The 72,089-nt window shown below is 36.7% G+C and overlaps 1 protein-coding gene and 1 pseudogene across 2 annotated transcripts; one reads left to right on the top strand and one right to left on the bottom strand.

Moving 5' to 3' along the window:
- Positions 1-41,768: 41,768 nt before the first annotated feature.
- LOC143598233 (protein FORGETTER 1-like) lies at positions 41,769-51,801 on the bottom strand (annotated as a pseudogene). The gene is made up of 29 exons (XR_013147074.1): positions 51,603-51,801; positions 51,393-51,524; positions 51,226-51,302; positions 50,955-51,136; positions 50,215-50,292; positions 49,267-49,399; positions 49,073-49,133; positions 48,919-49,000; positions 48,681-48,809; positions 48,443-48,586; positions 48,269-48,371; positions 48,009-48,179; positions 47,839-47,926; positions 47,669-47,762; positions 47,475-47,572; positions 47,253-47,388; positions 47,066-47,172; positions 46,867-46,962; positions 45,975-46,062; positions 45,762-45,876; positions 45,569-45,680; positions 45,383-45,503; positions 45,199-45,276; positions 45,012-45,130; positions 44,862-44,912; positions 44,670-44,772; positions 42,353-42,481; positions 42,143-42,254; positions 41,769-42,037 (listed from the first exon to the last, which is right to left on the bottom strand). The product of XR_013147074.1 is annotated as a protein FORGETTER 1-like (transcript).
- Positions 51,802-58,635: 6,834 nt separating this feature from the next.
- On the top strand, positions 58,636-62,822 carry LOC143597856 (protein TRIGALACTOSYLDIACYLGLYCEROL 3, chloroplastic-like). Its single transcript, XM_077076239.1, has 10 exons — positions 58,636-58,869; positions 59,135-59,251; positions 59,345-59,440; positions 60,118-60,195; positions 60,277-60,338; positions 60,422-60,497; positions 60,652-60,759; positions 61,546-61,721; positions 61,788-61,872; positions 62,572-62,822. The coding sequence occupies exons 1-10, from the start codon at positions 58,663-58,665 to the stop codon at positions 62,608-62,610; spliced, it is 1,044 nt and encodes a 347-aa protein (XP_076932354.1). The 5' UTR covers positions 58,636-58,662; the 3' UTR covers positions 62,611-62,822.
- Positions 62,823-72,089: the final 9,267 nt, after the last annotated feature.

Here is a 72,089-nt window from a genome sequence, read left to right as displayed (position 1 = left end):
GATTCGTGACATTATCGGTGTTCAAAACGGGTTCAGGGTTCCCAACGACATTAACAGAATGGCGAGTATTATTACTGTTTATAACATTATCAGTAGTCAGCAGTGTAGTAACACCTGGGGCTACATTCATATTTGGAGGAGGTGTATTAGCAGTGGCCGTAGTGGTGCTCGTGGGTTGATTAACAGTATTGTTGGCACGTATGCCTGCAGTGACTTATGCTACAATTATCGGTATCACTGCTTGTAGTTGACAAGCAATCATTGAAGCCACTTCCGCCTCAGATAAAGGGTTTGCTTTCTTCGGGGCCATTCTATAAAATAATTAATTTTATAATAATTAATTATATAATAATTAATACCGTTCCACCATAATAAACACAACATCACGATATTACAATTTGCAAACACACAACTATGCCAAAGAACACATTTGTATAAGCCATAATCATTACTGTACATATGCATCTAAAATTTAGCGCATAACCTTAACCTGGTATAGGCCAGCGCTTGAATATGCGTATCAAAATTTTTCACTAAGTGACATATAGACTTAACCCGATAAGGGTCAGTGCTTGTAATAATGCTAAACCGTAAACAGTTCCCAAGTCAGCCAAACATGATTCTACAAAATGCTGAATGGGAAGTCATAAAAGACTATGTACACCAAACTATACTACTAGTGTTCTACCCGTTCATAACTACATGGTACAACAACCACACAACAGCAGCCACTAGGGCTGTAATAACCGCCATACATACTCCCAACAGTGTCATTGCCCGATCCTGATGCCAGCGGTTGTGAGCATTTGTCCTCTGCACATTCCTCACTTCTCGCTGCAGGTACCACATGTGATCTTGCATGTCATGTCTAAGTTGGTTAAGGTTATTTATCGAGTGTGATTGTTCTAATAACTGATCATTCACTACACCCAACCATGTTGAATTAGATAGAAAAGGGCTCCGGCATCGGTGTGGGTGGACCCCAGGTGGGAACAGGTATATTAGTAACCTGGACACGTAATGTTTCTCCCCTATGGTATGTAGACTAAGGTGGGGAAGAGGTGTGCTCAGGTGGGCGCACGCTCATGTGGGCAGTCTGACGGTTCCTAATTGTAGGTGGGGGTACTGGTGTATGCTGCACAGGTGGAGTAGGGGATCTAGGTGCTCTAATCGCTGAATGATAAGCACTAGTAGCTCCAGTCTCTAGCCTAGGTGATTTCCTAGGAGGGTAACTATCGCATCAGTAGCACTATAAGTCAGGCTGGTCAATCGGCACCTCACAAGGTACTACGGTGTCTCCCAAGCTCTCACTTATTTCTTCTTCCTCCGATTCCTCTTCAGGTTCCTCTTCGGGATCCTCGTCATCTTCATACAGTACTGGTACTTCGTCTAATATGCGATCTGTAGTTCTCGGCATGTCTCTGCACAGTGGTTACTAATAAGAATAATATCTTTCAATTATATTAATCATAATAAAATACGTGCAAGTATTTATACATATAAGCACAGATAATCGTATATTTTCATATATTTAATAATGCATTTTACACACATATGTTGTTGTTTTTACCTATTGGATTGTTTATTGACTTCTTCTTGAATTCCCACTTACAAACAAGTCTGTTATTACGTTCCGGACCATAATAACCCACTTTTCCACTCGAGTTAATCACGAGAATCATTAGTATATTATTTAATATTATTTTATTCCCAGTACTAATCGAGCCTAAGGTTATATTAAGGTATCCTGAGGGACATCCTAATTCTTTATAACCAATGGCTCTGATACCAACTTCTGTCACGCCTCGACTATGACAATGCCGAAGCGTAATATGAGAATGTAACAGATAACTCTGGTATAAAAAACATTGTTTATAATAAATTCAACAAGTGATTTACATCATATTACATTGGTTGGTACTGAGTTTACAAACTAGGCGAAAACACATAACCAGTTCCTTTGGATGCTTATTCTTTAATATATACTTGTATCTATCTACAGCAATTCAACTTCATATTTTAGCACCGAGCACGTAGCAATCATTCCAGCTTGGCCTTACCTGAAAAGCATGTTAAAACGGGTCAACTACGTCTAGTTGGTGAGTTTCAAGTTTCACAAGAACGAACGAAAACCAGTATACGTAATCATAGTATTCATGTTTTGTAAATATGCGATGTAGTTATACTAATCCACGAGTGAATCCTCGACCAGTTCTCATTACGTGGCCTCTCCTGCCCATGCACTTCTTGTGCCCACATTGGCTCAATTTGCCTCAAGTATGTACTATGTCTAACACCACATAGCATGTTACAAAAGATCGCATGGTTATGTGCAATTGATAATAAACATGTTTCGGCATACCCCTCCGGCTCGTCAATTAGGTTTGTCAAACCAATAGTACTATTCACATGCCTTCGGCTCGTAGTTAATCACTCATGTGGGAGGCCTTTTAAGTGTTAGCACTTAGATAATTCACATCATAATAAGTTTTCAAGTACATAAGTATACAAAAACATGCATTCCACCCCAAAAGTTCATAAAACAATTTAGAAAGTGGGGTCGTGAAACTCACCTTATCGAAGTTCAAGCTGGTAATACGTGTCAGTAAGTAATGTGCCTCGATTATAGCTTGAACCCTATAACCGATATCGTACTGTTAATATTAATACAATGTTTAAGCTAAATCGGGCTGTATAACTAGCCTGGGTATAGCTGTTAAGCCCAGAACATGACCATAGTCTTAGATTGTGACGTTGTATACTATGAAATGTTCAAAACCATATTTGGCTTAGTTTCACCGTTTTCCGAGCCTAGCCAAGTTGATCGTTTACGCGTTTCGGAAATAGGTAAGATCACATAAACTTAATTAAACATATTTATTGATAAAATGATTTGATTAATGAAATAATTTTAAGGTTTCGGTATTTGGATTGATCGCAGGGTTTCTTTCCGTTTCTTACGGATTTAATTATACAAAATGCGTACAATCCATCCGAATTGTCCGGAATTCTCGTAAAAAGTTCGTTTTTATCAAATTCATCCAAAAGTACGATATTTGAACACTTTTGATGTTTTGACGTACCAGTCAGTTCGTTAAACACAAAACTGCCGGTTTTGTTAAAACATATATAATTTAAATCTTTAATTATGTCGGTTTTGTTAAAACATATATAATTTAAATCTTTAATTAATTATAACTAATTTTGCACTTATATATAAATTATGGAAATTTTTGTAAAAATAAATTAAAATATGGATAATTTAATAAAAATATTTTCAGAAATTTTATGATTAATTATCTATTTATAAAAATTCATTTAATGTGTTATAATTAAGTAATAAATAGCCCGTTTATAACAAATGATATCCTAAAAATCCCATAATTTTTTTAAGTGATTAAAATACAATGAAATAGCTCTTGAAAAATCTCCAAAATCAAACTCCTTGGCCAAAAGGCCTTTTTGTGCGTTTTTCGGCTGTTAAAACTCGACTAAAACACAATTGCACAAAAAATACTTAGACATCTCCCAATCATACCAAACTTTTCCAGTGATCTTACCATAATATTTTTTTGTTCCAAACCAAATTTCATACTTTTTCATAAGTTTTAACTATTTTTCCAAAATAAAGGCCAATAAACGGTAATAAATTCGTCAAATATTCTCCGTTTATCGAATAATTACCAATTTTAAACACGGACTCACTTATGCGATCCCTAATGTTCCTGAAATATTTCATAACCTAAAAACAAGCACGTCACAATCGAATCATAAACAGCCCCTAAACGAGTAATACGGTATTACCTTGTCGGTTTTTGGTGATTTTCGATACTTTAAACGACTCTCCGGGTCTTGGGATGCAAAGTAAGTGTATCTACATATCATATAACATCAAACCAAGCATAAATCATCCATACAACAGCCTTGTTTATTAGGGTTTCGGTTTTGGTTTCAAACCGAACTTTCGAACCGTAAAAACGACATATTCATGTTCTAATCCGTGTTTTTGGTAAAAAAATCTATATGTTTCTGCTTTGTAAACATGTTTAACATCAAAAAATGATTTTACTTGATTTTTAAAGATTTTTGGATGGTTAAACTTAATTACCACTAATCAAGACATGTTTATAGAATTGTAAATTGATCAATACATGATTAAAATTTGTGAATTTGACCCATACCTTGATGGTTTTTGCTAGAAAAGTTCAAGAACAGCTATCGTTCTTTTGTTTCTTGGTTTAGAATGTGTACACCTCAATAGAGTAACATATATAAGTCAAAAATATCAAAGGGTGTTTTCCCTTTATTTGCGGCCGGAAGAAGGGAGGGCCCATTGGGCCTCTCTTTGGCCCATTGAGGCCTATTTTTGCGTGCCAAATTTCGGTATCGGTCCAAAATTTAATTCGGGTTCGGTTTTTCGCAAGAGAACTAGTTCGAGTGCAAAAAACAACGCGAAAACGAGGGTTTTTCAGCCCATTTTTGTAAAATAAGAAAAACGTACTGACTCGTTGTAAAAATCTAAAATATTTTCAAGGATTGCTTAGAATATGTCATATAAGTGTTTTATAAATCTTTTTCGGCTTAACGGATGCTACAATGCTCGTTTTGATGTTAACGATTGCCTTTAAACTCATAGCGTATCAATAAATGAAACCTTTTTCGTTTAAATGGTTTTAAACGTACTGGGGCCTAAATATCAATATGTTGGCCACTATAATATATATATATATATATATAACTCGTATATGACCCCTCAGTATAAATACGGGTCATAATTAGTATCGGTCGGTTACTCGTTTAATCGCTACGAATTAACCGATTTATCGTTTACTCGCTACGTAGTGAATAAAGTATACCTCGTTTTGTCACGAATGTCACAATTACTCACCACTTCCAACCTCAAAAACTCAAAAGCAATATTTACGTTTTCTGGTTTATTGTCTTGGTTATCAATTTTTTTGTGGTTCTATATTTGTATGAATAGATTGCGGATAACTAAAACTCTTATTTTGTTATTTTGAAAATGTGGAAAGCTATTATCAGATCGTGGATGAAAACCAACATAATGATGTTGATTGTGAAACATAAAAAAAAAGTATAAACCAAAAGTAGTCTGGAGTAATATACATTCATGGAGTTTGTCAATGCTTGCTTATTGAATATATAATGGGGAATAGACCCGGTACAACCTTCAATAAGGTTGGGTGGGAGAAATTAGGAAAACCATGAAGGAAAGAACGGGTAAAACCTTAGATAAAAAAACAACTTAGAAACAAATGGGATAACATGAAAAAGGACTGGGAGTTGTATGTGTTAGAGCACGGTTTTGGTCGTCTCGAGTCTTTGTAATCGTTTGTATCTATTATTATTTTAATGTAAGGGTATTTTATTAATTACAAGCTCATTCTCTAAGTTATATGTAGTCATTCATTAAGCCTGTTTAACGAATGATAGTTATTTTCTTATTTGTGTCCATTTGTGAAGGATGTTTAACGAATGGACCTTAATCGTTATTGATATGAATCCATTCGTCATGGAATGGTGAAGAATGGGGTATAGAGAATGAGTCATTCGCTATACCATTTTGTTATTTAATGTAATAAACACGAATGAAGGCCATTCGTTACGGAATGTGTAACGAATGGCATTCATATTCTATATATAGGCTGATCCAGCCTGCATAATTTAAGTGTTGTTTATCAGTATTCTCTCGTTACTCTACTAATTTACTTACACACTTCGTTTACTAATTAATCTATTATACACATACGCATATCATATAACTAGATCCGTTTGTTAATCGATATGAATTGATCAATCGACTGTAGCTCAAGCTCTCTCAAGTGGTATCAGAGCTACCAGGGTTAGACTGTGTATGTTATAAGGTAATTCATCATAAATTAATTGGTTAATTCATTATTTGAATATTAATTATAGATCCGAAGTTGATTTTAGTGATTTTCATTGAATTAACATGATGAAAAGTTAATTAGATGATAAACTGATTGGAATTGGATTCGGTATTGGTTGTGTGGACTGTGTGGTTGTTGAATTGTGTTATTAAAGTGTATTGGGATGGAATTGGATTGAATTTGTGTGTTACGGATACAGAGGATTCTGTTTGTGTTGATTTTGGTTTTTGGACTTGGTTTGGATTGATTATAGAGGTTCGGATGTGATTGGGTTTGTTCGCGAGGTTGACACGAGAATTTTGAGTGGTTATATACGTGATTTGGTTAAGTTTTGGACAGTTAATCCATTGATTTTTAATCGTTTGAAAAGGTTTTGAATTTGGAAAAATTTTCAAGCTCTGGAAATTGAACCTTGAATGTTTGAATATTTGAAGATACACACTCATTCTTTATGATGATTTTATACATTCGTTTCGCGTATAATTTGCATTCGTTATCTCAGCTTAACTGATTTGTGCCATGTGACAAGTTTGTTACAACAGAATAACAACCCCATTCGCTACTGTAGCTGATTTGTCATTACTTATTCGTGATAAATACTCATTCGTCTTTGATCATTCATTCACCTATTAGTTACATATACCAATTCGCATTTAGTTCATTCGTTACTTAAACATTCTCACATTCTCTACCACATTCATCATTTATTCGTTAAGCTAATCAGGTGTTGATTCGTCATCTATGATTATTCATTCGTGATAGCTATTCGTTATCATCATTCGCGAAGACTGAGCACCATTCGTCACTTCAGTCGTCACGTGATTCATACTCCCATTCGTTAACATAATCCATTCACCACTGTTCACCATTTGTTACCATATTCATCCATTCGTTAACATATCCATTCGCCCTATCCATTCGTTACAAATATTTTCATTTTAAACCTTTAAGTATCAAATTTTATACCTTTTTAAGATGGCTGGTTTCTATGCACTGGCATCTCAAAACATGTTGATGCAACAAATGTTACATCTTGATGGTGAGATGATGTCGTTTAAAATGTCCTCGTTTAATGAAATTTAGTGATTTTGCAAAATGGGAACCACGATTCAGAGCACATCTAGGGTCGGTACATCCAGACTGCTCAAGATGTCTTAACGATGTTTATACGGTACCTATGATTGGTAGTGAAACCACTGGATTTACTCCAAAGGCTTTTTCTCAATATTCTCAAGAAGAAAAGAAAGCTTTAGAGATTGAAACAAAGGCATATTCCACATTAAGAATGGCATTACCTGACAATATTTTCCATCAAGTGGGAAGTATTAAAATTTGTGCATCTTTGTTTCAGCACATTAAAATGAGAAGTATGGATAATACTGAAGAAAGTAAGAAGGTGATGCTAAAGTTTCAGTTTCGAAATGTTAACTTATTGAAAGGAGAGACTGTTGAAGATATGCTTACAAGATTCAATCATCTGATAGCTGAGATGAATAAGCTAAAGATGGAACCTAGTGAAGTTGATAAGATTGATACTGTGAAAAATGCTCTTCCAAGTTCTTACTCGATGTTTCTCATGGTAAATAGTTTCTTTAAGAATGAAGATCTTACTGCAATGGAATTTATGCAGAAGATTGAAGATAGAGAGTATGACTTGAAATGTCAAAAATCATCAAAAGAAACTCAAGACCCAACCTTATATGGAGGTTGTTTACCTTTGAGTAGTTCTGCCACTCCAATTAATTCATTTCTTACTCAAACTTCATAAGAAGGTTCATCTTCCTATAGTAATCCAAATGTATGTTTCATGGCTTCTAGGCTTAATGACAACTCAAGTGGATCAACTGCTAATGTCTTCACTGCATCACCAAATGTAAACATGAAGGAGGCTGAACAGAATTTTGCTTTCATTTGTGCATTCAGACATCTTATGAAAACTTGGTGAGTAGTAATATTTCTACAAGTGAATTGACTGATGAAGATTATGATTAGATTGATCCTGACGATCTAGAGTTAATGGATCTCAAATGGAACATGGCTATGATTGTACGAAAAGTGAAGAAGTTTATGCAACAAACTGGAAAAGATTTATCATCTTTGAATAAACGGGTTGGTTTTGATAAATTGAAAGTCAAATGTTACAATTTCCAAGAGTTTGGTCATTTTGCTAAGGAATGTGATAAGCCAAATAAGGAATACAATGGTCCCCGTTCTCAAGATAGAAGTTCAGGAAAGACTTTTACTAAGGCTTATCAATAAACCGTCTAGGGAGATTCTTCAAAGGCTGCGGGATCACAAGCTTTACTCACAGTTGAAGGAATTGATTGGAATCATCGACTTTTGGGCAATGGCAATCAAGCTAATCTTGCAATGTTTGATCAAGTAGAGAATTTTTAAGATGCTAGTGGAGTGAGATTGACTTCTGAAAGTGAAGTTGAAACTGAATCAGATTCATATGTTTCTTGCAACATGAAACCGACTACATTTGCTTGCATGGCAAAAATTGACGAGGTCAATTCTTCATCAGTTTCTGTTAAATTATCAGAAAATGTGTCTTGTTTTAATTATGAAACATTTAAGTCAAAAATTGATTTAATTAATGCTCAAAATGATTCACTACTTAAAGAACTTGCTTCGATCAAGGATACATATAGACAATCATTAGAGTCACAAAAGAAATCTAAGGATAAGATTGAAGGATTCTCTGTAAGTAATCATGATATGAAAGTAGAACTTTCTGTAAAAATGACCATTAATGAAAACAGTTTCAAGGAATTCTCAAATAGAGAACTAAAGTAACCAAGCTTGAAAATGAGGTTCTAGAGTTGAAAAGCAAATTAGACAAGTTTAGAAATTCATCCTATTTGTTGAATGAAATTATTGAAGTATCTGGTAAATAAAAGGGTTCTAAAAATGGTTTAGGATTTGTTGAGATTCCTCCACCATTTCATGATGAGTATTCCCAAATGCCATTTGTGGGAAAGGAGGAAGATGTAATTGAACCAGTCATTCATGTGGAGAAAACGAAACAAAATGATAAAGAAAATTTTTCTGTTAAATCCTCAACTCACGAACCACATATTCAAAGTAACAAAGTCTTTGTTGAGAAAGTCATTATTGAGGATGTAGTTGAACCAGAAATTATACACAAGGAGTCGAATATTCCACGTTCGAATCACATCTTATGTGAACCTCATGAATTTGAAAAGGCTGTGTACGGTTCAAATACATCTAAAATAAAATAGACTAAGACATCTATGGTTAAGGCTAAGAAATCAGAAAAACCAAAAATTTCTAATGCGGATATGATGCGTTTCATCAATCCAGCTCATTCTAATGAAAACACTGGTCGAGTGTTTAAGTTAAAAGGTCTTAGCAAAGTGTTCACTGATAAAGATATTCCACTTAATTTGATCAAGCCTGAGTTGGTCGAAAGTGTCTTTAACAATGAAACGGCAAAGATACAAGATCTTGAACATGCATTTGCTAATCTAAAGTATCAAACACAATAGATCCATTGGTTCAAGCAAAAAAATTGTTAAAATCTGTTAGGAAAGTTAAATTTGTTAATTAAACTGGAACTAACACATTACAGAGTTTTTCTAATTGTTCAAATCTTGATTTTTATATGAAAAAGAAATATGTTGCGTTTGATGACTTGAAAAAAGTGCTTGTTCCTGGTGTTTCTCATCAATCTTCTGTTGCACCAGTTTTCGTCAAACCACAGTGTATGTTAGTTGATATGAGAACATGTTTTTTATGTGGCGAGCGTGGTTACGTTGTAAGAAACCGTGGAATGAAGAAATCATAGAATATTCATCCGTTTATCAAGGAACAATCCAAACCAGATCCTTTGCTTAAAGAAATTTTGAAAGACCCATGTCTTGTGATGATGAGATTCACATCATGTTTTCTAATGTGAATCCACGCAAGGTGATTCATGTTGATGAAAGCAATGTTAATTTAAAACCCAAATTTGTGCCTACAAAACCAATTTGTAAAAATATGAACACAAATGTAGTTCAAGCTGCATAATTGAGACGAAAGTCGAAAAAGCCTGTGACTTATTCACAAGCAGCTAAACCGCATTTGGATTCAATCAAAATTAACTCAGGTGAAATTAAAGAGGTGCCCAAGACTGAGGCTTGGGCTTCCTTTTTGAACTAATCATCTTACCTTCATGTGCAGAGTTTATCCAAGACTATATCTGGTGAAAATTGGATTATGGATAGTGGATACTCTCATCATATTACCGGCAACATCAACCTACTAACAAATGTCAAGAAAATTCAAGGGGGTTATGTAGATTTCACGGGTAATTCTGAGGAATGATAACAAAAGAAGTATATGTGTCAAATGGTCGTATTACATTTGAGAAAGTAAATTATTGTGATAAAGTGAATCATAATTTGTTGAGCGTGTCTCAAATTTGTGATAAAGAGTATACCACTGTATTTACTGACAAGGAGTGCATAATACTCAAACCAGGATATGTCATTCCAGAAGACATGGTTGTTATGCGGTCTCCTCTTTCAAATGATATTTATGTACTTAATATGAGTACTAAGGTATTTACTTCTGTTAAAACATGTTTTGTCTCAAAAGCAACTGAGAATGACTCGATTCTGTGGCATAGGCGTAAGGGTCACATTCTTGTCAGAAAGATGAAATATCTGATGGCTAATGATTTGGTAGATGGGGTTTCCCTGAAACACTTCAAGCTAACCGATCACTGTGTTTCATGAAAAAAGGGCAAACAGAAGAAAAATGCACACCCGTCTAAGTTAATTAATTCCATTGATACTCCTTTGGAACGCCTTCATAGGGATTTATTTGGTCCTGTGAATCGTGCAAGTATTTCTGGAGATTGGTATTGTCTAATTGTCATTGATGACTATTCAAGATACTCATGGGTGTTATTTATGAGTTCTAAATATCAGACACCTATTCTTGTTCAAAATTTAATCACGAAGATCGAATCACTGTACAAACACAAGGTGAGACATATTAGGAGTGATAATGGTACGGAGTTCAATAATAATATATTGGTCTTCTTTTGTATTCAGAAAGGAATCCATAGAGAATATAGTGCTCCATATGTACCTCAACAGAATGGTGTTGCTGAACTGAACTAACCGAAAACTGATTGAAGCTGCAAGAACAATGTTAGCAGATTCAAAGCTTAATGTCCAATTTTGGAATGAGGCAGTGAACACTGCTTCCTACACGCTTAATCGTGTTCTCATTGTGAAGAAGCTACAAAAGACAAGTTATGAGCTTCTGAACAATCGAAATCCTAATTTAAAGTTTTTGAAACCTTTCAGGTGTCGTTGCACGATGTTGAAAAGAGATGCAGGAAATTTCAAAGAAAAAGCTATTGAAGGTTATTTCTTGGGCTATGCATCGCCAAAGAAACGAGTCTTCAACTTCACTTCGGGTTGTGTTGAAGAATGGTATCATGTTGATTGTCAACGATACACAACACCTCCTGCCGGCAATGGTCCTGATTGGATGTCTGACTATGAGAGTTTATTTAATTATTTCACTCCCACAGTTGATCAACCTGACGAAGACTTGGTGCGTGCATACTTAAAATATCAATTGTTTTCCACACCGAGGTCTCAACCTCTAGTTATGATAATGTTACACAAGATGAACTTCCTGATAGGTCTGATGTTATTTCTACTTCATCGGATGATAGTCATTTTGTTGATTCCTCTTCAGTTCCATTTCCTGAAACTTGGTGAATCGTCTCATGATGCTGAAGAGGATCTTACTAATTTAAATGATAATTGGTTGTGCCTGATAATCCAACACTTCGGATTCACACGTATCATCCTCAGGACAACATTATTGGTAATATTGATGTTGGTGTGCAAATACGTCATCAGATTGCTAATTCGAGTGACGTTAATGTATTGTGTGCGTATGCCGATATGTATTCTTCAGGAATAATAAATCTCGCTAAATACACTTGCTTTCCATCTCAAATGGAACCGACAAGTGTTCGTATGGCGCATAAATATTCTTCGTGGGTAGAAGCAATGTAAGAGGAACTGCAACAGTTTGATCGACTGGGTGTTTGGGATCTCATTGACAAGATTGATAGAGTTAAGAAACCAATTCTGACCATATGGGTCTTTAAATGTAAGAAGTATGATCGTGGGGTCATCGTCAGAAATAAAGCACGTTTGGTTGTTCAAGGGCTTCATCAGCAAGAAGGCGTAGACTGCACAGAAGTATATGCTCCAGTTGCACGATTGGTGGTTATACGAATATATTTGGCCTATGCAGCTCTTAAGAATATTAAACTTTATCAAACAGATGTCAAGAGTGTGTTTCTCAATGGGGAACTTCAAAAAGAGGTGTTCGTGACATAGCCTCCTGGTTTTAAAGAGCTGGACTATCCTGACCGTGTTTACCGATTGAACAAGGCTTTCTATGGTCTACGCCAAACCCTGAGAGCTTGATACGCACACTAGCTGACCATATGACTGATAGTGGCTTCAAATGAGGGACTTGTGGATTGTACTCTCTTTTACAAGATTGTCAGAGAATATTAGCTCCTTGTCCATATATATGTCGACGACATCATATTTGGTTCTACAAACGACAAGCCGTGTAAGGATTTTGAAAAGTCAATGCAGACGAAATTCGAAATGAGCTCGATGGGAGAGATGAATTTCTTCTTAGGGTTGCAGGATCACAAGTCTGATGCTGGACTTTTTATTCATCAGACGAAATATGTGAACGATGTCTTGAGTCGATTCAAGATAACTGCCGGAAAAATCCCTTCGACGCCTCTTCCCGTGGGCCACAATATATCACTGGATGAATTGGAGGATACCGTAGATACGACCCTGTACCGTGTAATGATAGGTTCTTTAATGTATCTAATTGCTTCTCGTCCTGATATCATGTTTGTTGTTTGTTTATATGCCAGGTACCAATTGAGTCCCCGAGTGACTCATCTGGCGGCGGTTAAACATATACTTCACTATCTGAGGGGTAATCCTGACACTGAGTTATAGTATCCCAAGGATGATAGCTTTGATCTCACTACGTTTTCCGATTCGGACTATGGAGGATGCAATATCAATTTCAAGTCAAATACAGCATGTTGTCAATTTCTAGGAAGGCGGCTTATTTCCTGGCAGTGTAAGAAGCAGACAACGGTCTCCACTTCAATCGCAGAAGCAGAGAATGTGACAGCCTCGAGTTGCTGTTCGCAGGTTCTTTGGATCCAACAACACTTGCGGGATTACGGTTTGAAGTTTCTTACTTCTCCCATATTTATTGATAACTCAGCTGCTATATGTATAACAAAGAACCCAGTGAACCACTCTAAGACGAAGCATATCGAAATTCAATATCATTTTATCCGTGATTTTTTTGAAAAGAAATTAATTGATCTAGGAAAAGTGCACACGGATTTTCAGAAAGCTGATCTGTTTACCAAAGCTTTTGATAAAACTCGCTTTAACTTTTTGCTTGGTTTAAACAGATTGAATACTCTTGCTTGTATACTTAAGCTCGGATAATCTTTTTCCGTTTGTAAAGTTTATTTTGTTTTGGTTATTTTAATATTTTTGTTTTTGGGGAGAAAATGGGAAAAATACAAAAATATTGTGATTTTCTGTGTGTATAGAGAAAAACCAAAAACATGCAAATATTTCAAAAATACAAAATCATTAAAAAATGCTCCTCAAAAATGAGTTTTGAAGAAAAAAGAAAAAATGATAGTACGTTGATCATCTAGTCCCATATCCAAAAAGAAATAAGCTTAAAAGACTGAGTGCTTAATTGCATTGGTGCATTGATAGGTCTTAAACAAACTGTTAAGGTAAAATATGTGATATAAACATAAAGAACTGCCAAATTGAAAGAGATGTTGGTCTCTTCCAAAAGTTTCGGTAATGAAGGCAGAAATGTAATAGCCTGTTATACTCAAGCCTTATGTTTGTTTGATCACCAAAAACAAAAATTCTAAATAAAATGCATCTAGTTTATAGTTAACACTTCAACGGGGTATGGTATTATGGCCTCAAATCCTGTATTGATGGGATGCATCCAGTTTCTGGACACAGTGAGTCTTTATGCGGCTTATTATCTGGGTATTCATAAACATGAATATTTCAAATTCTGTTAGAGCAAACCCAAAGTCATTAAACCTGATCACTGTTGTACATCGTACAAATTCATTACTGACTTGATCAAAATCCGCTGTTCATGCATTGTTCCTCCTTTGCGTGCGTCTTAATATCAGTAAGAAACGGACCCCAAGGGATACAATGTTTGTAAGCCTACAGATGAACTCATGCATACTCACTCACAGTGAAGGAAGCTTGGTGTATTTCTTCATAACGGGAGTATACCTTGCAGTGGGGTTTATGAGCTTAGATTGCTTATAAATCTATATAATCTATATTTTGATAAGCAGCATTGGTTTAAGTCAAGTTGGGGTGACATAGTAAAAGTCAAACTAGGCCTGAACCGAGATTAGGGGCTGATAGTTTCCAATATTCTGTGCCTTAATTGAAAATTAAATCATATAAAAAAACTACTCGAAGGTTTGTTGTAAGATTTAAGTGGACAACAATATCAATGACCGACTTAACGCTAGTCATAATAACACCGAAATATAAATCTGAGATGGAAGGGCGATTTGGTCAGTATGATTCTCTGCTCAACTCACAAAAATATGTATTGCTTTATTAGACTGGTTTTCATATTTGTCTTTGTTTTATTTGTTTTAATTCGAAAATTTACAAAAATCCAAAAATATTGTGCTTATTAGTTTATTTTCGGCTTTATTTTCGATTATCGAGCTAAATGGTCCAAATTTGAAAACGAAAATACCAAAAAGATTTTTCCACGTTTTTATTTAATTCTTTTACTTAATTTTAAGTTAATTGGCTTTAAAGTAATTGATTTTAGCTTATGTGTTTTGAATGCAAAGCACGTTAAGGTATTTCATCTTGCTCCGAGTGGTAAGAATCTTAAGGTAAAGTTCATCGGGACACGGGTTTTCGATGAATTATTTAATTCTTAAAAGTTGAGAAAGAAAGTTTTCATTTTTTAATTGTTTATTTAATCTCTATTCGCTATGAGTAATCATAATGAATAGAGTCCATTTGCTATCTGCATTGATAATGAATGATGGTCATTCATCTTTTAATTGTATAACGAATAAGCTTATTCGTTAACAGCATTCGTTTCTGCTACACTAATAACGTATGACCTCATTCGTCATTAATACTGATAACGAATGAAGAATGAATCTTGATTTATTCATTATGAAATTTAACGTACGATTAGTTTGTTACCTTAGGTAACGAATGAGTTAAGGATTATGAACCATTCGTTAGGTTTAAATTAACAAATGGGTTCATTCGTGTGTCTTTGTTTGTGTCCAATCTTGTCCTTTATAATGAACAGAGGGTGAACGAATCGACTCATTCGTTCACCTTGTTTATTACAAAATCAAGCGAAACTCTTGCAAAATTTTTCCAGAAATCTCGACCATAACCAAACACGTTTTTGTTGATCGTTGACGATTCTTAAGGTATAGACGATGCTCGCGCAATGATTTTCGTCAAAATTAATTGATGTTTGCAAGGTTAATTGTTTAAATTATTAATTGGTTATCGTTTTCACTCAAATGAATCTATAATACTTGTTTTATGGATTAATGCTTGATTGAGGTTAAATCGTGATGACTATACGAGTCAAATGATGCAATGTCTATACTGAATCGTCGTGTTTCATGGATTAATTGAAAATCTTATGCATGTTGACTATTTATGAAATTTCAATTTTGACCTTGACTCTGGTTGGTCAAACTTCGTTAATTATTGGGTCTTATTTGTTATTATTAACAAATGATTGGTCATTCGTATCTAATTGACACGAATGAACACATTCGTTGAGTCTTATAACAAGTCAAGCATATTCGTATAGTTTTGTAACGAATGACTCCCTTATTTATCTTACAAACTACACGAATGGGTTTATCCATTCGTTATCTCCTCATTCATAATGATCAGAAAACGAATCAAGCCATTCGTTATAACGAATGACACCATTCGCCATAATGAATGAGATAGTGAATGATACTTGTAATTGTAAACAGAATTCAATGTCATTAAGTATAAATTGTAGTATGAATTAAAAAAAATAATTAAGTTCAATTTTACTAATAATCGGGTTTTTGTGACTACATCATTGGCTGACAAAATGATCCAAGATGTACCAGTTGTTGATCCACAACCTGATTTATAATAGGAACAACATCTAGCTCAGTAACAACAAGTTCAAGCTGCTCATGCGTTATTGTTTGACAAGAAGCACAATATTTGTGCATTCATACAGGAGATCTTTGCAGATCAGGACGTTTTCGGAGATATTATTGCATTTTTACGTCGATCCCAAATCTACTACGCTATAACTTCTCATGCTCCTATACATTTTAGCGTGATCCATCCTTTCTGGGATTCAGCTAAGTATGTGGAGTCCGAGAACCACATCGTTGTCGATATCAACAAGACGACTATCACGATCACTCCTAGTGTGATACATCGGGTGCTAAGGTTTTGTAATAACATGGATCTTCCATGTGAATTCAATAAGGCGCTGATACATGGATTATTTCAGAGGTTGTTCTATACTGGAGACCTTGAGCGTTCCCAATATAACAAGGCCTACTTATGTTCAACAGTCGCCTGAGGATCGTCCAAGGACCGAACGTCTAATTGGTCATTTGGTAAATCTCGATTATGTATGTCCTTCTAATGATCGTTGGATCCATGAAGACTCAGATTCTGAACGTGAAGAGGGACCAGGTGGAAACGATGGTGATGATGTTGGTAATGATGAGGGTGGAGACGGTAGAAATGGGGGTGATGGACGACGAGCTGAAGTTGAGGCAGCCAGTACATATGCTGCTCAACGTAAACGCAAGGGCAAGGAAAAGCTTCAAGATCAACCACCCAAGCGTCGGATTAGGCATGGTTTGGGTGTGGAGATAGGTCCACAAGTGCCTAGGTCGTCTATGCAACAAAGGTCGGTGGTGTCGCTTATTGTTAGCACCCCATCAATTACTCTGACGACAGCATCATCAGATTCGAGGTTTGGCTCGATTCCTTAATCGATACTATCTCCTATTCCTACTCCTCCTATGACATCAACAGTAACTTCTCCTGCTACTACAATGATGCTGACACAACCTTTGGCTATATCATTTATGAAATTTACTCGTCCACAAGGCCCGGTGCAGCCTGTTCCGCCAAACTTTTATTTCTTACCACACGCCCAAAATATGGACATGCTTCTTAACTTGATTCACTTATACGAGAATCAAATGGCAGCTGATGGTCAACAACAGGATCAGATGTTGATGAATCAAAGAAGACTGATGAGTTATATATCTTACTGCCAGAAACAGACAAAAGACCTTCGTGAGATTGTTACGTCTCAGGGGGAGAAAAACAAAGGAACAGGAGGATATCATTCTTCAGTTGACATGTAAAGACGACGTGTTGAAGAAACTGAAGAATGATGATACTGATAAGGATCCTGATGCTGCTGGTGCAGATAGTAGTGAGCCGAAACAAGCTCACGGCTCATCCACTGTAGGTACTAGTAGTAGTGGTGGTAACGGAAATGATCGACATATAGTAGTTTATCAAGATACTACTAATGAAAGCCTATCGAGTCGATCAAAGCCAACAACATATTATTTATGGATTATAAAATGGGTGTGGTGATGAGTACTGCCAATGCGGATGAGATCGAGGAGGGTGATTTCGTTGATTATACCCTGACTAGTGATCAAATATCTTTGTTGTTGGGTTTAAATGATGAAGAGTTGGACACATTGGAGGCTGAGGAAGATATTGAGGTAATTAATGGCGAGGAAGTCTTGCTTGATATGAGTATTCCACACGGTAATAGTTGTTTAATTATGAGGATAAGGAGATCGATATTGAAGATGTGACAGCAGAGGAGTAGCCTGATCTATATACACGGTCAAATGTTGATCAGGGTGTTCCATCATTCACTGAAGAACACGTCAAAGCTGCTGAAGATCATCTCAAGAAGACAACCAAGAAAAAGGGTAAAGTATCAGATAAGGGGTCAAGTTCGTTGGATCCTGACGCTGGGGTTTGGTTCGGGAATCACAAAAAACCCTTGACTTCGAAGATTATTGAAGCTAATCGATATGTTGATCAAGAACACAAGCTGGATGTCAGTGCACGCGCCAAAGCAAATCAAAACACTATGTTCAAAGCTGTGCAAACCGTCAAAGGTGACATCGTATCTATGTTATATGATTCAGAGTTAAGGGTATGTATTATCAAGTGGAAGAACGGCGTTAAGTACTTTCAATAAATTACTAATGTTCTTTCACTGCCAAGGTGGGATGTGTTTAGCAGGATGGGTTTACCAACATATGCTATTTAAGGTCAACAACGGATTTAAATTTTTTAAGCCGCAGGTGCCAACCAGGAAATACATTAATGAAATTGATCCTCAAACTGGTTGGAGGAAGCTTGTACTTAAAGTAAAGCCGCCAAAGACTATGAAGCGAGTACTGGTGAAGACCTTTCCGCAAGATCTTCATCTGTCATTTAATCGGTGGTACTATGACAACAACACTGGCGAGGCGGTCATTTTTTCGGGCAAAGGGCTGAAGACTAACTTTATACGAGTCAGAGATCCTATGTGGCTTGTTAGTTTATCAAAGACCGAAAACGATGTTTTGTTCGAGAACAAGATTTTGTTTGCATGACGAGAAGACTATGACCGAGCTATGCAATTCCAACGTATTGTTCGTGTTTGTCACGTGTTTGTGATTCTTAGTTATCGTGATTGGAAGACTAAGAGGTTCAAGTAATTTAAATATAAAGAGCACGAGACGAGGGGGTGTTTGTTAGTGCACGGTTTTGGTTGTCTCGAGTCTTTGTAATCGTTTGTATTTATTATTATTTTAAAGTAAGGATATTTTATTAGTTACAAAACCATTCGTTAAGTTTTATGTAGTCATTCCTTAAGCATGTTAAACGAATGATAGTTATTTTGTTATTCGTGTCCATTCGTTAAGGATGTTTAACGAATGGACCTTAATCGTTATTGATGCATATCCATTCGTCATGGAATGTTGACGAATGCAGTATAGCGAATGAGTCATTCGCTATACCATTTTGTTATTTAATGTAATGAAGACGAATGAAGGTCATTCGTTACGGAATGTGTAACGAATGGCATTCATCTTATATATATATAGGTTGATCCAACATGCATAATTTAAGTGTTGTTTGAAAGTATTCTCTCGTTACTCTGCCAATTTACTTACACACTTCGTTTACTAATTAATCTATTATACACATACGCATATCATATAACTAGATCCATCTGTTAATCGATATGAATTGATCAATCGACTGTAGCTCAAGCTTTCTCAGTGTGACTGTTTAATGAGGCTTGAAACTAAAATCGGTAGGACGGAAAGCTTAATCGATGCATCGCCTAAGTGGTGAGAGGATAAAATAAAAGTAAAATATAATATTATTATATAACTTGCATCATAAAATCCATGAATTAATCCTTTTATTTTATAGGTGGATAAAGAGTTTACTAAATTAAGGAACACAAATTTGGAGATACATGAGATGCATTATGGTTCGTTGTTTCGGGTTTCCGTTGACATTGGAGATCAAGCTTTGACTCCTCTAGTTTCAAAACAATAGCAATCCAAACAATGTTCGATGTGAGGAAAAATATATAGGGCAAAGGAGATAGTGATGAAAATAATTTTGGTGATGATATGCGTATATTTCCTAGTTTCGATGAATGTAGTTTGAGTAAGATGAAGAAGAATGTTGCCAACAATCGTTCAACCAAGAGTAAAACTTCGTCTCTGGAGAAATAGATGGATGTTTCATTGGATGCCATTATTATCTAATGGAAATCACAATCGGTGTTTTATTGATTGTGTTTTTGTTAAATTACAAAAGATGAATGACACAAATTAAATACCGTGCAAAAAGGCTCAAAACGTTGAAATGTAATAATAAAAACTTAGGAATCATTGATTCTTGGTCTGTGAGCTCTTTGATTTTCTTGCATTTAGTTGTGATATCTCCAAGTAAGGTAACTATCTTTTGATATTATTTCCATTTATTTTGTTTTTCTAACACTCCCCTCAAGTTGAGTAGTAGGGTCTCCAATACTTAACTTGCCAAGGCAATTGCTAAATATTCTTTCATTAACGAATTTCGTTAACATGTTTGCTAACTGGTCTTCTGATCGGACGAATGGTAGTTCTATAATCTCTGGTCCAAGATTTTCTTTGATGATGTGCATGTCTACCTCCACATGTTTTGTACAATCGTGTCGAACTGGATTTTCTGAAATATGTATTGCGGCTTTGTTGTCACACATGGTCTTACTGGCTTCAGTCGGGAGAAAACCAATTTATGTCATAAGTTTACGTATCCATAGAAATTATGTCACGCCCCGTGCAATTCTTCTAAATTCTGCTTCGGCACTAGATAGGGCTACTACTTTCAGTTTTTTTGCTTCTCCATGTAACGAGATTTCCACTGACTAGTGCAAAGTACCTTATTGTTGATTTTCCATCGTCTTTGTCTCTTGCCCAGTCTGCATCAGTATATAATTGGACCTTTAAGTGTTTATTTTGTTGAAGGAGAACTTCATGGCCTACTGTTCGTTTGAGATATTTGATAATCTGCATTATAGCCTCCATGTGGGAAACCTGAGGTTTGTGCATGAATTTACTAACAACTCCAACTTCATATGCAATATCTTGACGAGTATGTGCGAGGTATATTAGTTTACCTACCAGGCGTTGGTATCATTATTTATTTGTCAATTCTGCTCCCTCTACCATATGATGCTTATGGTTAACTCTCATTGGGGTATCGGCTGACTTGCAATCAGTCATTCGGATTTCGGATAGAAGGTCAAGAATGTCTTTCTCTAGCAAATAAAGATCTCTTGTATGGACCTTAGTACCTTAGTTCCAAGAAAGTACTTAAGTTTTCCCAAGTACTTCATTTTAAATTTTGTAAACAGGTTCATCTTCAAATTTCTCATTTCTTCTTCATCATTTCCTGTAATTATCATGTCATCAACATATATGATTAAACAAGTTACAAGGTTACCTCTATTTTTAAGGAAGAGTATATGATTAGAATTGATTTTTCGAAAACCATATCTCTACATTGCTAAAGTGAATCTACCGAACCAAGCTCTATGAGATTGTTTAAGCCCATATATAGTTCTTTTTAAATGGCATACTTCCTTTGTATTGAAATTTTCTATGAACCCAAGTGGAGCTTCCATGTAGACTTCTTCTTTTAATTCCCCATGAAGGAACACATTCTTAACATTAAAATGATGAAGAGACCATCCTTCAATGGCAGCGATCGAAAAAGGGAACCTGGTTGTGTTAATCTTGGTACCGGAGAGAATGTTTCTTGGTAGTCAATCCCATACGTTAGGGTATAGTCTTTAGCCAAAAATCGTTCTTTGTATCTTTCAATGGCTTCATCTGGTTTGTGTTTAATCGTGAATACCCATCACATCCTACTAGTTTTTTTCGGTGGACGGTTACATTTTTCCCATGCATCATTTTTAATCCATCCTTCCTCTTTGTTTCCATAGCATCCTTCTAGTCTTTGGATTATAAGTCTTGTTCTGTAGAGTTTGGAATTTCTTCGGCATATAAGGAAGCGTTAAAGGCTTTGGCCTCTTCGGATAAGTTTGCTTCGGCTATGTCTGCCATGGACAACTGGAGTATTTGGATTGTTTCTCTAGGGAATATCTTTTTGCAGGTATGTTGACTCATGGTAGGTGGACATATATTTCTTAATCATTTCTTCTTGTCTTGTTTCTCCTTGTATGGACTCTTGCACCTCCTGCACTATTTCCCGTATTGTTTGTTCTTCTTCTATGTCATGATTTTTAGTATATCAACATTTTCATGAATTATCTTTTCAGGGACTTGAAAACTAATTACTCCGGATGTATGATCTTTAGAATTTGGGTCTAGAACACTGATTGAAGGCCCTTCAGGTTGATGTGAGGTTAGTGACCTGATGACCATTGTTTGAGTCATTTAAAATACTAATTAACCTAAGTAGCTAAGATAAGTAAGGTATCGTATCCACCAGGAGTATGTGGTCAATGCAAATCGTGTAACAGATTTAATATTATGAAGTAGCAGATTTTAGTGCTGATCACACAAGCAAATAATTTGAATTTGGAATTATGCTAACAAATAAGTAAACAAGTTTCAATCAATTAATAAAATTAAATCACTCCCGGGACTTCAAGTAAGTAACTTACAGTAGTCTCATGCAACCTAACAGATTAATCATTAACGGTTAACTATAGACTGATCAACTAGACAAAACCTTAGGCAATAATAATCGCTTTTCACACGGCACTGGTTATCAAACGGTCCCTGCCAGTGTGACTCAGTTAAGGGAAATTATATGCTTTATCGTATTCAAGCTAATCAAACAACCCTATGATCAATTATTATAGCAACTGGTTACTAATCGTTCAGATCAACGTAAACCTAAACCGATTGAACATACAGAAATACTAAACATCAATAATCATATATTAACCATAGAAATTCATACATAAACATTCTTAGTCACATGAGAAAACTGAAATCATTACAAACTTTACATTCCCGGGTGAGATTATAAGAGTTTAGCCGCGTCTCGGCATCATGGAGAATTCAATATAGATGATATAGATTATGTAGGTGGTCTCGGTATGGTCCGATATGATGGAATCGTCCTCCTAGAGCTCTCAAAGTCGCCTGCCTCGAAGTATGTGAAGTTAGGGTCGAGAATGGTGAAAATAACAATAAAACCCTAGTTGCCCGTCTGCACACCCCATCGCGATATGCAATGGGGTCTTCACTGGTCCATCACGTATCGCGATGTACCATAAGTCAGCATCTCATTTAAATCCCATCGCGATACGCGATGGGTCTTCAAGCATGCCCATCGCGTATCGCGATGGGACATGTCGCCAGAAACATTCTTTAATCTTTCTCGATTTGTGTGTTAGACGTCCCGGTTCTTCATCCTGTGCCTCAATAGGTCCAAATTAGCTGCTTTAACGTATATGACCTGAAATACAACAGACACGTATGAAGTATCGAAATTCCTATAATAAACGATTAAAACTAATAAATAAACGAACTAGAACGCATACAAATTAATCAACCATCACATCCCCACACTTATGTTTTGCTTTACCTCAAGCAAACTCTAAAGCAAACATCAACCTCCATCATAGGTATGTAAATTATCACCATTAATACTAGTAAGGTTTAAGGTCATACCTAGTTTCCCAGTCTGACACTTTCTAGATTGACATCCCCCAAATAAGGTTAAATGATATAATAAAAACAATAGAGCCGCTCAGACCAGTGTACGTTGTTTCCGGTTAGGACACATGCTCATACCCCTCATAATATAATATCTCTCCTCTTGGTTTAATATCTGGACTAGCAAAAGATGTGCTAGTATCTCTCTGCCCTCTAAACCAAGTATGAACACAAAGTAATAAGCTTGGAAGCAAGTCAGATCTCCACCCATATAAGTGCTTTGACACGAATGCAAATCAAGAGGGCTTAAAAGGGTTGTAACGGGGCCAAGTGTAAGGGTATGGAAGGGAATTTTTAAGTATCTCAAACGATCTGATCTGGCTTATTACAAAACAACTAAATAAACAAAATACATAACATAAACAACTGATAGAAATTTATTTTTTTAACTACTAATCAAACACAAACGAACTGCTAATTACATAACTGAATATAAACAGACATTATTTTTTGAAGAATAATAAACGTACTGCCCAATACAACCTATTGATAGATACTAAAACAATTACAAAGAAACTTGTTAAGCTGGATCGTCTCGTAATAACACATCGGGTTTGATTAAAAGAAAAATATAGGTCCAACAATGTTTTCTAAGGGAACCAACCCCCCGCCCCTCACATTATCCACGCTCATATATATAACGTATGAGGCCCAACCCCCAATACCCACATTCTCACTCATCCAGATGAGGCTTAACCTAAGTTCCTCTATGACTTCTGCAATCGCGCCAAGCTAAGATCTCGAAATGCATGAGATAACCAAGTTCTAGATATTATGGTCATACTGGTTACTCTCGATAATGGCACTCAAATGTCATGTGTGTATACTACATATTATATGTGTATTATATATATAAGGCAAATCTTACACATGTACCGAAGGAATTAGGTTACCGACATAAACATGTGTACATGCCCCCATGACTCGTTATCCCCGCCTAAACGACCCCATTTTCAACTTCTCGTTATGAAAACATTTGTGAGTAAGATTATTGAGAAGCTGAGAAACCAACCATGACCAGAAACCTATAACTTGGTATTAATGGCAATAATTAACAGTTAACAACTTTGGTTTTTGGTTTCCGAACACTCTTCGAGGTACTATCGGGCTAAAATTTTCCAAATTTCCCCCATCCCCACACTTGAGGTTTTCATTGTCCTCAATGTTAAAATATTTAAACAATTAATGAACATTTGAGGAACGGGGTTGCAATTGACTTTTTTAACAATTTGAAACACGGGGCTCTAATGTGATGGTTCTACTAGCAATTATACAATTACACTCTTAACATTTAAACTAATAAATACAAAATAGATTATGAAACTGAAATCATTTGATATTAACTGGAATGGACCAGTCGGCTCGCGAACTCTCGTAAACACTCGTACACTCTCGTGTCAACCAATTACCAAAACTGACAACTGAACCGGCAAAATCTCGAGACGTGTAGAAGCAAGCTTCTCACAAGTGTAAGACATAGGTCTTTTAAGAGTTATGAAAATGATTTATATTATTTTATTAAAACAATTACCGAGCCGAATTAAGTCATTTCATAATAAATTTTTTTAAACAAGTTAAAAACGTTAAAAGACCTAACTCACTTTCGTAGGAATCACGATTGCATATAGCGTATGCAACAAGCCCTTTAAATCCCCCGGTAACCCGGGAGGACGAGTGGGGTCTCGTGAGGGTTTATAGTGAACAACACCCACAAAGTTCGGTTACAACATAATATACAAACAAATAAAACACATCAGACATCAAAAGATATAAATACATATAAGCACAACCAGTTACCCATACAATATTCCCAAAATAATATTAATATAATACAGACCATGAGGTAAAAAAAAATAAAGCAAAAAAGGGTAACCAAAATCTACTGTGTTGGCGGAGTATCATCCTACGGCTCCACCGACTGCTCCACTGTGATAGTCAATGAAGATGGGAGCGGTACCTGCGAAGCAAAAAATAATAAAAAAATAGTCATCATGGCGGGCCAGATGGGCCCACGTCTCCTGTCAATGAGCTCGAGCTTCCTCCCTCTCAGCCCGAACCTCCTCCAGTATTTGTCGCTGCTGCTGAAAAAGCATATCAAGTGTAACCTGCTGCGACTGCGGTGGTGGCTGTGATGATGACAATGATGCCTGCCTCAATCGATGTTGCTGCTGAGGACGCATAATGTGTGGGATCGGTTCATGCTACCTATGTGCCGGAATCTCCATCTGTAGTGATGTGGCAGCAACTGATCATGCAGGCAGTGGTACCTGTGGTCCCTCCCTGACTGGGATGAGCCTCGGTGGATCATAAAGCTCAATGATCCTGATCCTCCGAGCGTCATCCAACCCAAATGCCACTATGGCCGGTCCAGGGGTGAAGAACGCAACTGGATATCTGTTGAAAACCCACAGACTCAGTGCAATCCTCGTGATATACGGCCCCAACGCTAACTGGGCGGACGCCCCCTGTAAACTCTGACCTCTACCGAACGATGTGAGGAGCAGCATCGCAATGTTGGCCTCCCTGCCAGTAATGATAGACAAGGGGGCATAACAGATCAAAGTTGCTACACTTATTGCGGCCCGAGTGACGGCCAGCGACAGTGTAGGAAACAATACGATGTAAGTACCGATGGACAGGATCCCTAATAGAAGACACCACTACAAAGCTCGAGTGGGCCCCGTCCACGATCTGCCCCAAAACTGAGCTAGCTGAGCCTTAGTCAACCAAAACTCTTGTGGCTGCTGTGACTGCATAGTATACCCACGGAAACTCTGCAAAAACACGGACTCCTGAACCTCCTCCCGCATATAAAATCCCATGGACACAACAAAGTCCGGGACTGGCATCTCATACACGTGTCGTCCGAGTGAGAACGACACGGCATTCGGCTCGGTAAACTCGGTGGTCGTGAATCAAAAAGTCGAGTAGAACTCGCGTGTGACCTTGACATATGGTATCGAGTCACACTCGAGCACTCGTTACCAACGAGCTGCTATTAACTCCCGTAACCTGTCCTCCGCCCCCAAGGTACCCAAAAATACTCAATCGAAGGTCCTATGTCTTAGGAGCTGGTGATGTGTACGGCATCCATCACCCGTGATCTCCTCGGGGTCGATGTCAGGAGTAATCGGCAACTCCTGACCATCATACTGGATGATACGTGGCATCCTCTGCTGAATCGGGCGGTGCGGCTCGGGCTCTCCCCGAGGAGCCGCGACGGGGCCACGGCAGCCCGCTCCCATAGATCTCTGCTGCTTGCGCCCTGCAGCGCGAGAAGAACCCGGTACATCAGACATATCTGCAAAATCAAATATGTAAGTTAGATATGTCAAACTGTGGTTAGGACAATATAGCATTTCGGTCGCGGTCGTCCCACATATAATAAAAAAATAATAAAATATAAATAAGGACGAAAAATTCGGAAACACCTTGCACATATTTCTAAAAACCAGATTGTCCCGATAGACGGTACAATCAATTTTCAATTCAAAATAAAACTAATTTCAAACTAACAAAGCATCCATGCACCTGATTAGCAAACTCACAAACAGACTCGACTCGACTAACAGACACTAAATACAACTACACTCGAACAAACTAAACGAACTGACAAACTGTCTCGAATAACGTGCAAATCAAACAAATAACCAGTCGGCAATTAATAAAGTATGTGACAAATCGGGTTTTGAGTATCCAGATTAATAAATAATAAAAATTATTAATATAATATACCCAGTTCAAAAATATCGTTTAAAATCGAACCATCACTATCATTAAAATAATATAAATTAATGATTTTAAAACTTGAACTTCAAAACCCGAATCATAACCATGTTTAGCATAAACCGACAACTTGTTAAATCAAATTAACAACCAAACCAACCCGACAATCCCGCAAATTTTCAAATTACCCAAACAAGGTAAACCCAAAACAAGTATCTCGACAACCCGGAAACCAAAATCAACCCGATACTATCCACCCGCATCATTCCAAATTTCTGAATCGAACAATAATCTTACAAATCCCGACATAATAAAATAAAGCAAACATACCTTGTTGTCGATCAAACACGAACACGACCAATACACAGTAAGAACGGTGGTGGTGGACGGCGGACTGTGGTGGTGATAATGGTGAGTGGTGGTGTACGCTGGTGAGGGAGGAGATGATTAGTGACGGAGATGGTGGAATGGTGGTGATAAGGTGTGGCAGTGGTGAACGGCGGTGGTTGGTGATGGGGATGGCGGATGGAGTGGTGGTGGTGACGAAGGATGATGGTGATTGGATGGTGACTGGTGATAGCGGGTGCGATGAGGAGTCCCCGGAGAATAGAAGAGGAAAGGAAGGAGAAGAAAGAAGAAAGGAAGAAGAAAGAAAGAAAAACAAGAAGACCGTTTATATTATTAAATTATTTCCGGGTTTTTTATGACCCATCGCGATACGCGATGGGTCAAATACATGGCTGTCGCATATCGCCACCCAATTGGGTGGCAATTAGGGTTTCAACCGCGATGTGTGGAGTGACGTCATCGCGTATCGCGATGACGTCATACCTGCCAGGATCCCATTGTCCATCGCGATACGCGATGGAGACGTTTGTAAGCCCATCGCATATCGCGATGGGCCTCCTTAACAGAAAGTTTTTCGTAAACGGGTCCGGACATTTTCCGACCCAACCACTTTTCGGCATCCCGACGTCACCCTGAACACATTTCCAAACTCAAAACATACTTTTCATACCTGGAAAGACGTGTAATTGACCAAACTCTTACCGAAATTCAAGAACTTCTAACTCTTCAACAAGCTTCCCCACACTTGGTGTTTGCTGCACAAAACTCGAAACGACCTTAGCACAAGACTCGAAAAACGAAAACAAACTGGAAAGACACTTACAAACCCCGGCTTGTCTCCCGTAAGCGCTGAATTTAAAGTCTACAGCTCGACAGTGCTTCGAACTCTCAATAGTCTTCATACACCGGTGAAGTTACAGTGAAACTCACCGATTCCTTGCCCATCTCGTAAATATCCTTCATTTCCAAGTATGGCTTCAATCTATAGCCATTCACTACTTGCCTCACATGATCATCAAAGTCCTCAATCTGGTACTGACCATGGTTTCCAACTCTAACCACCGAATACGGGCCCGTCCACTTACTTTTCAACTTACCCGGGAAGAGCGTCATCCTTATGCTGTATAACCAAACCTTTTGTCCAACCTCAAAGTTCTTCAACCGGATATTTGCATCATGAACCTTCTTCATCTTTGCCTTGTAAGCAGATGCAAAATCGTACGCCTCGTCCCTTAACTCCTCAATCTCGCATAAAGCTAACTTCATTGCCTTACCTGCATCATCATAATCCATATTAACCTGTTTAGTAGCCCAAAATGCTCTTTGTGCAATTTCTACAGGTAAATGGCAATCCTTTCCATACACAAGTCTATAAAGAGTGGTTCCAAGTGGCATTTTATATGCGGTTCGGTAGGCCCATAGAGCATCGGTCAACTTGGTTGACCAATCCTTTCGGTCCGTCCGAACAGTTTTCTGTAAAATCTGTTTGATTTGCCTATTGGAAACCTCAACTTGTCCACTTGTTTGTGGATGGTAAGGAGTTGCAATCCTATGATCAACACCATATTGTTTAAGCAATTTTTCAAATTTAAAGTTTTTGAAATGAGATCCCCCATCACTTATGATGGTTCGGGGGACTCCAAATCTAGAAAATATGTTGCTTTGAACAAAATTGCAAACGACCGAGTGATCATTCATCCTAGTGGTTATCGCCTCAACCCATTTAGACACATAGTCGACGGCCACTAGGATGTACAAATTACCATGTGAATTCGGGAATGGGCCCATGAAATTGATCCCCCAAACATCAAAAATATCAACTACGAGGATCGGGTTCAAGAGCATCTCATCCCTCTTAGAAATTCTCCCGAGTTTTTGACACTTTAAACAGTGTGTCACGAACTCGTTAGCATTCTTAAAAAAAGATGGCCAAAAGAAACCACTCGTAAGAACTTTTCTAGCAGTTTTCTGGTCACTAAAGTGACCCCCACAGGCAGACGAATGTGCGTGTTCCAACACTGAACTGACATCCTCCTCGGGTATGCATCGTCTGATCTCTGGTCCGCACCAATCTTGAACAAGTCCGGGTCATCCCAAATGTACTTTTTGACCTGTGACATCAAATGTTTGTTCTTTCTCCTTGGCCAATGCTCCGGTAAGTCACCTGAAACTTTATAATTAACAATATGAGCAAACCAGGGATTTTGTGAAACTGCCAAAATGTGCTCATCCGAGAAAGACTCGTTAATGGGCCCGTACTTCTCCATCTTCCACCATAATTCGGGACAAGTGATCTGCAACAACATTTTCACTACCTTTCTTGTCCCGAATCACTAGATCAAATTCCTGCAGTAGCAAAACCCATCTTATGAGCCTCGGTTTTTCATCCTTTTTGTCCATGAGATACCTAAATGTAGAGTGGTCAGAATAAATGATTACTTTACTTCCCCAAATATAAGACCTGAATTTATCTAGAGCATATACTACTACTAGTAACTCTTTCTCGGTTGTTGTGCAATTAAAGTGAGCATCCGAGAGAGTTTGACTCGCATAGTATATGGCAATGGGTTTCTTGTCAACCCGTTAACCCAAAACAGCCCCGACCGCATAATCACTTGCATCACACATTATTTCAAAAGGTAAATTCCAGTCGGGTGATTGCAAGATCGGGGCTTCAACTAATTTCAACTTCAAAATGTCAAAGGCCTTAGCACATTCATCATTAAAGTCAAACGGGGCATCCTTAAGTAATAAATTACATAAGGGTTTGGAAATATCACTAAAACCTTAATAAACCGTCTATAAAACCCGGCATGCCCCAAAAATGATATAATGCCCTTGACATTCGTGGGATGAGGTAGAGTGGAAATAACTTGAACCTTAGCTCGGTCCACCTCAATCCCACGACTTGACACAACATGGCCCAAAACAATTCCCTCTTGGACCATAAAATGGCTCTTCTCCCAACTAAGAACCAAGTTCGTTTCAACACATCTTTTCAGAACTCTTTCGAGTTAATGTAAACATGACTCAAAAGATGTGCTGAAAATTGAAAAGTCATCCATGAAAATTTCCAAAGATTCCCCCACCATATCGGAAAAAATACTCATCATGCACCATTGAAAGGTGGCCGGGCGTTACATAGCCCGAATGGCATTCTCCTAAACACGAATGTGCCATACGGGCACGTAAACTTAGTCTTCTCCTGATCCTCGGGATGAATAGCTATCTAGTTATACCCGGAATACCCGTATAAAAAGTAATTAAATTTTTGAACAGCTAGATTTTCGACAATTTGATCGATAAACGGAAGCGAAAAGTGATCTTTTGATGTTGCCGCGTTCAGTTTTTGATAATCAATACAAATGCGCCACCTGGTTACCGGCCAAGTGGCTACCTCGTTACCTGTGTCGTCCTTGACGACCTGAATGCCCATTTTTTTCGGTACTATCTGTATCGGGCTTACTCACGTGCTGTCTGAAATGGAAAATATAATACCAGCATCCAACCATTTTAGCACCTCTATCTTCACCACTTCCCGCATATTCGGGTTCAACCTCCGCTGAGCATCGTGTGCGGGTCTGACATCCGAATCTGTTAATATCTTGTGCATCATAATTGAAGGGCTGATTCCCTTCAAATTCACTTTTGTCCACCCGATTGCTTCCTTGTTCGCAACCAGCACCGCCATCAAAGCATTTTCCTATTCAATAGATAAATTAGAAGCTATAATAACAGGCAAGGTATCATTCTTACCAAGGAAGGCATATTTTAAATGCTTTGGGAGCTCCTTCAGCTCGACTTTTGGTGCTTCTTGCATAGACGGTTTCAACCCGGTATCAATCTTCTCGGGAAGTGGTTCCACCTGAACTGACCATGGTGGACGGTCTCCTCGCACAGCTGCGATCTCCATATGTCTCTCCTCCTCTTCCAGCAACTTATTTGTCTCCACATGTAACCTGTTAAACAAAAAACACGTCTCCGTTGTGCCATCCGTGCTGACGACAGAGTCGTATAACGGGATGCACTCGTCAATGACATCAGCCATGAAGCACTCGTCATCGACCGGAGAATTATTTCCATGCGTGAAAACATTAATCCTCAACTTACGGTTACCAAATGCCATGTTAACAGTACCATTTCTACATTTAATATTGGCATTTGCGGTGGCCAAAAATGGTCTACCGAGGATAACCATGGGTTGTTTGGTCCTTTCACCCGAAACATAATCGAGGACTAAAAAGTCAACTGGAAAATAAAAATCTTCCACCTTAACAATAACATCAGTCAGTATCCCCCGGAGAAGTTTCGGACTCTGGTCAGCTAAGATAACCATGGTAACGGCTGCCCGAAGTGGACCGAAGTCATACTGATCGTATAGACTTCCCGGGAGAATACTGATGCTAGCTCCAATATAAAGAAGCACCCGAGTCATTTTAAAATCACCCACTTGAATGGGTATAATGGAAAATATAATACCAGCATCCAACCATTTTAGCACCTCTATCTTCACCACTTCCCGCATATTCGGGTTCAACCTCCCCTGAGCATCGTGTGCGGGTCTGACATCCGAATCTGTTAATATCTTGTGCATCATAATTGAAGGGCTGATTCCCTTCAAATTCACTTTTGTCCACCCGATTGCTTCCTTGTTCGCAACCAGCACCGCAATCAAAGCATTTTCCTGTTCAATAGATAAATTAGTAGCTATAATAACAGGCAAAGTATCATTCTTACCAAGGAAGGCATATTTTAAATGCTTTGGAAGCTCCTTCAGCTCGACTTTTGGTGCTTCTTTCATAGAAGGTTTCAACCCGGTATCAATCTTCTCGGGAAGTGGTTCCACCTGAACTGACCATGGTGGACGGTCTCCTTGCACAGCTGCGATCTCCATATGTCTCTCCTCCAACAACTTATTTGTCTCCACATGTAACCCGTCAAACAAAAAACACGTCACCGTTGTGCCATCCGTGCTGACAACAGAGTCTTATAACGGGATGAACTCGTCAATGAAATCAGCCATGAAGCACTCGTCATCGACCGGAGAATTATTTCCATGTGTGAAAACAATAATCCTCAACTTACGGTTACCAAATGCCATGTCAACAGTACCATTTCTACAGTTAATGTTGGCATTTGCGGTGGCCAAAAATGTTCTACCGAGGATAACCATGGGTTGTTTGGTCCTTTCAACCGAAACATAATCGAGGACCAAAAAGTCAACTGGAAAATAAAAATCTTCCACCTTAACAATAACGTCAGTCAGTATCCCCCGGAGAAGTTTTGGACTCTGTTCAGCTAAGATAACCATGGTAACGGCTGCCCGAAGCGGACCGAAGTCATACTGATCGTATAGACTTCCCGGGAGAATACTGATGCTAGCTCCAATATCAAGAAGCGCCAGAGTCATTTTAAAATCACCCACTTGAATGGGTATAATGGGTGTTCCCGGGTCTTGTAGCTTAGATGGAAGTGAACCCGAAAGAATTGCACTCACATTATCGGTAAAATCAATCTGTTTAGGAATCTTATGACTCCTTTTCTGTGTGCACAACCCTTTCAAATACTTAGCATAGGCGGGAATTTTTTTTATGCCATCTAAGAGGGGTATATTAATTTTTACCTGTTTAAATGTTTCCCACATTTCCTCTTGTTGTGAGGCCCTTTTTGATGCCATCTTCGCCTTAGATGGCGCCAACAAAGTACCAAGATAGGGGACGGTTTTCATCTTCTACTTGTCCTTAGAGTTGTTGGTGTCATCTTTCGGAACTAGTTTGTTAATATTAGTTTCACTTTTATTAGATTCGGTTAATTTAACCGGTTCTGGCTCGTCATCACTGACGAGATTTTCATCAATCTCTTCCACCACCACCATCAACCAATGGTGGTGGAACCCCAACCTTGTTACCATACTTTTTACCACTTCTTAAAATACTTACCTGGTTGACATGCTTTTTCGAACTCGAGTTGTAATGGTTCGGGTTGACTGTGGTTTCACTCGGGAGTTGGCCCGCATTATTCTGCAACTTTGTCATATCTGCTGCGAGCTGACCAATCTGCTTCAACATTGCCTCTGATGATTTATTCCGTAACTCGAACTATTGTTTCGTTTCAGCCTTCTGATCTGTCATAACCTTCATCAATGCATCCAACTTCGCGTGCACCGAATCATCTGTATTTCCCTAGAACCCCCTCTGTTGGTCCTGATTACCCAAAGAATTTCCACCGTGGTTACCGTCTCCGTTATACCCCCTATTTTGATTATACGAGCCCTGCTGCTGCTGCTGATAACCGCCCTGGCGATAATTACCCTGCGATCTGTTCTGGCTCGATCCCTGAAAGTTCGGGTCTGGTTCAACTGTGTAGATGCGTTCCCGTAACGAAAATTCGGGTGATTCCTCAAGCCCGGGTGATAGGTGTTTGAATTCAACCCTTGACCTTTGGAATCCCCGTAAGCATAATTAACTTCCTCAGGCTCAACCTCCTCGTCATCATAAAACTCGGGGTAATTTTCTGCCTTATGCCCAAGTTCACCACAATCTTCACAAACCGAGAACTTCACTCCAACTTTCCCGAATTCTTTCTTCTTACCCTTTCTGTACCTAGCCGGTTCACGTTCTAACTCAGCAATTATTTCAGACTCACTCGTGACTGACTTTACTGACCTGGAAGAAGTACCATGTCTTCGCCTTTCAGCTGTTGCCTCTGCTTTGGAATCCTCACACATAAACTCCAAGAAACCCCAATCATCTTCCTCGGGTTGATTCAGCAACTGACCATTACACGAGGCCTTCAGATGTTTTCGGTCCTCGTATGTTAACCCGTCTACAAAGCATTTCACCAATTCCCACAATTCAATATGGTGGTGTGGCCATTTTCTGATCATCTCCTTATACCTGGTGAACACTTCATGAAATAGCTCGCCCGATAACTGTGAAAAGTGGCAAATCTCCATTCGGGCATCGCTTGTCTTCGACTACGAATAGTACTCTTTTAAGAACAGCTGCTGCATCTCGGCCTAGTTCCCAATACTGTGCATCGGTAGCGAGTTAAACCAGTTCTTTGCTTTGTTATTTAACAAAAACTGGAACAATCGCAACTGAACCTCGTCCTGATCATAAGTACCGTCACCAATCGACCCGCAAATAGCCGAAAAATCTGTCAATTGAGAATACGGGTCCTCAGAATAAAATGAGGTACGATGTTAATGTATGATGGTCGGGACTTAAAAGTCTGTTGTCCCGGCACTCGTTCCTGTGGGACCAATTGAGATGCTCCATCTGAGATAGCTAGTCTGAACCGACTGTTAACACCATTAACCGGGGCTACAAAATTCCGTCCCCCCCCCCGGGATTTGCCAAACCACCCTGTTCACCTGAATATTCCGAACTCTTTCGGGCGTTTCTGCCCGGTTAACTTTGTTTCGACCCATATCATTCCTTTCCCTGTTCATGTTGACCGCATCACCCCATCTCCGAATTACTGGTTCTTCCACCTCCTCATTCCAATTTCCCTCATTTTCCATCTCATAACCCTTGCTCTCTGGTTCAACTGCCTGATTCCTTCTGACCCGCCGGTTAACCTCGTCCTCAACTTCCATACCTTGGTTCACATCATTTTCTTCCCCCTCTTATTCATCTTCTGTCGGGATGCTAGGATGAGCATCATCAAGATTAAGCCGAGCTATGCGGATAGGGTTGTTAAGTGGGGCTGATGATCCAGCCTGATCAATGTTTCGGGTTTGGTTTCGGTTTCAGTTTCGGGTTCTAGAAAAACGAGCTGAGTTATTCTGGTCGTTTTGGTTATTAAAATTTGGTGGTGGAGGTATGTTATCTAGGTAAAATGTGTTATTTTCTGGGAGTGGTTGTGGGTCTTGGTTCTGATTTTCATTCTGGTTCTGGTTTTGGTTTTGGTGTTGGTTTTGGTTCTGGTGTTGGTTTTGGTTCTGATTCTGATATTCCATTTCTGCAGTTCTGTTCTGGGCTCGGATCTGCCGAGCTAGTCTCTCAATTTCGGGCTCAAAAACTAACGGTGACTGTCTGCCCGAGTAACGGGTGTGCATAAACCTGTTATCTGTTATTTGCACAAATAACACACCCCGCGTAAAATAGAAAAATAAATTTTAAATTAAAAACTGAAAATAAAAATTAAGACTAAAATTAAAATTAAACACAGAAATCAAATAACACGAAAAACACTAAGCGCACTAACTCCCCGGCAACGGCCCCATTTTGATGACCGTTGTTTGAGTCATTCAAAAACCTAATTAACCTAAGTAGCTAGGATAAGTAAGGTATCGTATCCACCAGGAGTATGTGGTCAATGCAAATCGTGTAACAGATTTAATATTATGAAGTAGCAGATTTTAGTGCTGATCACACAAGAAAATAGTTTGAATTTAGAATTAGCTAACAGTATCTCATGCAACCTAATAGATTAATCATTAACGGTTAGCTATAGACTGATCAATTAGACAAAACCTTAGGCGACAATAATCGCTTTACACACGGCACTGGTTATCAAAAGGTCTCTGCCAGTGTGACTCGGTTAAGGGCAATTATATGCTTTATTGTATTCAACCTAATCAAACAACCCTATAATCAATTATTATAGCAACTGGTAACTAATCGTTCAGATCACGTAAACCTAAATCGATTGAACACACAGAAATACTAAACATCAATTATCATAGAATAACCATAAACAATTATACATAAACGTTCTTAGTCACATGAGAAAACTGAAATCATTACAAACTTTACATTCCCGGGTGAGATTCTAAGAGTTTAGTCGCGTCTCGGCCTCATGGAGTATTCAATATAGATGATATAGAGCATGTAGGTGGTCTCGGTATGGTTTGGTATGATGGAATCGTCTTCCTAGAGCTCTCAAAGTCGCATGCCTCGAAGTATGTGAAGTTAGGGTCCAGAATGGTGAAAATAACAATAAAACCCTAGCTGCCCGTCTGCACACCCCATCGCGTTACGCGATGGGGTCTTCACTGGTCCATCGCGTATCGCGATTGACCATAAGTCAGCATCTCATTTAAATCTCATCGCTATACGCGATGGGTCTTCAAGCATGCCCATCGCGTATCGCGATGAGACATGTCACCAGCAACATTCTTTAATCTTCCTCGTTTTACGTGCTCGACATCCCGGGCCTTCATCTCGTTCCTCAACAGGTCCAAATTAGCTGCTTTAACGTATATGACCTGAAATACAACAGATACATATGAAGTATCAAAATTCCTATAATAAACGATTAAAACTAATAAATAAAAGAGCTAGAACGCATACAAATTAATCAACCATCATGACCCATCAAGAGAATTGTGGTTAATTTCTTTAGATGATAACGCCCATTTTGGAACCTGTTTTAGCCAACTCAGGGTGTCAAGATCTTCCTCCCGCTTACTACTGTGTTTGTAGGTATAAAAGAACTCTGTTTCAAGAAAGTCTTACTTCATGGTAGTGTATATGTGATGTTTTGTTGGGCTATAACATCGGTAACCCTTTTGGTTGACCCTATAGTCTATAAAAACACATATTTCAGCACATTGGTCAAGTTTTCTTCGATTGATTTTGGGTATGCGGACAAAATCCGAACACCCAAATATTTGCGGTTGAAGTGTAAGGGGTGGGGGTACTTTGGTGAATTTTGAAAGGGCTTGAAGAGTGGTTTTTAGGTCAAGGGCAATCTATTGATAAGATATGTAGCGGTAGAAAGAGCTTCGGGCCATAAAGATTTTGGAATTTGGGATTCGATCAAAAGAGCTTGAGTTATTTCTACTAAAATACGATTATTTTTTTCGTTCGATGTTGTCGTTTTATTCAGGAGTGTGGGAGCATGATTTTTGGTGAATAAATCCTTTTGTTTGGCAAAGCAAAACTATTTCATAGAATCGTTAACGAATCCCCCCCCCCCCAATTATCGGACCGAAGAACTTGGATATTTGTTTTGAATTATGTTTGTATCTTGGTGTAAAACATAGTGAATTTATCAAAAAACATTTGATATATATTTTATAAAAATAGATCCATGTCATACGAGTACAATCATCAATAAATGAGACAAAAAAAATGAGTGTTGTCACCTAGTAATTTTTGTTGGTCCCCAAGCGTCCAAATGAATAAGTGAAAAAGGTATATAAAATTTTGTCTTGTTTGGTTTAAAAGTATGTCTTTGGGTTTTTTCCATGACACAGATTTCACAACTTAATGTTTCATTACTAGGAAATAATTTTGGAAATAAAATATGTGAATAGCCGATTGATGGATGTCTCAATCTCCAATGCCATAACCGAGTTTCTTTGTTTATTGTTCCATGGGATAACATCACGCTACCATGTCAAGTTAATTCTTCCACATAGCATTGGACTAAAGAGGCTGGTATCTTGAGAAGAATGTTATGATGTTATATTTGGTTATGTTTTTTATTTTCCAAGACAAATCTGAATGATGTTGAGACAAGATATGGAATGTTATATAATATATGGTTGACTTATTATACTCCTAAAAAAATTTTAATTCACTCTGATATTTAGAACTGTGTTTATAAGTAACTCCAACGCTAAAGTAGGGCACCGGGACCGGGGCCTTACACCTTATCTTAGAGAGAACATTCTTAGCTACCACTAGAGCACTTATAGATGATTTCTCCGAAAAACTCACTTTCAGGGTAGAGGATGAGGAAGTAACTTTCGACATATGCAAATCAATGAAACATCCACAGTACATAGATGATTTTGCATACTTCCTGGATATGTGTGAATAAATATTGAGTTGTCACTTAAGAAAAATAATAGAGAAAAAAGTATGTGATACACAACTGATTTTAGAGAAATCACATGACATAAATTTAGAAGATCAAATGGAGGAGAAAGAAGAAAGCCACTCTGAGAAGACATTTTAAGAAGTAGATAGAGATCTGAAACCTAAAGCCAAATATTCTGTTGAAGATCCGCCTACTTTAGAGCTTAAGGAATTACCTAAACACCTTGAGTATGCTTTCGTCAAAGGCAAATCTCAATTGCCTGTCATCATTTCCTCCAACCTTTTAAGTTATGAGAAAGAAAGACTCCTTGAAGTTCTGAAATCTCACAAGAAAACTATTGCTTGGAAAATCATGGACATTAAAGGCATCATCCCATCATTCTGTACCCACACAATTCTAATGGAAGAAAACTTCAAACCGGTAGTGCAACACCATAAACGACTAAATCCAAACATGAAACACATGTACTCAAACTGCTTGATGTAGGATTGATTTACCCCATTTCCGATTCTCCTTGGGTAAGTCTTGTTCAATTAGTTCCAAATAAAGAAGGAATGACAGTGGTCACTAATGACAAGAATGCATTGATTCCTATGAGAATCGTTACGGGATGGCGAGTTTGCATCGACTATCGCAAACTCAATGATGCCACTAGGAAAGATCACTTTTCTCTCTCGTTCATTGATCAGATGCTCGAGCGTATATTAGAGAAGATGTACTACTGTTTTCTTGACCGATTCTCTTGCTAGTTTCAAATTTCAATTTCCCCTGAAGACCAGAAGAAAACAACATTTAAGTGTACCGATGGCACATTCGCTTACCAACAAATGCCCTTTGTACTGTGTAATGCTCCTGCTACTTTTCAACGTTGTATGATAGCTATCTTGCACGACATAATTTAGGATTCAATGGAAGTCTTCATGGACGATTTCTCCGTCTTTGGAGATTCCTTCAATTGATGTCTTGAAAATCTTAAAAGAATGTTAGCAAGATGTAAGGAAGCCAATCTTGTGTTGAATTGGGAAAAATGTCACTGTATGGTTAAAGAGGGCATCGTTCTCGGGCACAAGATATCTTAAGCCGGATTAGAGGTGGATAGAGCCAACTTAGAAAGCATTTTCAAACTTCCACCGCCCACATCTGTTAAAGTTATTCGAAGTTTTCTTGGTCATGTGGGTTTTTATTGTCGTTTCATCAAAGACTTTTCAAAGATAGCCCGGCCAATGACACAACTTCTTGAAAAGGACTCTCCATTCATCTTCTCCGAAGAATGTTTGGATGGATTTCAAATTCTGAAATAACTAGCTTGTAGACGCTCCAATCATGGTAGCTATAGACTGGACGCTACCATTCGAACTTATGTATGATGCAAGTGATTTCAAATTTGGAGCAATATTAGGATAAAGGAAAGATAAGAATTTCCATCCGATCTACTACGCCAGCAAGACTCTCAATGGTTCTCAAGAGAATTACACAACTACCGAGAAGGAGCTTTTGGTCGTAGGTTTCGCTTCGACAACATCAGTTCTTATTTAGTCCTTTCAAAAACCATCGTTTACACTAATCATGTGACGATTAAGTATTTGTTCACAAAACAAGGTGCTAAACCTCGTCTGATCCAAAAGATTTTACTTTTACAAGAATTTGACATCGAAATCAATGGCAAGAAGGGTGCCGAAAATGTTACAGCCAATCATCTTTCTCGTTTGGAATGCCCAGCTTCACAAGAAATAATGTGGACCAGGATAAAGGACAAATTTTCCCATGAATTTCTTATGCATATCCAAACTCAAGAAGAAAAACATCATTGGTTTGCTGACATCGCAAACTACAAAGCTAGTGGAATCGTCCTCAAAGGAATGATGTATCAACAAAGGAAGAAATTCTTTTATGATATCAAATATTAGTTTTGGGAAGATGAGTATTGTTATCATTAGGTTAGCCGCAAACTATAACGATGATGTACCCGCATATATTGGGGGAAAAAAACCTCGATGTTGTCCAATATTTAAGGTTTATCCGTTGCTCCTATTACTTTAATAGTATTTAAACTTTAACAAATGATTTAATTATGATATCTATTTTTATTTTTAGGATTGCATCGGTGCTATTGTTGGACACACGTGAGGGTCTGAGGGAATCGGTACCAAAAACTGATCAAGCAAAGTACATTGGTTGAAAGGGATATGCTACACAAAACATAATGGTTGTTTCTGATTTTAACATGTGTTTTACATTTGTATGGGCCTGATGGGAGGGAACCACACATGACACAAGAATTTTCAATGAAGCCTTTCATAGACCGGACCTTCGTTTTCCACATCCAATGGGTGGTTAGGATAATTTTTTAGTAATGCATTTTTTATGTTTTTAATAGTTGTTTGAAACGAATAACAATGTTGGTTTTATTTTCAGATAAATACTATGTTGTTGATGTTGGATACCCAAATACTAAAGGGTATCTCGCTCCATACAAAGGTACGAACATTCGTTACCATCAACGTGGTCAGCTTGGTGGGCGTTGTTAAGAGATATGGATGTTAATTACAAGTACAGGCACCAAGTAAAAGTTGTGCTAGCATCAATGGTGGTGTTCCATAACTTTATTAGAAAAGCTTGCATGTTTAATGATGCATTTGACATTGTACATGAATAATCCTACAATCCCTCTCATGGTGGTGCCGGTACTGAAGTTTATGAAGGTCCAAGTACAAGTCGAACGCATGATGATGATTCGTATATGGCGGCAATATGAGTTGTTATTGCTCAAGATATAGTGGTTTCGAGGTTGAAAGTGCCGTAATATCTTTTTAGGGGTTATTTTATGAATTATTTGCGATATGTATAAATTTACTTTGAAATTAACAAGTTATTATATATTTTGTAATTTTTTAAATTATCATTTTGTCTACAAAAAACTGTTTTAAGTATATAATATTGTGTAAAACTAGCAAATATATAAGAATATCATTTTCGATCATTTTACCTTAAAAAAGCTAAGACGGACACCTTTTGCAAAAACATTATTTACTTTTTGACATTTTCCCACAGAAAAGCTAATCCAAACACGTTTTTTAAAAACTGATTTTTGAGAAAATCATGAAACATTTTTGCTAAAAACACTTTTGAAGTTAAATAAGCTCACCCAAATACGCCCTTAGACTTATAATTTGAATGATAACGTTACAGATGGACCTTATAAAAATAACAAATAACAAAAATAATAAAGATAAAAATAATTATTATTAGTAGTGCTGGTGCCTGGTGGTATTGTTATTATCATTTATCAATATAACAATGATAATTATTATAATTATAAAAATAAATAAGGATAAAAGAAAAAACAAAAGTTTGAATTGTAGTTATATAGAACTTAAGAGAGAGGGTATGACATGTAAAAATGCGATACGATTAACACAATTCTTGTTTGTGGTTAGAATTGACATTGGCCGGTATTTTGAGATTTAAACAGAGCAGAATGACCACAGTTACACAGGCATGGGCTTTACTTGGAAAACTTGCAATTTGTAAAGCGTTCACTAACTTCAACACACGTAATACTATCACATTAACTTGCTTGCAGATATTATAGACCATTCATACAGGTAGGTAAGGTTCTTACACATTTGACGCCTGCCTATATATAGCAATCCCCGCTCAGTAAACAAAATTACCAAAAACACTGAGACCAGGTACAAAACAATGAGGCCAAAATATCAAACATACTGCAACACACTTTCCTGTTTTGAGTAGAATTACTACTAGACATTCTTACTATCAACATTCAGGCCTAACAACTGACTTCCATGTTACTCGTCCATATCTTGAGCGCATGCCAGATCTGTCATAAATAAAATATATTCATAGCCACGTCATCATGTTTGTGTGTGTGTGTGTGTGTGTGTGTGTGTGTGTGTGAGAGAGAGAGAGAGAGAGAGAGAAAGACCTTGAAGAACAGATCCTACTTCTGCATTTGGAACAAGAAGTCCAACAATTTTTTCATTGTCTGTTGTTGTCTCGACACGCACAACACGTATTCTTTTATAGCTTGGGCGCACCTATATTCAATTTTAAACCAATTTACATCAACTCTAAATGATAAAGACTAGTAATAATCTATACTTAACAGCTATAAATACTAGAAAACTTTTTATACCTGTTTAGATAGGGCCTTCTGAATGGCCCCCCAAATCGGGAGAATCAAGCCGCCAAGTACATTTACTTCCTGCATACTTCTGCCAACAGTGCAGAATCTTCCAAGCTTACACTTTGGGCCATGCATGCACTGCAAGGTCAGCAAATACTCGGTTAAGCTAGTCACATGATTTATTTAAATAAGTTGGGATAATACATTAATATTATGAAAGTCTAGAAACAAAAGAGGGGGAACATGCTATGTTTAAGATTGCCAAAGCCAGGGAGCGTAGAAGGCAAGATCTAGGACCGGTGAAGTTCATAAAGGATACAGATGGGCATGTACTGGTCAAGGAGCAGGACATCAAGCTAAGATGGCAAACCTACTTCCACAATCTTTTTAACAATGGGAGAGCTTACCAAGAAGAACATGACAACACAAACTTTCATCGACAACAATCGAATAACTGCTACTGCCGACGGATCACACGAGAAGAGGTGAAGGACGCACTTAGGAGGATGGGAAGGTCTAAGGCGGTTGGCCCAGACAACATACCCATCGAGGTGTGGAAGTGTCTGGGGGAGGAAGGAGTCATGTGGTTAACTACTCTGTTCAATAGTATTCTCAAATCAGGTAAGATGCCAGACCAGTGGAGGAGCAGCGTTGTAGTTCCTATCTATAAGAACAAAGGAGACGCCCAATGTTGTGGTAACTACCGAGGAATCAAACTACTAAGTCATACTATGAAGCTATGGGAAAGAGTGATTGAGGTTAGACTTAGACGAGAAACTCGGGTTACGGTCAACCAATTTGGCTTCATGCCGGGGCGTTCCACCACAGAGGCAATACACCTTATAAGAAGATTAATGGAAAAGTATAGGGAGAAGAAGCGTGATCTACATATGGTGTTTATTGACCTAGAAAAGGCCTACGACAGTGTGCCACGACAGGTGCTCTGGGAGTGCTTGGAGGGTAGAGAGTGCCCAGGAAATACATAGAGATAATTATGGATATGTATACCAGGAGTGAAACAAGTGTCCGTGCGCCAGTGGGGGATACTGATTTCTTTCCTGTAGAGGTAGGTCTTCACCAGGGGTCAGCGTTGAGCCCGTTTCTTTTTGCAGTAGTCTTGGATGAGTTGTCAAGGTCGATTCAGGGGACTCTCCCGTGGTGCATGATGTTCGCAGACGATATTGTGTTACTTGCTGAGAAAAAACAAGATCTAAACATGAGGCTTGAGGAGTGGCCAACAACCATAGAGACAAAAGGTTTAAAGATTAGCCGATCTAAGACGGAGTACCTACACTGTGATTTTGGTGAGATAAACGACAGTGAAGACGCACACATCACAATTGAAGGGCAGGTGGTCCCGCAGGTAACGAAGTTCAAGTATTTAGGATCATTTGTACAGAGCGATGGGGAATTAGACAGTGATGTGACCCACCGAGTTCAGGTAGGATGGTGTAGATGGAAAGCAGCCACAGGTATATTATGCGACAAGAGTTTCCCGACTAATCTGAAGGGAAAATTCCATAGGGTGGCAGTTAGACCTGCAATGCTATATGCAACAGATTGTTGAGCCATCAAGAAGGCACAAGTGCGGAAGATGGAGGTAGCAGAAATGAGAATGCTACGTTGGATGTGTGGGCACACAAGGCTAGACAGAATAAGAAACGTTGTGCTTCGCGAGAGATTAGGGGTGGCGAACATAGCAGACAAGATAAGAGAGTGGAGATTGAGATGGTTTGGACATGTAAAGAGAAGACAGACGACGAATCCTGTTAGATCCGTAGAAAACATTACTATAGAGGGGAGGAGGGGTAGAGGACGACCGAAATTGACTTGGGATGAGAGGATTAGGCATGATTTGATAGACCTAAACCTCTCCGAGGACATGGTTGAGGATAGGAATTCGTTGAGAAGTAGAATTAAAATTAAGGATTTTTAGAGAGAATTGAATACCTTAGGGCTTAGACTTAACTTATTTAGGTCACATACCATAATGGTATTTCCCTTACATATTTTATTATTATTATTATTAGCTTTTATATTGCGGTTAAACTGTGACCTTTTTATTAATATTATTATAATTAGTAGTAGTTTTTTATATAACTGTTAAACTTTGATTTCCTTTTTTTTTGCTTCATACACATGTTCTTAGAGCCGAGGGTCTCTCTGGAAGCCACCTCTTTATTCCTTTGGATAGAGGTACGGTGTGCCTACATCCCACCCTCCCCAGACCCTACCTATAGCTCTGCTGTCGGTGGGATTTTACTGGGTATGATTGATTGATTGATTGATATAATACATTAATATTATAATTAATCGTATGTTATACCAGCTTGGATGAAGTTTCACAGTCAGCCTTCCATCCTCTTTGCGCCTTTGCTAGTGACGTCATCTTGCTGTACTTAGCCTTTAGCTCAACTATATGCATCTCCCTGTAAGTTGAAACAAAAAAATATACACCAAAACATTATATAAAAAAAATTATATAAATAAGATAGAGACTAAAATTTAATTTCTATACCTAAGCGTTTCTACAGTAGCAGGACGGTATATCTTGAATGTTCCAGAAGAACTGAAAGAGAGTTGAAGATACTTATATTAGGTATTTTATTATATTTGTACAATACTATTGTCATGTCAATTTTCTATGCCTATTAGTCAAGTTTGATACCTTTGGATTGCTAAAAGAAAGTGGCGTCTCCCAAGCCATTCTCTCTGAGATTCATAAAATCCATTAGCAAAGGAACCCGACCCATCTTCTTGTTTCTCATTGAGCAATGCAGATGCAGCCTAATAAGATATACAAATATCACATAAACTTAAAAAACAAAAATAAACTCGGTGAATGAAAACCGTACCTCCCAAGTAATACCCCGATCCACAACAAAAGTATATAGTACAGTGGACGCTCCAGACATATGATCAGTATAAACAGTCTAACAAAAAGATGAAAATTAATATGGCACATATGTTAGTTACATTGTGAATAATAATAATTATAAAAATAACAATAATAATAATAAATTTTATAACAAGTATAACATTTGGAGTTCCTTGTAGCTCAACAGAGTTGCCTTTCAAATCAAAAATCCCATTATCTATATGTCCATCCCGTGCATTAGAAACGAGATGATCAAGAATGCTAACAAACAATTCAAATAGCCTGAAAATAATAACAATATTAGTTATCACAAAATAAAACAAAAATCGAATATTAAAAGGCATAACCTGTTTTGAATATCTGGTGGCAATCCTAAAAGCCGATTAAGAAAACGTGCAACATCATGCATATCTGAATCAACTATGCGCCCATATAACTTCCCAGAATCCTTGTTGTGTCCTGCACAAATCAATATAACAAGATATATTAATATTATGGGAATAAAACTAAAACTAAGAGGCATAAAAAGAACCAACCCACCGGCCACTTTAATAATGCCAATAGAAGCAAGAGCAGTTTTGGCATTCTCAATAAAATCTTGGATTGTATCAGGATTTTCAGATGAACAGTCTGGTGGCACAACCGGAAAAGAACCCTGAGAAACAAAGTTATGGTTGGTTAAAGGAGGGCCCACAACAAATGAAATGGTTTGACCAGGAAAGAAGTCAAAAGGGGGGATAAGAAATTGAGAACCTGCTCCAGGATTCCCTTATACATCATAAACAATGCCTTCTTTCCATACAAACTATCATAATTATACGCGCTAAGTGATGGTCCGGCCCTGAATATAAATGAAATTAAAATTATTACCATATTAATCTTAGTTATATATCCAAAAAAGGTGAATTACATATATACCCTAGAAACCTGATGAAACATCATATGTAACCCAGCTTAAACTTAAAATATCATATACACCTCTATAAACTAATTAGAATATCATACTTACCCATTTCATTAAAAACAATTCATAATATAACCATTTAACCCTTCTTTCTCTCTAACTTAAATTTTTCAAATTTATTATGTATCTTTTTCTGAAATTATAGTTACACCCGTAAGTGTTCAACTACAAATTTTTATTTATTAGTTTAGAGAATCACGTTATATTTCAGAACTTCTTACGTGAGTGTTAAAGCCTTAATCTTTTATATACATGTTAACAATTAAAAAAGTTCAGTTCTTTTAATTTGGTTTAAATACATGATTTTAGAGTTGCAAAGCAAACCTGGAAATAGATATATTACTCTAACAAACACATTTACTAGAATCAAAAAATAAATTGGTATTTCAATAATGTATGATAACTTCATAAAAAGTCAGAATACAAAACATAAAACTATTTTTCAAGAAACTCACGATTGAAAGAAAGAACCACGATAACTAAATTTGTATGCGAATAGAGTTTTTTGTTAATTGCGACAAGTTCTTGAACTGTGATTTAAGCAAGGGTATATTTATAAAATTAAATAATAAAAAAAAATTATATCTGAGAAGAGTAAAATGGTCATAAACAAAAAATTTTATATATGATATTTTATCAGGGTATATATGAAATTCATCAAAAAAAAATAAACAAACTTACCGTCGATCACCCTGTGTTAAAGCTCCAAGTGACGCTAGTCGCTTTGCTACAACGGAAGCAAATCTTCGTTCACCTCCAAGATTCGTGAACAGTAATCTATGACGTGTTATTTTTAAAATATAAATGAAAACTTCATATAATAATAATAACATATCATGCTATTAAGTTATAACATAGTGAATAGAATGACATATCTTACGTGTACTGAGGTGCAGAAGCTTGATTTGAACGATGAGTCCTCCCAAATTGCTGAATTGCACGATCAGCACTCCAAGGTAATTCTAAAGTTACATGAACCCTTCTTTTCTGGTACAAAACATTAAAAATATGAAATTTCGTATTTTTATTAATTACTGTAGGTCCTTTGCGTGTATTTAGTTATTTACCTGATTTCTTGCTCTTCTATCAGCTTGTAAAGAAACGCCTGCTGATCCAGCTTCAGAAATAATGGCAACCAATTTCTTACCACTCATGAAAAGTTGCTTTTCATGCATGTTGACCATTTCTGTACTTACATCCTTTCTGAATGGATAAAAGAGTGCATCAGCTGCTGAATCTAAAAGTTACATATTATGTTATTAGCAATCGTTAATCAAGCATAAACTCACGTGTTTCGTGCCTGATAAGTGACTCCTTTACCATTGGGAGCCCTGACAAGCATACCTCGTCTTCCTGTTATTTCTGCAACATTATCAGGGCCTCCAATCTGCAATTATTTGAAAAGTAAATATTAAATAATATTCATGATAAAATGAATATATATAAAAAGACTCCATATAGAAAAATCTCGATTAATAAATACCTGATCAACTAGTTCATCCAGTGGATTATTTGGAAGGTCAAAACCACGGATTTTGTCCAAAAGCTTTGACTTACATTCCAGGGCTGATTCATATCTAACATATTCCAACACATAACATATGTTAAAACATTCAAGGTGACAATTTACAGCAAGTCGTGCACTTATATTACATTTTTTGTAATTCGGCTACAAACGGATGTCTCGTCTGGTGGTGGTCCGCAGACTCGGCATCAGATTCCTTTTCATAGCCAGAATCATCTACTCGGTTGAACATCAATTAGAAATATCATTAGTTAAAAAATCTTATTTGAAATAATACATCAAATGATTATAATCTTACAATCTGAATCTTCATCACTCTCATCATCACCTGGAAGTTCCCAATCTGACTCTTCACTGCTCTCGTCTTCACTTGCAGATTCCTGTTTTGCAGCTTTCCTAAGCCTACCTTTAATTGAAGCATCAGAATTTGCTGAGTGCCTCTTACGCTTAACTTCCTTAACGTTATCTTCTACAAGAAGTAATATAATGCAAATCCCATTAGTAAAAGTTAAAAAAATAAAATTACAAACATGCCACATGACAAAAGCTGATTAATACCTGGTGGAGGAGATGCAATTTTATCAGGCAGAGGATAGTTTTCTTCAACAAACTTAAGTAACAGATCACGTGGTCCAGATATGAAATCATCAAGCTCAGTCCCCTTTAATATTAAAATGCGCATTATTCAATTAACAAGCAAAATAAAAGTATAAAGGATAAAGTAAAACTCGCATATTTTGATATTGCATCCTCTGTTCGTGCCTCCCCGGTAGTCTGAAGACCAATGACCACACACTTATTCTCCATTAATGCCTGCTTAGAAAGGCTTACAACAGCAGGTACCTTTGCTGACATGCATAGATACCTAAAGAAACGCTACAATATAACAAATCATAAAAACCAATTAAAGAACCACCAAGAAACATTCTGGTACAAATACAAAACAAGTTTGAACTGCCAAGTGGCAAACCTGATGGCTCCCCCAGTATAGCCTCCACAGTAGACTACGACTACGCTTGTCAAGACTATTAAGTTCACTTGCAGATAGTAATTCTGTTCTCAGTTCAGTCCAAAATTCAGCAGATTTTGTGTATATCTCCTGCAAATCATCAAATATTACTAGAATGTTAGCACTTAGTGCTAGCAAATACATGCAAAAAATAAATAATAATAAAAAATAAAATAATAAAAAAACCACTATGTGATACCGTCATTTTAGCCTCCAGTGGGACCTCAACAACTTCAAATTCGGATCCTTTATAACTGAGAGTGCGACACAAGTACATTCCTCTGAAGATAAAATAATCTAATTGGTAAGTAATCATTTACAAAAGATGTTTATGGTGTATGATAACTACTAACCTTGCTTTCATTTCCATTGCAACAAGTTCAAGTGCCCCTACTCCTCCTTTTTCCAAAGCAACTGCATGGAGATTTAAATAGAAGAAAAGATACAAGTTTATTCTGTAGCTTTATCATGAACATATACACTTTAAAGAATCAGCATTTAGTCAACTTTTAGACAAGTATTTGATCATATTAAATGGCAAGTGTACCTAAAAAATCACGAAAATTCTCAAAAGAAGTTCCAACTCCCCATAGACCAAGCCGGACCATATAACCTAGATTTCTGGGTTCTGATGCACCAGTAGCAGAACAATAAACAACACGTGCTTCAGGAAGTTGTTCCTGTTAAAATTGAGACAAAAAAAGATTATATTACTAAACTATGCAATAATTTTAGTTCTACAGGTAATGTGCACCAAATAAAACTTAAAAAAAGACAAAGTAAGCAGAAATGAAGCGTTTTGAAACATTTAATAACGATATCACTACATGATGTGAAAACATAAATGCAGTGCTACTTTCGTATTCTATTCTTTAGGGATCAATTATGCAAATTAAACTTGCTATATAGAATATCCACAAAATATAATTGTGATATCTTATTGAGATACAACCCTATGTGTTAATAGCATTTGCAGTAAACCCGCAATGTGCCTTAAAACTTGTCCTTTTCTAGCACATGTGATGTTACTCTTCTTTTTTCATTTGTAGAAACTGAATTTTGCAGCAATTTATTTCCATTGAGTGTCAACCATTATGAGATTAAAAACAAAGTTATCTTTCCATTGTACGCGTATTTAGTAAATACTTCGGTACATTCAACATCAAGGCAATACAGGTTGGCGTTTAACCATGTCATGTATTTTGCTTAGTATCTGCATTTATATACAGTTTTTTGTTATTCTTTTTTTCACCTTATGCCTGAGTCTAAAACTAAAGAGCAAACTTGTGACTTGACTAAGGTATCAAAATTATATACCTAATTATTCAGATAGAAATTAATTAGCATTAAAGACAAAATCCACTAAAAGGGTGCCATAACAACCCCCCTAGAGTCTAAACAATACAAAAATTAATTAACAGTAATTACAAACACTTTCAAGATCTTCCATGAACATAAACAATAGGTTATTTACTGACTTAGTGAGAAACCAAACCTGAAGTTCAACAACTGCTGCACCCGTTTGTGTTGGTTTTCCTCCAGTTTCAGGTACCAGATTTTTTGCCTTGTGGCACTACAATCAAGCAAATTATCTCAAGAATGTAAGATTTATCGAAAAGCACTCAAGCATTATACATTTTCCTCTCTTTTTTCTCCTTTGTTGGTAAGAAAATCTTTTAAATTCCAATTATGTTACTGAATGAACAATCAAACTACTTTTATCATATATAAAAAACCGTGTATAACCACAATTTTCATTCTTAAAACATGCGAATAGATTACATCAAAGAGGTTTCTAGCAATGAATCCACATATTAGAAGATTTTGCTGTTTATTAATCCAAAAAATAACCCAAAAACCGTTTTGTAAGTTGACCAGCAATCAGGTTTTAACGTTAAATCCCTCAAAGCAGGCATACAGTTTGCTAAACGTGCACAATTCCAAATTTCCATTGAATGACTACTGGATTATACATCCTTAAACATGTTGAATTAGTTATCAACTACTCACACAAACAGCCCTACTAACTCACATATAAAGTGTTTATTAGACCACTAGTAGTATTAGTGTTGTAATTAGGGTTACATATGGGAATGCTTATATAAGCACATTTTTTCATATAACAATATAACATTGTGCTTATATAAGCACCCCACATGTAACCCTGACTATATCACAAAATATAACTAGTTGTTTAATAGTGTTCACCTGTAAAAGAAAAAAAATATCTCGTACCTCATCAAATACAATTAGGCCATCAAATTGTATTCCACACCACTGCACAAGCTGCTTCAACCGAGAGCGGCCCGTGTCAGAAGAAGCTATAAGACTACTATAAGTCAAGAAAATAACCCCTTCATGAATCCCGACAGCCTTAGAATCAAGCTTAGAATATTTGAGTTTGTTCAAAGCATGCACTGCAAAAGACAAAACAAATAACACATCCTTGTGTAAAGATAAGCGTTTATACAAAGAATAATCAAAACCTACAAGTTCACATCAATACCTTCAATACATGTTGCTCCAACATCATCCAAATCTCTTCTTGCATCAAATTTCAAGTCTGAACCGACCGAAATCCACCTGAAATCATCAGTGAACATTACCAACATGATAAACAGAGTATACAACGTATCAATATCAAACACATGCAAGCATCAACAAATAGCTTACAACGCTTTTCTCCTCCCATGCTGCCAATTTTCCCAAATAAGCCCTGCAACTGAACGCCCTTTACCAACACCGGCTCCATCACCGATAAAAAAACCCTGCCCTTGTGCCATTATCAAGATGATGAAGATGCCTCTGTGAAGATAACAGATTATAACACAAGCACAAACTCAAAAAATGATTAAAAGTTCAAACTTAGATTAAAAAAGCAACCTGGCAGGCATAAACTAGCGCCTCAATCTGCAAGCATGATAATATATTTGAAGTTTCTAAACAATCCTTTGTTTTAAGATCATATGTTGGTTCAGGCGGCTGCATTGCAGATAAAGAAGAGGTTTCCACAATAGGATCTGGATGTGGTAGACCAATCGACATCTTCTGTGGACGCTGCATTCCAATAGAGCATTAACACAAGCCAAATAATAATTTCGGGTTAATGTTTAATAACTCACAAGCCAAATAATAAGTTCTTGTGCTGCGGTGGTCCTGTAGGCAGGGAAAGTGAATTACCAAAAAGGGCCTTACAAGATGAGAGTGTGTTTTTATTATATATATATATATATATCTATAATTATTTATAATAAATTTATAATCTTTAAATTAATGCTTCGAACATTAATTTCCCTTTGTATGTTAACCCTCAACAAGATTTTAATTAGTTATTTTTAATCATATTTTTATATATAATAGTTATTATGTAAATATATGCAATATGTTAAATATAGAGTATACAAATAAGCGGTTCATTTAGGCTCACGAGCTTACTCAAGCTCGATAAGTGAAGTTCGGTTTGACTCGAACTTTTAGCGAGTCATCTCAAGGAGCTGTTTGGCTCGTTTACACCTCTATTATTGATAAATGTAAGGTACAATGAGTTTTATAGGTGGCTAAGCGGGGAGGTTGGGTAACGGGTCAAATAGGTAATCTTGATTCGGGTCAGGCGGACCACTTTTATTTATATTTTAGGAATTTATAGTTTTTACTTGTTAAACAGGTGTGTTGCATTTGTTTGGCCAAATACGCTAACAATGATGAACTAAGAGAGTTGCATTGTTCTCATTTCTTTCACAAGAACTATGTTGATAAATGGTTGAAGATTAATGCTTCATGCCCCCTTTGTAAGAGCCAAGTTGGTGAGATTGGCTTGAGTCCCCAAACTGAAATAACTGTCAGCAATGCGTCTCAGTGACGGTTTTCGGTGTGTTAATATGCAAAATGTTACATCATGATTGCTGTTTCTTAAGTGAACATATGCCCAAAAGTTCAATTTTAAGGTTTGTTTCTTCATTCATTTTTTGAGCTACATATGGTGTTGAGAATGGAAATTGTTTTTGCATATTAGGCATTTTATTAGGTTTTGTTCTATATAAAGCGAACCAAACAAGTAATACAATATTATTTTAAAGTTGGCCATCTAAAAATATATTCCAACTTATATTTAAATAACAAAATGTCATACTAAAGTGCTATTAAATTTAACAATCTATACCGTTGTGGTGCGTGTTAATTTTATAGAAATCTAAGACTATTAAGATGTCAATGATGACTATTAAACAAAAATTAAAATTAATGCAAATATTAAAAATAAAGTGAGGTCAAGTATGTGAAGTGGTGAGTGGTCAAATCATTAGTAAATCATAAATAATGCACACAAATGAGACATTAGAGTGTTTGGACCTAATTTTGGAGAAAATGAGAGAAAAAGGAGCAAATTCCAATTTGCCTCCCTGAGATATATCGGCGGGAGATGGATTGACCACTGAAAAAGAATTTGCGCATTATGTAACATTCTGTTTGTTATTATTGTAATATGAGCCCCTGGTTGATTGTATTGAGCCCCTTGTTGAGGGTACTTTAGTAATTGGACAAATAATAATAGTATCTAATAATAAAAATAATAATAATAGTAATAATAATAATACTAGAGCAGCTCATCATCATCATCTTCTCAACTCTCTCATCCCTCCCCTGTCACCACCGTCGCCGTCGTCGTCCACCGGAAAACTTCCTACCACCAAACCCATAGGTTTTATACAAGAATTTGAACAAAAAAAGCATAGATCTAGATCTAAGGTGTGGATGAGATTTGAAAATAAATATGGTGATGCCACTTTGGTGAGCAAGAATGGTAGCGCATGATGTTTGGTGAGTAGTGATGTGATGATGGAGGTTGAAGATGTAAAAAGGGCCGGAATCCGATTTTTCGGCAGCCGGTGGCCGGGATCCGATTTTCCGGCAGAGAGGCATGAGAGGATGGCGGATGTAATGTTTAATGGCCGGAATACGATTTTAGACGGTGGTGACGGTGATGGCGACGGGATCGAATTAGAAGTTACCGCGACGGGTTGCGGGAGAAGAAGATGGGTGGTGGCGATGAAAATGAAGATATGGTGTGGTGAAGGAATGGTGGTGACGGCGGTGGTGATGGGTTGCGGGTGAATAAGATGAAGATATGAGTTTGTGTTTGAATGATGATGTTAATTTATGTGTTTGTATAAGATTTATGGGTTAGAGTTCTTAGACGGAGATGATTTTCTTGATGTTCTTGATTTTTTGGGTTTGTGTTCGTGTTAGGGTTCTTGATGTTTTTGATTTTCTGGGTTTGATGTTCTTGATTTGTTTGAATGTTAATGATGAAGATGAAGATGAAGGGTATAATGGTCATTTAAACCAATTATTAACACTGCATGGAGCATTCTGATCATAATAAACATTGCAGGGAGCTAAAAAAACCCGCCCAGTAAAAACAGTTGCGCAAAATGCGCAAACTAGTTTTCAGTGGTCAATCCATCTCCCGCCGATATATCTCAGGGAGGCAAATTGGAATTTTCTCGAGCAAAAATTGCACGCGGTTTTATGGTTCTTCACAGTAATGTTCATGCGGACTCACCCTAAAACCATAGAAAATCTTTTTTAAGCGGCAAATGAAAGCTTATATATAAAAAGAGAAATCACACAAATACAACCGAACCTAACTAGTCGGTGACTAGTCAACGGCCCAAACACACAACACAAAAACAAACAAACAAACAAATCCCTATCTATACTTTAAACTTACGCCAATCCTCCTACGACAAAGTATGCCCGCCTGATCTATTATTGACCCCCAAATAACTAAGGCCCTTGATTTCCCCTACAACGCTTTCCACTTTCACCGCCAAACCGTTAAACACCACATCGTTTCGCGCCTTCCATAATACCCACAAAGCAACAAGAGAAACCACATGAAACGCCTTCGCCTTTCGCCCATGAAACTTTGTAAACTTATATAAATTCAGTAATATCCCGAATATTAAAAGCAAAAATATATGGGACCTTACACCAACTTGAAATAGTTTGCCATACCAATAGAGCCAAAGCATACGAAACAAAAATATACTCGGTTGTCTCCTCCATCTATCCACAAAACGGACAATCCAAAGAGCCTACAACGATATTTCCTTTAGCCAACAAAGTCGACACTAGGACCCTCTCTAGCTCCAAATGCCAAGCTAGGATACCTACTTTTCCAGGAACCCAATTATTTCACTTAAACACATAACCGGGAGGGTCAAAACTTACCTCAATAATTCTCCGCTTCAAGCTCGAGATTGTGAAGCTCCCTGACTCATCCAAATCCCTCCCCACCTTGTCATTACCACCCACCAACAAGGCCGGCCTCAGGGTATGGTAGGGTAGTCGACGACCACACGCCCGACACCCCGCTAGGCCCAAAATTTAAAATAAAAAATTTATATGTAATTTTATGAAAAAAATATGTATAATCAATGTTTCAACATAATTACATAACCACTAGATTGGTTTAGTGACAAAGGGGTATGACATCTAATCAAAAGGTTTTGGGTTCTAATCTTATTTAAGACATTTTTAGCTTATTTTTATATAAATTTCTTTTACATAACTCAAATCATAATAAAGTAAGTCCATTTAGAATTAAATTGTTTAGACCCAACAAATGTTCCTTTTAGTTATGGCCAAAAAAAAATTTCGCTTTAGGCCCAATTTTTTTCCCCCGCTTTTTCGAGCCCGATCATGCCCACCAAGCGCACACCTTGACATAACCTCAGTAGACCCCTTAGTTCATCCACCTCCGGAGCCAAAGACGACATTCTTGACCAACGCCATGTACTACATATTGTTTTATAACAATAATAAAGCATTGACCATTAATGATAGCCTTAAAAATATCAATATATAAATCAGTATATGATATGTTACTAAAATAAACGTTTTCAACTATCATCTTAGATGTATAACATATACACAACGGATAATTGTCCGATACGGACATGGCTATAAAATTGGCTATAAGATGAGATTACCAATACCCGTTTTAAACTTGTCAACATGTTAATCTCTACTGGATTCATTTCTAATAGAGGTCTCATGTTCGAATCTTGCTTCCACTTGTTTTCAACCCTAACCTTTTAAAGGTCATGTGGCTGGCAAAAGTTGCGAGTTACCTAAACTTAACGTGACCCGCTTGCATAGAAATCTAGTTTTAAGAAAATCAAGGGTTGTTAACCAGCAGTCGGTGATTTCTTTGCTTAGTGGTATAAGTGTTTGTCTCATTAAAGTTGTGTAAGTTTAAGTTTCATAAAGTAAACATTAAACAGATTTTAAGAGTAGATGTTAAAAGAATATTTCCCAATAGTCACTTTTTTCTTAAAACGCTTTATCTCAACGCAAAACTATCTTGACCTACCATATTTTTTTTAATGATGGCATTGAATTTAATAAACGCATTTTAAACTTAAGCAAGGAAAGCCGTTCTCTAGAAACACTATTCCGGCACCGTCACCTCACCTAAAACGTATATCCGACACTCGATGAGTAAATGGCTGATAAATACTCACCGAATTGGACTTGGTATGGACAAAGCTATACAATTGAATATAAAACAAAGATTATCAATACTTATCCCAAGCTCGTCGCATCATCATCCATTCCAAATTCCATTTTAGCAGAGGTTTGAATCTAGCCTCCACTTGTGTTCATTCTTAACCTTTTGAATGTCACTCCCATAGAATACTAAGACCATGTGTAGTCATAAAGCTCCACTATCAGGGGTTATGCGTCACGTGACGCCCAGTCAGAGTTATGGTTTTGTACAAAAACAGGCTGTAGTCATAACTCTCCACTATCAGGGGTTATGCGCCACGTGGCGCCCAGTCATTATTAATTTTATTTGTTTTTTTAAATACTAAATCATTTAAATAAATTAACATAAAATTAAAAATTACATTAAACTTTCAAATAAAAAATACATTAAACTAAATTAAAAAAAAATACATCAAATTAAAATAAAAAAACATAAATAATACTAATAAAACTAAAACTCATTTATATTTTTCTAAAATTTTCGCTCGTCGATTGGCTTTTAGAGATTGGACTATCGGGTCGTCTTCGGATAGCTCGTTTGATAAAATCTCGATGTCTTTGTCCATCTCATTCCTTCGAAGTAGGTCGACGGCGTCCAAATTTACTTGAAGTCGTTGGGTTCCAAGTTGGTGTAAATCTTGGAGTCGAGAGTTCATTAATTGGAATTGGCTTTCCAATTCGGGATTTGAACCCGTTGTCGACGACGAACCGGCCCCTTTCCCCTTTCCTTTGCCTTTGGTTCTTCTACCCCCCGGCCGAGGCATGTCGGTAGTATTCACGGGGTCATTATCGCTTAAGTAGAAGTTTCGAGCGTCGGAACGAGGCGTGTCTGGATCAACCGAAGATGATGTTTTAGACTTTTTTTTTACGCGGACCACCTTCGCCTTCGGCTTCGGCTTCAGCATCCAACACCATGCCCCATTTTGGGTGATGCCTCAATAGGTCTTTCCAAATGCCAAAGTAGTTGAAGGTCCCGCCGACCTTATGTTGAAACTCAACCAACGCGTTATCTATGACTTCCGCGTCCGAGACACCGCTACTCCTAGTTCGATTCATCCGAGAGAAAAACGTATGGAAAGCCATGCATTTGGTGTTTATATCGCCCCATTTCGACAGTAATGAATCTTTTTCTCGACGCGAGTTCCCGCCAAGGTTGTGAAACCTCTCTATAATTTTGTGCCAAAATACCCCCGTTTTTTGATAGTTCGCTAAAAAAATAAAAACATTACAAGTTTAATGTTTGTTATAAGAAATTTAAAAAAATATATATGCATTTTAAAAACCTACCGCATTTGGCATCTTCCGATATTTGACACCAAGCACGAGCACATAGTACGCACTCGTCGATACTCCACGCTATCACCGTCTTTTTAACCCGAGGTTCGCCGGCGAACTTCTTTGCGTGTTTTTTCGAACGTCCGCGTTGGCTTGAACCGCCCTCGGGTTGTGTCTCCGGCACGAACTCGACCTCGGGTTGGGTCTCCGGGGCGGGTTGGGAACCCGAACCCGCAAAAATGTTTGTCATTGGGTTTTGGAAACCGGGCAACGCATTTGGCATAGAGCTTTGTAGAAGTGCAAAGTACGCGGCCATTTGCGGGTCATACATTTGCGGGACGGATACGGTTGGCGTCGGGGCGGTAGATTGGTTCGGTTGTGGATTTTGGTTGGCTTGACGGGCATATTGACCGAAACCGAGAATATTTTGGTTGTTGTTTGGAAACATGATAGTAGAAATATTAGTGTAAAAGATATAAATATTTGTGTAAATTGGTAGATTGGAAGGAATGTGTTAAAAAATATGAGTTTGGTTTGTTTATATAGTATAAATATAATTAATTATTTTTTTTTTTAAAAACCCCAACGGCTCCAAGACCAACGGTATTTTTTTTGGATGTGTGTGCCATTCTCGCGTTGTATTTAAAACGCACAAAAAAAAATTTCAACATAACGCCGGGGGGGGGGGGTCGGCGGTGTACCCCGCTTTTTAACCCACAACGCAGCCATTACACATGGTCTAAGCATCTATCTCTACCAAAATAGTATGATTTAAGTTGTACCAAATAGATTTTAAAAGAAACATGAAAAAGGTATATACTCCTCAACTAATTGACCTACAACTACACCACCACCCATCTTTGTAATGCAATGATGGCATTGAATTATTAATTAATTAATTAATTAATTAAATACACACATTTTAAACAAGGATGGAAGGAAAGCCGTTTTTCAGGAACACACACTATTTCTTTCTTTCGGCACCGTCACCTCGCCTTGTTCACATCATCCTTTTCTTTTTAATTTTCCAACCAAACAACCTTCTTTTCTTTCTTCAAATTGACTCCAAACCCTCCAATTCAATCAATCTGATTCAAATTCCAACAACAAAATAAACATGATTTCGCTGGTGGGTTCGTCTGATTTTGCCTTGAATCGTCGGAATGTGTGTTACTACCCTTCATTTGGGCATTATTCTCCTACTAGTAATAAAAAGATTGTTACTTTCTCAATAAGGAGGAGGAGGAGGAGACCACCTGTTTGTTGTAGTCTTGCTCCACAGGATTTAAAGCCTGCTGATGAATACCGTCCCTCACAATTCAAAGTATGAATACTGATTTCCATTTATTTTATGTGTATGTCTAATTCCACAATTGATCAAATTTCGGTGTTTTTATACTGAAATGAAACATCTTTGAATTTGTTTAATTCTACTTTCAGTGATTTTATACTGAAATTTAACTCTAAAGATTTTACCTTTATGTTTGTTTGTGATAGGGTTCATCTTTGACTTTCTTTAATTCCACAATTTATCAAATTTCTGCTCAACTTAACTGTAAAGAATGTAACTTTATGTTTGTTTGTGTTAGGGTTCATCTTTGAATTTGTTTACACAACATACAGAGGAGAGTGATGTGCTTCTTGAGTGTAAAGATGTATACAAGTCATTTGGGGACAAACATATCTTGAGAGGTGTAAATTTTAGGGTAAACGCTCAATTTTCTTCAAATATAGATTACTTGTTATTTTGTGATGTGAATTTTTATACTTTTTTGTTGATTTGATGTTTAATTTGTTAGATTAAGCATGGAGAAGCTGTTGGAATCATCGGGCCTTCGGGTACCGGTAAATCCACCATTTTAAAGATCTTTGCAGGGCTCCTTGCTCCAGATAAGGTGTTTAACTTTCTTTTATGAAAAAAATGTGGTTTTGGATTGGGATATCTAACTAGGTTAAAAAACGGATCGTGTTATTGTTGACATGTTTAGCTTGTTCAGTTAAACAGGTCGACCAACTAATGTGTTTATGAACCGTTGAACCAGTTATCTACAACCCACCAACCCGATTAACAAGTTTACACCTTTATTATTACTTGCCAACCCGTTTGACATGTTTAGATAAATGGGTTAAACGGGTCGTATTCGGGTTACATGGTTTTAAGTGTGTGCAGGTTAGGGTTGATATTTTTGACACAAATAAAAATAAGGGTCGTATCCGGGTTGACCTGTTTAACTAAACAGATTGTGTTCAGTTTGAACTGTTTTACCTGTTTAGTTAAACAGGTCAACCCACTAACTTGTTATGAACCATTTAACCCTTTTTTAAACCCACCAACTGATTAACACGTTTACAACTTGATTATTGCTAGCCAGCTCGTTTGACTTGTTTAGATAAATAGGTTAAACTGGTTTTGTTCGGGTTACACGATTCCAAGTGTGTGCGGGTCAGGGTTGATGTTTTTGACTCCAGATAAGGTGTTTAAGTTGTATATTGAATTAGTCACCCAATGGGTTTGATTTTCTTTATTATTATTTTTTTAATCTAACTTTGAGCTGGTTTTGCAATTGAGCAGGGGGAAGTTTATATTAGAGGACGAAGAAGGCATGGATTAATAAGTGATGATGATATGTCGGGTCTTCGAATTGGCCTGGTAACGTGTCTTTCACCTACTCATAAATTTTATAGGATTTTTGGTGATACATGTTAAATAAAATATCTTTTTAATCATCAGGTATTTCAAAGTGGAGCACTTTTTGATTCTTTAACGGTTTGGGAAAACGTTGGTTTCCTTTTGTAAGTTCCGTGTGCTAACGAGCAATGAACATTTTTGTGCATCTTCTTAATCCCTTGTAATTTTTTTTCTTTAAATATTATAGGTATGAGCATTCAAAAATGCCCGAGGATGAAATTAAAGAAGTTGTTGCAGAAACATTGGCTGCAGTTGGATTAAAGGTGAGTAATGCATTCTCATATAAAAACTGTGTGAATTTATATAGAGTTAGAGCCTATTCCCGTTTACATAATGCCATTGCACAAAATTTTTATTATGGTGAATATTGGATATTCTTTGATCACTTCTAAAAAAATTGGTTGGCTTTGTTGGCAGGGAGTTGAGGACCGGATGCCATCCGAGTTGTCTGGAGGGATGAAAAAAAGAGTGGCTTTAGCACGATCTATAGTATACGATACAACAAGTAATACAATAGAACCTGAGGTATAAAACTAATTAGTATCTTTTTACCCTTCACTTTTTGTTCCATGGAAATTTTGTCTTTCTAAGAGAACTCTTTGACCTTAGTCTTCAACGGGGCAAGAAAAGATTTCATGTAGAATGGCAGAACTATATAGATTTATTTGTTAATGGTCAAAATGGGCAAATAGGAATTTTATGTACATTTATAACTAATATTTTTTATATATTTATAAATATATTTTTTATATATAACATGATATATATTATTAGTTATTTTACTAGTTAATTTATATATATAACTAATTTTATTACATATTAACTCATTTATAACCATAGATTTTATATATAACATAATACATATTATTCGTTATCTTTGTCATAGTTTTATATAATAATAATAATAATAATAATAATAATTATCATTATTATACAAACATATATCAAATAACAATTGTAAACATAATAGGCTCGCGTGCCTACTTGAGCTTGGTAACTGAAGCTCGGGCTCTTATTTTTAGGCTCGAGCTTGTTTAAGCTTGGCTCGTTTCAATCTTTTAGGAAGCTGATTTCAAGCATCTCACGAGCGCTTGGCTCGTTTACACTCGTAAGGAAATGTTGCAATTTTTATGGGACATCATAATCTGTTTTGGCTACAATTATACAGAATTATTGGGACATCATAGTTTTCCAAAGCTTCTTTTAAACACATTTAACCTCTTAAATCAATTTATTACAGTTGTAGATTATTGTTATTACTAAAATATCATTTATAAATTAATATGAAGGTAACTTGTGTGTTTGGTGCAGGTGCTTTTATATGACGAACCAACGGCAGGGCTTGATCCGATAGCATCTACAGTTGTTGAAGATCTGATCCGGTCCGTTCATTGCAAAGGCGAAGATGCAGTGGGGAAGCCTGGAAAGATTGCATCTTATGTGGTTGTAACTCACCAGCACAGTACCATTAGAAGAGCGGTTGACAGGTATTATTATAGTTATATGAATAATAACATGATGTGTAATGTTTGTTAATGGTATTGTGTTTTCAGGTTGGTGTTTCTTCATGAGGGAAAGGTTGTATGGGAAGGAATGACTCATGAGTTCACTTCATCAACTAATCCAATAGTCCAACAGGTTATTTGTTGTTTGGTTTTGGTTTAAGGAGTTAGTTAGGGCTGTTCGGTCGGCTTAAGCTTGGCTCGAATTCTTGTAACTGAGGTGGTAGTTGTGCTCGAACTTGGCTCATTTTGAACTTGAACCTGCTTGGCTCAGCTCAGCTCAGCTCAGCTTGTTCGGCTCGTTTTTGCATAATTTAAAAATAAAACATTCAAACGAGCTTACACTGGCTCGAACTTAAACGAGCCAGCTCAGTTGGTTCAAATGTGACAAAATGGCCAGGGTGGGTTGGGTGACTGATTATTTTTAGTGCAGGTCGGGTTTGGGTTGGGTTAATCAACACATTTTTCGGTCCATTCTTTTAAAATTATTTATCAGTTGAATATAATTGCATCAGTAAACTAACATTTCAGATATATAATTCTAGTGGTGCATTTAAGATACACCAACCTGTTTCCATTTCAACTCATTTTTTTAAAATAAAGAAAATTGACGCGTTCGGAATAATTCAAGGCACACATTTAAAGCACACCAACCTGTTTCCCTTTCAACTCTTAGTTTTCTTTCTTTTTTCTTTTAAACTTGACCTGTTAGAAAATAATAAATCAGGACCCATATCAACCCGACTTGATATGGTACGATTGACATTAAAAGTGTAGATTTATCTGAATTCTTAAAATGATTTCTGATGCTGATCATTTGTTGTTTTGTTATCAGTTTGCCTCTGGGGACTTGGATGGGCCTATTAGGTACTAAGTCAGAACACAAAGGTTATAGTAGTTATAGATTTTTTCTTGATCTCAACGGGTCAGAACCGGAACCGAGTAGATATCCATTTGACCCGAATCGAGCTCATAATTCTTGTATTTTAAAATGCAAACACCCATTTCTCAATTCTGTTTGGGGTGTAGTTATAGTAAAATTGTTATGATGATGTCGGAATAATTAATAACATATATGTACTTTCACTCATGTTTTATTAATCTAGCTGATTAAGTAGATAAACCGTGAGTATCAAAATTAATACGAGTCATATAACATTTGTTATGATTTATGACCGGCTTATCTGATACTTAAATCTGATTCTTGCTTATGGGACATGAGTTGATATTTTTATGGTACGCGAATCAGATGGTCCGTATTTTTTTCCTCTCCTCCTCTAGACCCATTTTTTTCGCCCATGGATTGATTGTTAAATTGTAGGGGTACTATGGGTGTTTATGAACTAATTTAAACCGATGAAAACCTATACGAACCAATCATCAATTTTGTTTCCATGTTGATTTTTTACCCCTTCGCTTCAAGCTAGACTGAACTGTCTGGCTTTTGTTGAGGGAAATTAGTTGGTATCCAAAAGATAAAGGAGTGTTCCTGTAAACGCTAGACTAGAATGGTATTCGGTCTTAAACGTCCGTAACTAAACTCGTTAGCCTAGCAACCTTCTTAACTAGAGTCTCGATAGTATTTCTCTTGTGAATTACAAATTGTTCCTAACAACAGTATCAGATGTCCTTGACTTCTTAGATCTGGTATTAATAACGACAGAATAGGATTGTCATCTTCACCTATGCTTAAAAGTGATGTTACTAGTGAGATTAGTGTATTTGGAACCTGCACAAAAAGTTAAAAATTAGAAACTAGATGATGGGTATGGTTATAAATCAAAACTCAACCGTTTTTTTTATAAAATTTTTGTTTAGACCAATTGTCAATTGGCATGTTCTTTTTAGCTATTTTTTTAATTTTTTGTTGAGGAATGTTATTGTGTTTTTTTTAAATATACTATTATTTAAATTTTTATGTTGAATAATTTTTATTTAAATTTTAGCTTATTTAAAAATTTTTGTTTTATTTTAGTAGTCTGCAGACGTTAAAAAACAAACAGTGTTATTCTTGCAGACTGCAGAGGTTTGGTCCACCTCTTCTACTACAGATGCCTGCAGATGTGGTCCGCAGACTGCAGACATTTTACCTCTTAAAAAACAAACAACACCTTAAGTGTAAAGTATATATGTCCGAGTAACAACATTAACATCCCGTGTATTACACGGGCTATATCCTAGTACTTTTTAATAAAATACTGCCATATTTTTGCTAATGTGTTGCTTCATCGTTAATCCTTACAAATTATATAATTATTAAAATATGGTAAGTAATTAATACTGTATATTTGTCGATTTTTAAATACTGTATCTTTTTTATTCCTATTTATTAATAAGGTACAATTAGTTATAATTTTAGTAATTGTATGTGAAACAATTCCTTATTTCTTTCCTAAACTAACTAATATTTGTTATTATATTAAATAGTAATTTTTTAAAAAAAATATGCAGTTAATTTTGCTAAATTTAATATCGTATACATTTAATAATTTTTAAATTACATTAATGTAATTTTTTAACTTTCAAGGATTTTAATGTGATATTGCAATGCTTTGCTCTTTTATTTACCGTCCATCAACCAACTATTTACAGAAAATGACTCAAACTTCAAGTAGATACATCACTTAACAACTTTATTAAATATGAAAAAAATATTATTTATCAAGTTTTTCCACCACTATTTTTATTTAAATAAAGGTTTTGAAATTATGTATGTAATCATTTTAACAAAATATCATATATATCCGATAAATTTAACATATTTAAGATTTTGGGTACAATATACAAGGTATCTAAAAACATTGATTTGCACATGTTTATTTAATACATATGTTTAAAATTTTGTAATATGTTTTTTATTTCATAATATTCTCATACTTTAGGCATTCAAATTGATGTTTATGTTTACCGAGAAAACCGTGTATTGAAAATATTATTGTTGGATATCAAACAAGGTAAAAATGGCTCTACCTCCTCGACTATACAATCTCCAATGGTATTGTGTTAATTTTTAAATAACAATAATTTATAATAAGCTATGTTTTTTTTCATATGTTTAATTTTTTATTAGATTCATTTAGTCTCAAATGAATACAATAACAAGTAATGTCATTTAGCTATATAACTATTTCATCATCATCATCATCATCATCGTATATCCCACCAATAGCAAAGCTATGGTAGGGTCTGAGGAGGGTAAGATGTAGGCAGCCTTACCTCTACCCCATAGGGATAGAGAGGCTGCTTCCGGTGAGACCCCCGGCTCGATAATAGTTTTGCATCAAGCCTTGGACATAATGCACATAGCACTCAATCATCGGGACACCGGCTGATCGGTGCATGTACCCTTATCTTTCAGCTATCAACGCCACTAAGCTATATAACCATTTATATTAAATTATTCTAAATGTACCATGACTTTGTATTAACAACTAGGATATTGACCCGTGTACGACACGTTCGAAAATATAGAAATCGTCTAACAAACACATATAATTATAAAAAGAAGATAATTTGTAATATATTTTTTTGGGACGACAACATGGTATGTAATTGTTAGTAATACCAGTACGAAAACAAGTGTTTCTTAAATATAACGGTCAACCAAAATAACATTCAATTTACAATTATATGAAAGATAATTAAAACTTATAATCTTATTACTCTATTAAAGCAATACAAGTTTTCCACATAGCATTCAACTAGCATTTTCACATAGACTTCCAAGTTATCAGGTTTCCATCTACATCATTTCCACGTATTAACAAATTAAAATTAATCTAAATATCTAAATTAGTAATCAAGTCAACTGTTATTTTATGTATACGAAATATCATAATTATTACTTAAATTACCATAATACTATTTACAAATATGGACTTTGTCAATTTAAGAATGAAAAAATGTGCTATAGCGTACAAGTCGATTTCGAATTTGAACTTTAATTGTCGTGGTACCGCGTTACACAGAAATCCTAGGCCTTCAAAGTATAAATTGATAATCAAATTAGTTGTTAAATAAACTAATTTATTAAATTTGAATTACAGGTTCGCAGTTTTAAGATTGTCATTTTTTATAAATCAACATTTTCTTACTATTTATTTTTAAAAAACGTTACATATAACATCTTCAATATTAACAGTCTGTTACTATTTATTTTTTATAACTCGTTACATATAACATCTTCATTATTTTAAGAGAGTTTTTTTAACCTAGGTATCTTTATTTTTTTTAGTATCTTAGTTAACACTTGTTTTGTTATTATTCATTTTTTGTTTGAATTATATTGTTACCTTATTAGTTCGAAGTTTGAATTATTTTTTAAATTCATATTAGTTATATATATGGATAATTGTTAAAATTGTCAAAATATGTAGCTTATTTCCAATTTTATCGACATAAGTTCAAATTTAAAATGTTCAAAAATTTCTTTCTTTCCTAATTTGTGTTTCTTATAAAATTGTAACTTATTTTCAGTTATACCAAAATTAATTCAAAATTTGAAAATTAAAAGATTACTTTGTTTCAAAATTCAAAATTTTAACATATCAAAAAATTTAAACAAATTGATGTATATAATGACAAAATATTTTATTGCTTGGAAAGTTATTATATATACGACTTATATTTATTGAAACAATATATGCAACTTACGTATTTTATCATAATCCGCGTATTGCTAACTTACATGGTTACATTTTTTTGTAGCATAAAAATAGGCATAGTACAATTTGAGATCGGCTGATTCATATGTAGATGAGGCTTCTTTGCATGATCTCAAAATTGTGGGTGGACGACCTGCTTGTTGAGATTATTGAACCCATGGGTGATCGTGATGTTCTTACATATGCAAGTTTAAACTATGAAGATCACTAAAGTGTTGTTGTGAGTTAATATTATTTTATTGTTTAACCTATTTCATTGAGTTTGCTTAATGATTTGACTATTATAGTTCATTTCCTTTCATGTACAGGAGTGTATGCATGACAGATCCAGGACAATCATGAATGAAGAGTAGAGCCGGTATTAAACTAGTCATACTCGATAAAGAATCATAGCTTACAAATAAAACAACAAACGTTGTATAGAAGGAGATTTTTGAAAACTTAATGTGAAAAAGATTAAACATATATATATTTATGCTAAATTTTCATTTAATATTATAATTTTTTTTACTAATATGTTTTATAATTTTTCAGGTCCCAGACTCCACCTATGTTGAAGTATTCGTTATAGATTGCTTTGTTTTTATCAAGTATTTACTTTTTATGTTACAGATAAAGTTTATTTTTTTTGGTAAAATTTCTATGTCTTGAATGTTGAATTTTGTATTTGAATTAAAATAATTATCTAATGTGTTATAGTTCAAGTGAAATTATCCTTTTTTTTAATAAATATGACATTTGCATTTTTATTTCGGTTTGTAGTGTTTGATATGGTGTGTAATGGTTTATGAGTGCGAACATGAGCAACTAAATATTAGGGATGAATGTAATGAGAAAAATTGTGATATCGCGGTGAAGTTCGATTGGAACAGACTTGTTTGGTATATGGATAGATATTCCATATTTTAAAAAGGTGAATAAGTAGTACAATGACACTTTCTTTTTTGCATTTTTCATTAAATTGATTGTTGTTACTGTCGTGTTTAGAACCATTATACCGATGTGATGTAGTGTAACATTCTATGACAATATGTTCGAATCGTAACGTTATGGAATGTTGGTGATATAAATTTTCTTTTTAATATCATAGTTTTCATTTTGTTAACCATCAAATGTTATAGAAAATTGACGAAAATAATATGTTATCCGAATTTGAGTGGTAATTGTAATGAGAAGACATTCAGCAGTTGTAAAAAGGTGATTAGGTAATTGATTTTTCTTCATTCCATATTAGGTATAAAAATGCTTCAAATGTTGACCCTTAAAAAATATAAGCGCTTATTATAACGCCTATTATACAATTGTAATGGCGAAGTAGATACTAAACATTAATAATTCCATAATTATCTCAAAAGTGGATCTGCTGGTCTCGTAAGCTTGGCAGACCTGGATGACGGTGTCCAAATTGGTTACCCACCATGCATCATTCCAGTCGTTTTCGTTAGTTGGGCAGACCAGTATAATGGTTACGAGTGCGGGTGATGCATCAATACATGCAATGTTATTTCCTTCTTCTTTAGTTGTGTTGTTGGTGGATGTGGGTGTTGCTAAGAACGAAAACTATCATTTTTTTAATAAAAACAAACTTTATAATTTGTAGTTGAACCGTATGAGTAGTGAAATATGTTGTGGGTGCACCAAGGTTCAGTCCTTTTTGAAGTTTTCTTGTTGAATCCTTTGTTGAAGTAGAACCCGTGTTTGTGTTGCTTAAGGGTAGTGCTTTCGTGGTGTGGGTTTTGTTTTTTCATTTGTACTTTGTTAAATATATGAATCAAAATGGTGTGTGCATATATAAGATGAAGGTGTCTAGCGTTGCTTTGTACGTACCATTTTCTAAGGGTTTTGTTTCTTCATCTGTTCCGTGGAGCTGGGTCGATGGCATCCTTTTTCTGAAACTTTGTGATTTTAGTTTATGCATTCATTCAGTGGAAGTTTCATTTTCACCAACACCCCTATTGTAACATCCCAAAATTTCTAAGAATATTATTTAATATTATTTATTTATGATGGAAAAGTTTACTTGAGTTAGTAGAGGAATAATAAATAATAATTAAGATAGAATGTTAAGTAGGCTAAATAGATGGAATTAATTATGGACCAAAAAGGAAGATGGGCTTAAGGTCTATGGGCTTAAGGAGTATAAATACCCCTTAAACCCTAATCCTTTCCATTTCTATCCATCTCTACACCATAGCCTACACCTTAAAAAACACACACTTAAGCTAAACACTCTCTATTCTAATATATTCAACGATCCGAGACCAACCGAAGGTAAGAAATGATTTATCTCAGCTGTACCAACATAGTAGAACCCGACACCGCAGCCCCGTGATGCCGTATGGGCCGTTTGAATCTAGATCTAGCTTTATTCGGGTGTTTAATCAACAAAAAACGAGCGTAAGGACCACCTTAGCTCAGATCTGGACACCCCAATTCTACCTAGGCCATAATCGATCAAACCCCGATCAACCATGGTGGTCAACGACGGCTGACGGCTCTGTAATCGAAGAAAAACCTTAAAAACGCGTGAAGAAGAGCTGACATGCACTTATACGGTCGTATAAGTCTACACGCTATATAAGTTGCAGCATGTAAGTATGTAGAAGCGTGTATGTATAAAGAAGCGTGTAAGTGGATGTGGAGCGCATAAGTATATGTAACGCATAAGTATATGTAGCGTATATGTATGTCAGCGTGTAAGTATGATCAACGTGTATGTATATACGCCGTGTATGTATGTAACGTATATGAATGACTTATACGCCGGATGTAATTATACGCTAGATGAACTTATATGCCAACTATACTTATACGCTAGAACAAGCTTACACGTTGGACAGAACTTATACGCTAATGATAATATTTAATAAACGAAAGATAAAGTAGCGTATACGCACATAAACGACAAATATAGACTTATAATATAAGAATAAGTAAATAATTAATAATGAAAAGTAACATTTAAAATGAAGATTTGTAAACACCTGTTAATCGTGTAGATCTAATCAATATAGATAATCGGATTAGATAGATAACTTTAGGATCTAGTTTTTGATATGTTCTTAATTATATATATATATATATAGTAATTGTAATAGGTATATTAGTAATACATTAAGGAAGATTGAGCGAGAGAGGATGTGGACAGAGGTTCAATATAATTAACTCAATACTTGAATTATGAGGGCATGAACAACCCTTAAATAGATGATGGAGACCAATTCGTTACACATCCCGTAACGAATTGGCTCCACTTCGTTAACTTACAAAACAATCAAGGAAAGCACAACGAATCAATGATTCGTTATGCCCCCATTCGTCAACATTCCATGACGAATGAGAACATACATAATGAATTACAGTCAATTCGTTAAACATCCTTGACGAATGGACCTTACATATAACGAATTGGCTAATTCGTTAAACATCCTTAACGAATTAGCCTATAGATAATGAACTAACTGTTTTTCCATAAATACCCTTACATTAGAATAATAATAAATTACAACCGATAAATTACAAAGACCCGGGACGACAAAATCGTGCACTAACAAACACCCCCTCGTCTTGAGCTCTTTGTCTTTAAATTACTTGAAACGCTTTGTCTGCCAATCTCGAAAACAATGAATCCCGAAATCGTGACATACACATACGACACCCTGGAACTGCATAGCTTAGTTGTAGTCTTCATGGCGCTCTATCAAAATCTTGTTCACGAACATCACATCATTGTCTGTTTCGGATAAGTTAACGATCTCTAATAAAACTGGTCTTCAAGCCTTTACCCAGTACAATGACGGCCTCACCGGTACGATTGTCATAGTACCAACGATTAAACGTTAGGTGAAGACCTCGTGGGAATGTCTTCACCAGTACATACTTCATCGTCTTCAGTGATTTTACCTTAATGGAGTTTCCTCCATCCCGTACGAGGATCAATCTCGTCAATACGCTTACGGATATGAATATGTGGCTTAAAGAATTTAAAACCACGGTTTTCCTCGAAAAACAAATGTCGGTGAAACCATTCTGCTTGACGATTTCCACCGTGATTAATGAAAGGTCGACTCGCGAGGGTACGAACATCCCAACGCGGTAGTGAGAGAACGTCAGTGATGTTTTCATAGTACTAAACACTGTTCTCCCCATTTGACAATACGGACCTTTAACTCAGAATCGTATAGCCAAGATACAATATCACCTTTCACTGCGACACGGCCTTGAACGTTGTCTTCTGATTAGCTTTAGCACGTGTGATAGCGTACAGTTTCTGTTCTTCGTTAACATACATGTACGCCTCAATAGTTTTACGAGCCCGTTTGCTCCGGTACTCGAACCAACCAAGAATGTCAGCCTCGGTCGGATCAGTATCACGTTCCGACCTCTTGGTTTTATTCTTGAAACCTTCTCCAAATGATCTTTGACAGCTTTAACGTTTTCTTTAGTAAAGGTAGGAGCACCCTGATCAACATTGGATCGTTGATAAAGATCGGGGTATTCCTCTGCTGTCACATCTTCAATCTCTATCTCCTCATATTCATAGATAAACAACGTATTCCCATGTGGAATAGTCGTATTCAGTAAGACTTCCTCATCGTTCACTACCTCCACGTCCTCCTTAGCTTCCAAAGCGTCCAGTTCCTCATCATTTAGTCCCAATAGTAAGGCAATCTGTTCACGCATTAGGGATTGATCAACGGACTGACCTTCTTCGATCTCATCAAGGCTCGCAGTGCTCATCACTACGCTTTTCTTAAAGTCCATGAACATGATGGTGTTGGCTTTGACCGACTCTATTGGTTGAGCTTCTGTCGAGTCATGATAAACCACCAGTTGTTTATCATTGCCTCCAACTCCGTTTGTACCAGCACCAGAGGATGAGCCGTGAGCTTGTTTCGGCTCACTGCCTCCAGCACCTGAAGCGTCTGGATCATCATCGTCGTTCTTCGGCTTCTTTAATTCATCATCTTTGCACGTACGCTGAAAGATGAGATCCTCATATTCTTTAATCTTCACCCCCTGAGCCGTGACAATCTCACGAAGCTCCTTTCTCTCCTTTTGGCAATAAGAGACAAACCCCATCATACGCCTTTGATTAATTAACATTTTCTCTTGAGCTTGACGATCGAACGCCATTTGATTCTCATAAAGATGAATCAAACACAAGAGCATGTTCATCTGATTTTCGGGCGGGGGGGGGGGGGGGGAAGCATGAAATGACTGAGGTACCGGCTGCACGGGACCTTGAGGACGACTAATTCTCATAAACGAGACGTCCATAGGAAGAGTCGGCAACATGGTCGGTGTTGGAGGAATCACCGAAGTTGTAGTAGTAGGCCTTGGTATCGAAGATAAAACAGATTGAGGAATCATACCAAGCCTAGGATCAGACGTAAGCATAGTCGTCAATGTTAATTCCGGGATGCTAGTAGTAAGTGTCACCGCCGGGCTTTGAATATCGAACGACCTTGCTTCACGAACCTATTTCCACCCCAGATCCATGAACCACACGACGCTTGGGCGATTGATCAGATGCAAGTTCCTTGCTCTTACGTTTTCGTTCTACAGCAGAAGAACTTGCCGCCACAACGTCAACATGTCGTTGGTCACCACCTTGACCACCATCACCACCTTCATCTCCATCATCACCACATTCGTTCCCACCTGGACCCTCTTCACGTTCGGAATC

This window comes from Bidens hawaiensis, unplaced genomic scaffold (genome assembly GCF_021521415.1).
Source record: "Bidens hawaiensis isolate Kalapana, Puna unplaced genomic scaffold, B.hawaiensis_p1.1 tig00001842_1, whole genome shotgun sequence".
Taxonomy (NCBI): domain Eukaryota; kingdom Viridiplantae; phylum Streptophyta; class Magnoliopsida; order Asterales; family Asteraceae; genus Bidens; species Bidens hawaiensis.
The sequence above is the reverse complement of the archived record's forward strand: the minus strand, read 5'-3'. Positions and strand labels throughout refer to the sequence as shown.

Excerpts from the sequence above, each read along its gene's own strand:
- LOC143597856 (XM_077076239.1), top strand. The coding sequence starts at position 58,663 with ATGATTTCGCTGGTGGGTTCGTCTGATTTTGCCTTGAATCGTCGGAAT. Across the intron at positions 59,252-59,344 it reads TGAGAGGTGTAAATTTTAGG|ATTAAGCATGGAGAAGCTGT; the intron begins GTAAACGCTCAA and ends TTAATTTGTTAG. Across the intron at positions 60,196-60,276 it reads CGGGTCTTCGAATTGGCCTG|GTATTTCAAAGTGGAGCACT; the intron begins GTAACGTGTCTT and ends TTTAATCATCAG.